Here is a 60,948-nt window from a genome sequence, read left to right on the forward strand (position 1 = left end):
ATTTTATGGTCCTTTAACCTACTCTAAAGGACCATTATTGGTCTTTCCACATAACTCATATTTAGAGGTCTTTTAATTTTCCAGGTTGTATTGTGTATGTGTGTGTATGATTTTTCTGGTTATATTCACTTCACTCTGCAGTATTTCATTAAAAGTTTCCTGTGTATATTATGGTTGAAACTAAAGAATACCTAGTAGCTCAAATAAACTCATTTAGATTGTAAATTCCTTATGGGAAGAAACCATACTAAGCACACTAAGCATATACTCAGTTAACTTTTTGTTGTTTAAGTGTATAATGCTTCCTTAAGTAACATCTTCCATAAATGTACTTCTTACTGAATACTTGCACTATTCTTAAAATGCAACCTTTCCAACTTCCTAAGGAGTCTCCTAGTTCTAGTATTTTGGGCTTTGTTGCTGTTTCTAGCCAAAGCCCCTAAATTTTGGGAGCATGGGCAACACTTGGAATCTTTCAACTGCGTATGAATTTAACTGAATTTAGCAATTAATTAGCAAGAAGACGAAAATATGAATTTCTGAGTTTTTTTCTCTTCACCTCACATAATACCCTAATCCCTAGCAAAAACATTGTCTTTGGCTGACCCTCAGAGTGCCTCTTACTGCTACTCAGGTGTGCATGTCTTATCTTACAAACAAGAATTGTGGGTAACAAGAAGGAAAGACTTAAGAATTAAAGATAAAGAGAAGGAAAGATGAAAAGAATTTGGAACTCAAAACTTTAAAAAATCCTCAAGTTATTTTTACATATAATTGGGGGGAAATATTTTTAAAAATAGAGATAGCTGTCAATAAACTCTTCATTTTAAAAGTTAAAATAAATGAATCCCAAAACAATTGAAACTGAATGTTGCAAAAGAAAGCTTGGCCCTGAAGGTGAGATATGAGAAGATACCTCCCCTTGTTCCTTTACAAAGGTCGGGGTCCATACTACATGTGACACTTGTTTTTTTCTCTGGTGTTGAGATAGGTTTTACTAAATTTTTTCCCCTTCTTTCTCTTTTTATACAAATTCTTTTTTATAATGAGTAGGTGGGAGAGGAGAGGAAGAGATACAGGGAAAAATCTAGAAGAAGTAAAGACAAAAGATATAAATACAAATCTCTTAAAATTAAATGAATCACCTGCAAATCATATGCAAAGCAAAATGCAAATTGCTTTTTTATTGTTTTTTTTTTGAGTCAATAGCTCATGTACTTTTGACTGCTTGGCAACACTATTATTCGATGGTTTTAAGTATAAAATTAATCTATCTTTGTCAGTTGAAGCCTGGCTGACAGATTCTTTTTTCCTAATTTTGTTTAGAGAACAAAGTGATAAGCAGATTTAGGAATCATAACAAAACCAAAATATATAGCAGATGTAGGTCAGTCAGTCAGGTGCTTGTTTTTTTTTGTCCTTAGCTGTCCAGTCCTTTCATGATGACTTAAATTCCAAAGGTCTGAAGAGTAAGACCAGAAAAACCAAATAATAAAGAACTAATCCAATTCACCAAGTCACATATATATATATATATATATATATATATATATATACATATATATATAATATTTATATAATATGTAAGATATATAAAGATAAGAGTTGATCCCTGGAGAACCATACTCTCAAACATATTACAATCCAACTGAGAAGAGGCTGGATTATACACATAAAGACAACTATGATATGGAGGACATAGTACATAGAGGAACAGGAGAAAAAAAATCATTTTTGATCGAATTCAGTGAGGATGGGAGGAAGATGTTAGGAATGGCTTCATGGAGTTGGTGGGATCCTTGAAGAATAAAAGGTAGTTCAGTAATACTTAACTACTAAATACTAGTTAATTACTTAGATTAATTAAATTTAATTAATTAAAAATTAAGTGATAGTAAATATTACTAGTTAAGTAATACTCAATTATTAAAGGTAATTGAGACAGACTGATCAGTTGGGAGGCTATTGCCAAAATGTAGATAAGTGATTAAGGCTTCAAGCAGTAGAAGTAGAAAAAGGAGGATATATATTTGAAAGATGTGGAAGTAGGACCAACAGAACTTGCTATTTATTTGAATGTATGAGGTAAATGGAAAGAAAAAAGCCAAAACTGATTTTGAGGTTGTAATCCTGAGATTCAGAAGTGATACCTTCCAAAGAAATAGGGAATTTAGGGGAAGGGGAAGATTTTGAAGGGATGAAGAGTTCACTTTTGGACATAACGGTGAGATGGTGTTACATCTGAGTGGAGGTGTCTTGCAGGTAATTCCACATTCTTCAGTAGGCACAAGTTGAGTGGTTAGCACTTGGTTATCAGAAAGGTTGCCAGATCTTAGTGATGGAGATAATTGGAGGCAAAACTAACCTATGAAAATACCACTATTCCTAAAATGTTTTAGGTTTACAAAAGAATTATTGGAGTAAGAAACTAGAGATATGCAGTACTTTGTGCATAGAAGGAACTTAAATATTTCTTGATCAAACTTAATAAATGCTTGTTGACTGAATGTTCTTCTAGACTTCTGATTTAGCCACTGAAGTTGTATTTTTGGCTTGGCAGTGTTTGACTGAATGAGAGCCATAATCTGAGCCTGGCGTTTTCTATTACCCTCTCTTCTGCCTGCTTCACAGAGATATGATGAGGATGGATTACCTTTTTTTAAAAAAATCTATATCATGCTTTGAGCTCCTCAGAAATAGATGTTTTATAAATGGGGTGTTATTATATTTAATGAAACAGATAGTACCATCACATAATGGATAATACCAGCCTGATGGATATTAGATACTCAGAATAGTCATAACACATATCATCAATCATAAATTCAATACACTTGGATCAGTATTTAAGCCATATTTTGTAATGACCAATCTTGATCTAAGAAAACAGATGATGAAATGCACCTTCCTCCTTCCTCCTTTTGACAGAAGTGGGGGATTATAGGTCTGGAATGTTGTATACACTATAAGACATGGTCCCTGTGTTAGTTTTATTGAACTTTTTTATTATGTGATTAGGTTATTTGGAAGTAAAGAATTTAAAAACAAAAGGTAATAAAAATGTATCTTTCAAAAAGACTTCTACATTTATATCATGTTGATTAAAAAAAAAAGGTATTGTGGAACTTTTTGTCAATTATCATTTTATCAAGCTCTTTATGTTAACCCAGCTCCCAAATCCAAAACCAAATCATTATGAAGGAGATAAAGGACCTCAAGTGGTAAGATAAAGGCCTTAGTGAAAGTTCCAGAAGGCTTAAAGAAAAAGTTCAGCTACAAACCCAAGATTGTTTTTCAATCCAATGGTCCCAGAATCCAGGGTCTTTGAGTGAATTGTGGGGAGGAGAAGAAAAGGAAAAAACAGGACATCTAGACTCTAATGTTATCAAACAATCAGAGGGCGTTCCCAATCTCACCTTGACAGAATAGCTAATCAATAGCTAATCCCAGCTCCGGTCTCCCACACAATCATATCTACCTTTATCTCACTACCCTTACAATTCCCTCCCCGTTTTCAGCAAATCCCCACCCCCCTATCCCACCCCCATTACTGAGGCTAAATAACCTAAAAAAACCTCTATTCCCAGCAGTTGTGGAGATGCCATTAGGAAAATTCCACCTCCACACTTAGGAAGGCAATGACTAGGGGATAAAAGATGTCCTTTTTCAGTTTTGGGTGGGATAGATTCAATCACACAGGATCCAGAGGTAGAAATGGCTTAAGACCTTTATCATAGCTATTTCGTTACCTTTCCTCACTCTACCATTTTCCTAATCGCTGTCAAAGGTACCGCCATCTTTCTAGTCTACTAGGTTTTTACATTAGTGTCATTCTTGACTCTTCCCTTTCTCTCATCCTACTCATTGAATTAAGATGTCAAATCTTATAAATTCTCTTTCCACATTTTTCATATCCAATTGCTCTGCATTCACACAACTAGGCTCTAGTCACCTTTCCAATGGACCATAGTAAAGGCCTTTTTAAAATTTTTCTTTTTTAAAAATTTTATTTTAAAGCTTTTTATTTTCAAAACATATATATAATTTTCAACATTTACCCTTGCAAAACCTTGTGTTCCAAATTTTTTTCTCCTTCCCTTCCTCCATTCCTTCCCCTAGTAATCCACTATATGTTAAACAGTGCAAATCTTCTATATCTATTTCCAAAATTATGATGCACAAGAAAAATCACATCAAAAAGAAAAAAATGAGAAAGAAAAAAGAAAATGCTTCCAAATGCAAGCAAATAATAAAAAAGGGTGAAAATGCTATGTTGTGATTCACATTCAGTCCCCACAGTCCTCTGTGGGTGAAGATGGCTCTCTCTATCATAAATCCATTGGAATTGCCATGTCCATCAGAATTGATCATCTTATAATCTTGTTATTATTGATGGGTACAATGTTCTATAAGAAATAATCAGCAGGATGATTTCAGAGAGTTCTGGAGAGACTTACATAAACTTTACAATACTGTGCGAAGATCAATTCTGATTAATGTGGCCCTCTTCAACAATGAGATCAACCAAATCAGTTCCAATAACTTATTCAGCTATTCTCCAATTGATGGGTATCCTCTGTTTCCAGTTCTTTGCCCCTACAAAAAGAGCTGCCACAAATATTTTTGCACATGTGGGTCTTTTTTTTTTCCAGTAAAGTCCTTTTAACTAGAGCTATAGCCTCTCTCTACTCCAATCCACCATCCTTCAGGAAGCTGCCAGTTATGCTCTCCAGTCTAAGTCTGAACATATCTCTCCTTTGCTTAGAAACTCTCTACTGACTTCTGGGATCAAATATATTTTCTTTTTTTTTCATATTCTATTCATTTGTATTTTATGATGTACATTTATAATTAGCAGTACAGTAATACATATATGTGATTTATAAATAATAGCTTTAAAAGTTCACTTAGACTTTTGACACAGTTTATATACCACATTAAGGTGTGTGCTCAAGGAAGGTGTGCACAATCCAAATAGTCTGCTTTAGTCTGTGAATTTTCTGGGAGCATGCTCTGTTAATTCTGCTGTCAAATCACAGATTTTTCTTCTTTATGTTTTAGGAGAATGATTTCTTGATGCCTCTGGGTTCATTTACTGAAATGGTAAGTGCTAACCATCTGGCCAAAAAAAGAGAATGAAAACCCTCATGAAGGACTCCTGGCTACAGGTTCTGTGTGTGCTGGAGCCAGTTCTCACCTCACTGTGTATGCTGACTGTTAAGTTTCAAGTCTATTTATACCCCAAAATTGTCCAAAAAAATTGTTTGATTTATTGTTTTGTGGATTGTCCAGATTAAACTTAAAAGAATCTACACTTTTTTTGGAGAACAGGTGGCTAAACATTTAACAGCACATCATTGTTGTCCATTATTAGGTGCAATAAGCTACAAAAATTATATTAAAGTATATGAGGATCTGGTATTATAATAAATGGTTCCCTGATTTGCTCCACTATAAAATCAAAAAGTTGGATGACAAATTTTCAGAGTTCACACCCAGGTCTCATATTAACTGATATTTCTGAGCATTTTTATGCATAGTTTTTGAGATATTTCTTACTCATAGGAAGTAGGGAAGATGGGGGGAGGGAGCGCCTCTGAAAGATCTGCTCTAAGGACAAACAGCTAACGGAGGGATTGTGGGATAAGTGCTTACTGAGAGCTATTGTGGGAGACGAGCATGAAAGCCCACTTTCCGATCAGTAGGTAGGCCTGCATTATTCTAGCTGTAATTCTGCTTGCTTACTACGGGAAAGATCCAGGTAAGATAAGTAAATTTTAAGCCTCTGTAACAGAAAGATAAAAACACACAGGTTGTTGCTAGGTAAATGCTCCAAATCTCTCCCTTATTTAAGTTCTATATAAATATGTCCTGTTGAGGAAGAGAGCAGTGTTTCTCGTTGCCTCCTCTATAAAACATTTTCCGGGATTTCGTGGGTCACAGCTGAGATTCAAATGATATTTCGGTTTTTGTAGCTGAGCCACAGGTGAAAAAAGGACTAAAACGAGCAGGGTGAACCCTTGTTCCTTTGCCTTCTTAGGCCAGGAATCCAGTCTGCTCGTAAACTCCTTGAGGGCAAGAGACCAAGCATGCTCTGTTCTTTTACACCGTGACCTGTGTGGAGGGCTCAAAGTACACACGGAATGACCCTGCCTAAGACAAAGCAAAGAAATCCGTTAACAGGTTTACCGTTTCTAAAGGTCCCCTGCTTCAAGGCGGAAGAAGAGAGAAAAAAACCGCTGTGTTTATTTCCCTGTTGTGTTTGCAAGGGCCCGAAGCCTCTCGGGTTACGGAAAACAGACAGGTGAGATTTTTAGATCTGGGAGCGAGAGAATCCAGTCTTCCTTTCCGGCGCAGGGCCGGCACCTCCAGCCACCCAGCTCAGGAGACAGACATCTAAAGATCGTTCCCTGCTAAGCCGACTGCAAAGTGCCTGGAGCTGCGGAGGTCGGGTTCCAACCTCAGCCACGCTGCTACTGTATAAGTTTGGAATGTACTATATGTTCCCACAAAGCCAGCACTGATCTCGCATGTGTGCAAACGGTTCAAAAGCCTGACCACCTCCCCTTCCCTCCTTCCTCCAGACCCTAGAGACCCTCCAGACTCAAGAAGGTGCAAAGTTCTCTTAATTCCCCCGTGCCCTCTTTCTAGGGGTAGACCTGGGGTCCCCAAAAGTGTGTCAATATTTCTCGAATGTTTTACTAAACCTAAAAATAATTTTTCAGGATTATTTCCCCACTCCCATAAACTGTGTTATACCAACAGGGCAAAGAAGAAGGCAGGACCCCATTATTATCACTGGCGATTTAAGATGCATTTTGGGGAGAGAAGTATATATCATTCCGGTCCCTAAATTCCAGAAGAGAGCATTTTTCAACTTTCTTTCCAAATCTCCCCCCCCCCCAAGCAATTGCAATTCCATTAAATTCTGCTTTCCTTCTCCCCCTCCCGCCATGATTTAAGCAAGCCCAGGGAATCGTCCGTAAGCACCCAGAAGAAGGGAACGATTCGATTGCAAGGCGATCTGAAACAAATCCACTCATCTCCCCGGCCATTTCGCAAAAGGGGTGGGTGGGTGGGAAAGAGAACACGATGCACGGCTTTAAAAAAAAAATAATCTGAGTTGGGATTTCCCCTTGGGATTTGCACCGACTATGCGTGTAATGGGGGAAAGAGCATATATGTGTGTGTGTATGTGTGTGTTGGGGCGGGGGGCATCACGAAAAAATGTTCTTCCCTTTTAAAAATTTTTTTTCAGACGTTAAATTCTTTTGCAAACATTCATGCCTAAGGAAGGGTTGGAACAAACCTGAGCCGCCTGAACCGGTCAGACAGGTAAGGAGGCTTGTTGACACCGTTATGTTTGCAGGGCGCATGCTCACTCCCAAGTTTCCTGGTGCATTTTCTATTCCACCTTATGAAACTTTTTTTTTCTCCGTGTGGTCTCACCCACGATTTAAGAAATAAGCGACGAGCTGGCGGAAAGATCGAGGCCAGGGTGGGGGCCCAGCTGGGACACCAGGGGGCTAGGGGCCCTGGGGGGAGTACAGGGGAAAGGCGAGGCTAGGCGAGGCGAGGAGAGGCGGGAAGGTGGGGTGGGGAACCCTGGAATCCCCGGGTAGGAGAAGCAGCCGCCTCTTGCGGAGTTCTGAGAGAGAAAGACGAGAGGGGGACAAGGGGGCTGCTACCCGCGCGGAAAAGTTCAGGGGCGCGAGCTCGCCAGGCTAAGAGGGGGGAGCTTGAACCAGGTAAAGGTAGAGGGTACTCGAACCCTCTCCCCTATTCTTCCAAACCCCACCATGCCCAAAGTCTTCCTGGTGAAGAGAAGAAACCCAGTGGCTGCGATCCGCAGTTGGGATGAGCTCCCCGACGAGGAAAGAGCCGACACCTACATCCCAGGTGAGCAGAGAAAGCGGAACGGGAAAGGGACCTCACCGCGTGGGCCCCCTCTCCCCAAGTGGGGAGGAAGCGGGGGCGCAGATGGATCAGGGCATGGCTTCCCATCCCCGCCAAGGGGATTGGGGAGGGGGGGGGGACTGGAAAGACCTAGGAGGGGGGAGGCGGGGACTTTGGACAAAGTGCCCCCAGTGGGACCCCTGACTGTAGATTGGGGGGGGGGGGGGGGAGTGAGGTAGAGCCAATACGAGATTAAATAGGGGGAGATTCTGCGGGGATACCTATTTCCCCGGTTTGATTTTTCCTCCTCCCGAGCACTCCAGCCCAGGGACCTTCCCCTAATTCATTTCTGCTAGAAGCGGGAGATGCAATTGAGCTGATTGAGCAGACCCTTGCAGTTTGCCCGCTGCCTCTTTGGGGAAGCTTGCTCCCAGACCCTGGCGCACAGTGCCCACGCGTGTGTCTACGCAACGCTGTCGTGCCAGGCTTCTGTGGCGACCCCCAGAGCCACCCGCTGGAGCTGCTCTCGGGATAAAGCTGGGAGGGGGTGGCCGTCCTGCTGCTCCCCGCACCCCATTCCCGAGTCGCGCTGACAAAGCAGAGAGCCCCTTTTCAGGTCTCCCCGGGGCTGCCAGCCTCCCCACCCTAACGCCTTTCTCCCTTGAGAGCCCTTGGCAGCGTTCCCGGGTGCCGGTTTCCCGGAGGTCACCCAGCTTGCTTAGCCCTCCCTCCCCCCCGGGCTCCCAGGACGGAGCCCCGGGGGGACTGACTGGCCCCTGTTCGGTGTTGTGTTCCCCTCCCCCTCAGTGAGCCTGGACTGCATGCTCCACTACAGCACCGAGGACTACCGCAGCGAGAGCAGCAGCAGCAGCAGCGAGAGCGGCGGCGGCCACGGGGACCCCGGGGGCGCCGACCTCTGCCGCCTGGGGAGCGGCTCCGCGCAGGAGCCGGAGCCCTCGGACCACCTCGCTCCCCCGGCGGCGGCAGCGCCGGAGCCCGGGACGCACGAGGAGCCGGGGCTGCACCTGGCCGGGAAGCGTCCGACCGCCAGGTCTAAAATCAAGGTACCCGAGAGACTGCGCCCCCAGCCCGCCCCCGCCCCGCCGCCGCCGCCACGCCCTGGCGTCTACCCCTCGCGCGCGCCGCGCCGCGCCCGGGGACCTGTGCACCTGCCCCTGGGCCCGGGCCAGCCGCGCTTCCCCGCGGGCTCGGGCGCCGTCCGCGCGGACGCTTCCCCGTCCCAGATGGGTGCGTGCACCAAGGGGAGCGCGGCCGCGCGGCCCCGGGCTAGGTGCTTCTGCTGCACCCGGGCAGCTTGTTACAAAATGGCCCTCGCGCGTCATTCGGCGAGGGCGTCGTGCGGCTTTGGCCGCAGCGGAGCCCACACTGGCTGCACATCCAAAGTGGCCGGGAGTCCATATTGGAGAGGTTTAGGTTTTGCACGGCCCTCGGAAGGGGCCGGGACCCCGAGGGGGCGCTTTGTAATCCCAAGCAGTTTGCATTTCCATTGATCTCTGTTGTTTCGTGGGGCTTAGTCGAGTGGGAGGTGGAGGGGATTCCCACCCTTCCGCTGAGGGCCAACCCTACGACAGTCTCCTTGAAAGGGAATGGAGAGACAAAAGGGGCCTACCTAAGGTCGAGGAAATCGGTTAGCTGGGAAAGGGGGTAGTATCTTTCCTACGGGACTTTTAGTCTGCCTCACAGCCTAGCCTTGATCCAGCCTCCCGCTTCATGAGGTTCCATGGGAATTGGTGGGATTTCCCAGGAAGTCTACTGTGTGTTTTCTGCCCGGCGCAGTCGGATGTTTGCTGGGGGCTGTTTGGGACGGAGGTTTTAATTGTGGGTGGAGAGGACAAAAAACGCCAATCTTTGAAGTCAATCAGTGATGTTTCAGGATGAAGTAATCTTGTTAGCTGGAGGTGGCTTGTCTCCAGTTACTATCTCTGCATCTTTGATGACATTTATTTAGTCTTATTCAGTGGTTTTTAACATTCTTTTCTTGCACCCGAAGAGAGGAAGGATTTTTTTTTTATTCCCCATACTCCCAATTTCATTTTACACTATTCCCACTTGAAAGTGAAAGGCATCGAGGGACGTGTGTGTGGGAAGACTGGGGGGGGTATCCCAAAAACGTTTTCCATAAACTTGTCAGAATAAGTAGATTTTTTTCTAAATAGGGCTTTTAAGGGTCCAGGTCACCACTTTGTGTTAAAGGGAGAATAAATTGTTGGGGAATAAGACTAGGGATTAAAGCATTCTTCCTTATTTGGCCCTAGCGCATATTTAGCTTTAGTGGCACCTTGTGCCCTTATAGAATAATTACCATGTTCCCTAAATCCATAAAGATCGGAATAGAAATTTTCTTCCTCATCTTTGCATTTCTGTTTTCAACTCATTATGTCTCCTAGCTGAATTCCTAGCCCCTCACTAGCAAAAGGAAATTTTCTGCTCTTCTGTTGTGTAGTCACAATACCAGACAGTTTGAAATCTGAGCAGAATGTACCAAAAGGATGGCCTGTTGGGATTATAGTACATGTACGATTAACATCAACCCGTGTGAAAGGGTGAGAATTAAGATAAATTTGGGATTTTTTTCAGCGTACATTTTTAACTACTAACCTCTCATCATAGCTTGAAGCTTGTCTAAGGAACACTGTCTTAACTGGAAGAATTATGTGTCTAGTTTGAATATTCTCCTTGGGCAACCAGCTATTATGATAAAAAGGACTCAGAAAAGTAGAAGTGATTTTTACCCAACATTTTATTAACTGCCAACGGCACACAGACTAGTATTGTGCAGTTTGCTGGGGGAAGATTGTAGGTTTAATTTAATTTGTACATTCAGTGAAGGAAAGGAGTTCAACAGGTGGAACTGGGAAAAGATCTGTAGGCACTGCAAAGGTTTGGAGAGTGGAGAGTGTGTGTAGGGAATGGTGAATAGTAGTTTCCAATTAAGTGGAGGGGGGGGAGCAGGATGGTGTAGTGCCTGAAAAATAGGGAAGTAAGGTTGAGGAGTACCTTGAATGCCAGGGGAGGGAGTTAGAGCTTTACTTGGTTGGTCATAAAACCCCAGAAGGGTAATGAGTGAAGACTAGTGATTTGACCAGATTATAAAAAAGATAAAACTAACAGAGATGGGAAGGATAGTTGAGGGGGAAGAGAGGTGGGATTATTTGTTTGGAAGCTATTCTAGTACAAGCAGATGGTAAAGAGTATGCCTTTACTGGGGTGGTGGCAGAGGGAAAAGAGAAGAGACAAATTTGAGAAATATCACTGGAACATTTGGTAACTAATTGGATAGGAAAAGTGAGAGAGGAAAAAAAAGAATTAACACTCTTGTTTTAATATGAGAGACTCCCAGAATGATGTTGCCACTGGCAGAGATAATGAGGTCAGAAAGGGGGAAAGATAATAAGCTTGACTTGAGATGGCTTAGGTTTGAGTTACCAGTAGTAGGACATCCAAGTAGGAATCTTCTCAAGGCAGTGGGAGAGTGATCAGGGCAGGAGATTTATTGGAAATCATCTTCAAGTTCCAGATAAGAAGGAAAGAGAGAAATATACATGGAGAGAGACAGAGACTGTGTGTATTCTCTGTATATTTTTCAATCAGGGAAATGGCTGTTTCAAGAGTGTCAAGCTTCCTGATTTTTTTCCCCACCAACGTTGCGTTTTTTTTTTTTTTCCTTTTTTCTTTTTCCTGGAAAAAGCCGGCACTCTGATTTCCCAAGCATACACACTGGCATATCAAAATCATCTTAGAGGCTTTGTGTTATATGGGTAATTGACCCTTAACGATCGAGATAAATCATTGGTTTTATATAGAAATCTCCATAGAAAGGAAATTTTTTTTTTTTTTTTTTTTTAGTATAGTTTCCTTGCTCTATTTTTTCTTAAGTCACTTAAGAGAAAAATATCAGAAGCCTGTTTAACTAAGTGTTTAACAAATTCCTGTTCAGGTGTTTGAACTGAGGTATTAATTTATGATGGGAGTGGACATTGTGTTTTTTTTCTCTTTTTTTTTTCTCCTTTTTTTCATAGGCATTGTATTGAGAGCAGTAAGAGTTTATTGTTGTGATTAATGGATGGCCTGGGTCTATGACTACCTTTTCAAATATGAACAATTCTTTTTCTGTTTCAGAAAATGTAGACTCCTGTATGAATAATATTTATTATCTTTTGATTAAAAAAATATCAGAAAGCTTCCATGCATCCCAGAAAGTTTTAAGTGAATTTGCATTTTATTTGTCACAATATTTACACAATTTGAAAATAGTGTATGTAGGAGGCATTATTTATTCACTCTCCTGGAGGTATGTTTGCTTTTTTATTATACTGAGTCATGTTGCATATTTTGTTTGTTACTGTTCAGCTAGATAAAGATAGATAAAGAGATCTAGCTTCTTTGTTTGCAAGACCTGGGTTCTAGTGGACTTCTAACCTTAAACTGGTTTTATAGGCAAGTAACTCAATCTTTTAGTACCCGAGGCCCTTCTAAGTCTCTAAATTATAGAGGTATTGCTAATTTGCATTGGGACCAAAAGAAATCTATCAGACTGGTTGTTCTGAATATGGATTCACAGACTTCATCCTTCCCCCTATCCCCAAATCAGATTTGGCTTAGAATTATGGTATTTTTGGAGCTAGATGGAATCTTCCCCAGTTCATTCAGTTCTACTGGGCCAGTATTAGAAACAAAAGAAAACAGTCCTTGCTCTCTCAAAGCTTACATAATACAACACTGATTTCATCCTTTAAACAAAAAAGCCTTCCAGGAGCCTACCATCCCTGCTAGATGTTTCTTTCTCATTCAAACTTCTTGAAAAAGTTTTCTTTATTCATCTCTTCCTCTGACTTCTCAGTCCTCAGTAATGAGGCTTCTAAACTTATCAGTCAACTGAAATTACCCTGCATAGTTACCAGAGATTTCTTAATTGCTAGAGCCAGTGACTTTTTCTCAGCCCTCATCCTTCTTGATTTCTCTGCTGCATATGAAGTTACTGACCATTCTCCTCTGAGTATTATCCTGTTTTTTTAAAAAATAAGTTATTTTCAAAATATATTCAAAGATAATTTTTAACATTTACTCTAGCAAAACCTTATGTTCCAGATTTTTCTCCCAACTTTCTCCTCAATCCCTTCTCCTAGACAGCAAATAATCCAATATATATTAAACATGTGCAATTCTTCTATGCATATTTCCACATTTTTCATACTACACAAGAAAAATCAGATCAAAAAGGAAAAAAAGATGAGAAATAAAAAGCAAGCAAACAACAAAAAAAGTGAAAATGCTATGTTGTGATCCACATTCAGTTCCCATAGTCCTCTCTCTGTATACAAATAGCTTTCTCCATCAGAAATATATCGTAACTGGTCTGAATCACCTAATTGTTGAAAAGCCCTAAATCCATTGCAGTTGATCATTTTATAATCTTGCTATTGTCATGTACAATAATCTCCTGGTTCAGCTCATTTCACTTACCATCAGTTCATGTAAGTCTCTCCAGGCCTTTCTGAAATTCTCCGCTGGTCATTTCTTACAGAACAATAATATTCCATAACATTCATATACCACAATTTACTCAGCCATTCTCCAAGTGATCCACTCAGTTTCCAGTTTCTTGCCACTACAAAAAGAGCTGCCATAAACATTTTTGCACATGTGGGTTCCTTTCCCTCCTTTAAGATCTCTTGGAGATATAAACTCAGTAGAGACACTACTGATAGCCCTTTGGGTATAAATTGCTCTCCAGCAACTCCACCAACAATGCATTAGCGTCCCAGTTTTCCTGCATCCCCTCCAACATTTGTCATTGTCTTTTCCTGTCATCTTAGCCAATCTGCCTCTCTGGGTTTTTATGACACTTTATCTTCTCCTACTCAGACCATGTGTTCTGAGTCTCCATTGCTGCCATCTCCACTAAATGTGGATGTACCCTAAAGCTCTCTTTTCTCTTTACCCTCTCCCTGGATGACCTCATCAGATCCTGTGGGTTCAGTTATCACCTCTGAGGAGATGACTCTCAGATCTGTATCTCCATCCCTTCCCACCTTGGACTTCACTGTGAGCTCTCTAGAACATCACTTTTCTTTCTTGTTCTGTAATATCTAATAGATATTAGAATTGCCTCTTCTCACATCCCTTTCCCCACGTCCCATTTCATTAAACTGACTGCCTCCTAACTAGCAAATACCTATTTTGGGAGCTTTTAAATCTCTTGGCTTCAATCTACCTTTCCAACTTTCTCTCCTCTATACACTGAACTTTTGGCTGGATTCTGATAGGTCATTCAGCCTTCTGTCACTTTTTGCCTTGCAAGTCCCTCTTTATTATTATCTTCTCCCCTTTAGAGTGTAAGTTGCTTGAGGGAGGGCGAATTGTCTAGATCACTTGTATTTCTGTCCCCATTGTTAAGTGTTTAGTGTAGCAGGAATGTAGTATTAATAAATGCTCTCTCTCTCTCTCTGTCTGCTTCTCTTTCTTCCTCTCTTCTCCCTCCTTCTTCCCTCTTTTTGTCTCTCTCTCTCTCTCTCTCTCCCCTCTCCCCTGTCTCTGTCTCTCTGTCTGTCTGTCTGTCCGTCTCTCCATCCTTCTATCTTTATCCTATTTATTCTTCTATCATTATCTCTTTTTATGCTTCTCTGGCTGCCTATAGATTTCAGCTGTTCTGGTCTGAATTCACTTTTGCCTCTTAGAATCCTTGATGTTCTTTAAAACAGCTTAAAATGATCTCACTTCTCACTTCTCCAAGTGAGATTCTCCAAGAACTCTTTCTGTAGTTGTATTTACAGCAGCCCAGCAAATTGTACCATTCTGGAAAGGAATTGTCTGCATTGATGACCATAGCTAAATAGGAGAAGCTGACCCTAGGATACACTCTGGTGATCTCTAAAAGATTTGACCCAACTCAAAAATTCTGTGATCTTAGAGCAGGAATACTTAGTCACAGACCTCTTTGGTAATCTAGTAAAGTTTATGAATCCCTTCTCAGAATGTTTTTAAAATGCATAAATTAAAGAATATCAAGTTACAAAGGAAATTAATTATATTGAAATATAGTTTGTAGACAGGAAGACTGAAATCATGCAGATTCTAGTGGCAATTTAAAGTAGTAATGAGCATAAAAGATATTTTGAAATAAATATGTAACAATGTAATGAGATATTTTAAAATTATTAATAGCATTTTATTTTTCCAAATACATTTAAAGATAGTTTTCAGTATTCATTTTTGTAAGACTTTGTGTTTTAAATTTGATAAAAAATATTCTGAGATAAAAATTTTAATGTAATGTGAAAATACTTGATTTCTGTTGATGAGAGATTTTTAGTTACTTTTGATACTGTGGTTTGTTGCCTATATTTATAATTGGAGGAAATGAAAAATTTTATTTAGAGGTTAGTGGAAATTAGGGTGTAATTTGGGGGTTTTTTGCACTTAAATTCGTGAGCCTCCAGAAATCTATTTACAAACCTTGTGGTAGTTCTTGGATCCCATGTTAAATAATAACTTTATTTTCAAAATATGTGCAAAGAAAGTTTTCAACATCCATCCTTGCAAAACCTTGTGTTGAAAATTTTTCTCCCTCTCGCCCACTCCCTTCCCTAGACAGAGAGTAATCTAATATATTTTAAACATGTACATTTCTTCTATAAATATTTCCACATTTATAATGCTGCACAAGAAAAATCAGATGAAAAGGGGGGGCGGGGAACAAGAGGGAAAAAATGAAAATAACAACAAAAAGGTAAAAATGCTGTGCTGGGATCTATACTTAGTTCCTACAATTCTCTATCTGGATGCATATGACTCTCTCCATCACTTGTTTATTGTAATTGTCTTGAATCACCTCATTGTTGACAAGAGCCACGTCTATCAGAATTGATCTTCGTACGGTCTTGTCATTGCCATGTATGATTTCCTTGTTTTGCTCATTTCATTCGGCATCAGTTCATGTAAGTCTCTTCAGGTCTCATCTGAAATGACCTGTTGGTCATTTCTTACAGAACAATAATATTCCATACCATATACCATAACGTATTCAGCCATTTTCCAGTTGATGGATATCCACTTTCCAGTTTCTGGCCACTACAAAAAGGGCTGCCACAAACATTTTTGCACATGTGGGTCCTTTCCCTCCTTTAAGATCTCTTTGGGATATAAGCCCAGTAGAAACACTGCTGGGTCAAAGGGTATGCACAGTTTGATAACTTTTTGAGCATATTCCACATTACTCTTCAGAATGGCTGGATCATTTCACAATTCCACCAACAATGTATCAGTGTCCCAGTTTTCCTGCATCCTTCCAACAATCGTTATTATCTTTTCCTGTCGTCTTAGCCAATCTGACAGGTGTGTAGTGGTACCTCAGAGTTGTCTTAACTTGCATTTCTCTGATCAGTAGTGATTTGGAGCATCTTTTCATGTGGCTACAAATAGTTTCAATTTTTTCATCTGAAAATTGTCCATATCCTTTGACCATTTGCCAATTGGAGACTGGGAAAAAACAGATCTTGAAGAATTCTTTCACCATGGTACCTCATAAAACCATTGAGTATAAAATACCAGTGATAGTCCTTGCTACTCTTTTCCTCCAGTGGTTTTTGATAGTGCACTGCCTTGGAAGAGGGATGCAGAATCCAAGTATTATTCTAATGTAATTTTCTATCATATATCATTTAATCATATAATGAATTGAAGATCAGCCTTGGATCCAAGAAGACCAGAGTTCAAATTCTGACCCTTATTTATTTACTGGTTGTGTCCCAGGAAACTCTCATAAGATTATACTGGGAGAGTTAGTCCACACCAGTGAAATGGGGGTACTGATGGGGAGCTTCCCTGCCAAATCTAAGTGAAGGATTTGGGAATAGCCACGATAACACTTAGCCATTTGTGTGAAATCCTATTTCTAGGAAAGCTATTAAATGTTAAAAGGCTTTGCCAGATAATTGAAAATAAAGATAAAATCCTTCTGATGAAATTAAATAAATTCTCAGTTACAAATAAATGAATACCTAATATGGGGCACTGAGTTTTAGAGAATAAAATAATTTAAAGGTTTAAGTTTCATGACGTCCTTTTTAAGTGGTATGGCAGGAGTAACAGATCCAGAGAGACAAAGGAAGAGTTTCTATAGTCCAGAAAGTCTGGACCCCTTTTTTACATTCATAAAACATATGATTACAAAGGAAACCGATTTTGTTGAAATAGTTATCAGAATATATTTTTTAAAAAGCAGCAAGTTCCCTCACCCTAGTTTAAAAACCCCTGCTCTAGGTCTAAACCTTCTTTCTATTTTTCTCAGACTTTCTGATTTTAAAATTACTGGGACAACTCTTGGGACACCTTGCCCTCCACCATCATCACCCTTGTGCACAGTGCTGAGTCTCTCTGACTCCAAGCCCTGAATTCTGTCCAGTGTGCCAGCTAGCCCCCTCACCAATCTTTTTGGGTCTCTTTAATAAAGGGTTAGTTTCTTGCAACTGGATGTTTCATTTACCCGAGGTAAGGGTGGTAAAAAAAAATCTAAAAATGTGACATTAATTTAGTTCAGTGATTATAATGGTGAGGGAATGTGCACCTAAAGAAAACTATTTTAGAATGTTTTCAACAGGTAGCCTTATTGCAAAAAAATGAAAGGAAGGCCTACTATTACATCCCAGGGTGGCTGAGGCAATCTGAAAGAGATTGAAAATATACAGTCTCTGAAGATAAGCCCATTAATTTAATTCATTTATCTGGTAGAAGGATCATTGATTTAAAAAAAGAAATCAGTAGGCTTTTTTTGTTTGTTTGTTTGTTTGTTGGTCGGTTCTTAGGAAAGCTTTGAAGTAAAATGTCAGTTGGAGTTCTCCTTGCTTTCTGGCTGCTATTGTTACTCTCGTCCAGGTAAGACAATGCTACATTTGTTTATGCCACTGAGATTCTGTTTGTGAGAAAAGCAAGCAAGAAACTTAGCATGTTTTTTAAAATGAAAGCTGAGATTCTGTAGCAAACTGGACAGTCTGCAGAAAACTTTTACCTAAAACCCCTGGGGCTTTTTGCAACCAACTACTCATCTTTTATTTTTTCTTTCCCGATATCTAGAAGATTTGGTCTCATTGGACTGTCTCTGTTTGTTTTTTTTTACCCTTAGGACTGTGTGTCCTTTTCACTTAATCAATCTTTCAGACTGCTTTCTGGTTGGGATCAGAAGGTTTTGAAACTTGGCTCTCCCTCGTTCTCACTTTGATGACCTTGGCCTGCCTACCAAGGTAATAGTGGCTCAGTTTCCTAGGGCTGAAAGGAGGAGGAGGACCTTCTCTCACTTTTATACCTTCTTGGGGCCAGTGAAAGTATCATTATCCCAGTTTTACAGATGAGGAAATTGGTATCTCAAAGGGCTAAAAAGTGTCCTGAACCCCAGCTTTTCTAAGCCCTACCCAAACTTTACTACTCTGGGTGTCTTTCCAAGAGGCCTGAAAATCTTATTTTCCTTCTTTGTAATTATAGGGGTAGGAAGACACCTTCTATTGACACCTTTGTTGGATGATAAAAGTTTGTAAGGGCCTTATCTTAAGTAATTGGGAGTATATTCCAGTGAAATCTGGTTCAGGAGCTGAAATTAATTAAAATGTGTTCCCCTGAAAAGTCTACAATTAACAGAAACCTGACACTATGATTGGATGCTTCATGTTGAACTTTAGGAAGATAAGTGGGTATAAATCTAAACAAGTAAGAAATGAGTCCATATGATCTCAGTGACACTAGGAAGTAAGGGACCTACAATTCAATTTGCAGAGCTTTTTTTTTTTTTTTTTTAATAAAGCTTTTTATTTTCAAAATACATGCATATACTTTTCAATATGCACCCTTGCAAGACCTTGTATTCCACTTTTTTTTTTTTTGCTCCCTCCCTTCCCCACCATCCCCTCTTCTAGACAACAAATAATCCAATATAGGTTAAAAATATACAATTCTTCTGTACATATTTCCATATTTATCATGCTGCATAGGGAAAATCAGATCAAAAGAGGAAAAAATGAGAAAAAAAACCAAAATGCAAGCAAATAATAGCAAAAAAATGTAAAAATGCTATGTTGTGATCCACACTCAGTTCCTGCATCCTCTCTGGATGCAGATGGCTCTCTCCATCACAAGACTGTTGGAACTGACCTGAATTGTCTCTGTGTTAAATAGAGCCATGTCCATCAGAGCTGATCATCACATAATTTTGTTGTTGTGTATAATGACTTCCTGATTCTGCTCACTTCACTTAGCATCAGTTCATGGAAGTCTCCCCAGGACTCTCTGAAATCCTGCTGTTTCTTATAGAACAATAATATTCCATTACATCCATATACCATAACAAATTCCGTCATTCCCCAGCTAATGGGCTTCCACTCAGTTTCCAGTCAAACAGCATTTATTTAAGCAAGTCAGTTACTATGGTAGGCACAGGGGTTACAAAGACAAAATGGCAATATTTTAGGAAGATTTGAGAGTATATTGAAATAATTTTAATTTCTTAGAGTTAATTACCTTTGGGATTAATTATCATAAAATAGTCTCAGGGAAATTGATGAGATTGTTTCCATCATATGTTGATATTATTTGACCTTTTAAAAAAAGTAATTATAATAAATAAATAACCTAACAGATGTTTTTAATTGTATTAAATAAAGATTTTATTAATAAGTTACTATATGCCAGGAGTCATTCTAGACACTAGAAATACAAAAAGCTAAAAGTGATGATTAATGGATTATTGTAAATATAATAAAGAGATAAATCTGATGGAGGGATTAGGATCACCTAATCTGAACATAGAGATTAGAGTTGGGATAAGTAAAGTAGATGTAGAAAAAAAATGAAACCTTAGGGGTAGAGTTGCATAGTTACTGGCCGGTATATTTCCACAAATCACCTACAAAACAATTGCTGGGTTAATACAAAGCTGTATTTAGCTTAATGATTTGCTGTTAAATTCTGGAACCTTATTTTTCCTACTTCTGAAATAGGGATAATTCTATTTGCCCACTTTTAGGGATCCTGAGAAAACTGTAGAACCTTCTAGTCTTTGCTGAGGGTTAAAGGCAGAAGTGCTATCTTTAAAAGCAGAGGAAAGGTCGCACTTTGTGAATGGGAATTTATAGTCATTGTTTCTCCTCTGTTGGAGGCTGATAACTTTTCCTGATGCTGATTATATACTTGCATTCTTTGCTCTTTGCTCTCTTGGCTGTGCTTTCCCTCTAGCTTTTATATACTTTTCCTACTGAGGGAATGTAATTTCTTTAGTGGGGTTTTTTTTCCCATCTGAATTAGTGTCCTTTTTGATCTGAGTGAGATTGTAAAGGGAAAGAAATGATATTTCTTGAGTTTGTTTTTAAATGGGGATTTACAAAAATGAAAAATATGTATGATTCTATACCTAAAACTATTGGGTCTTCCTGGGTGATAGGGAACTCTTACAGACTTTGAAAGTAGAAAACTGAAGATTTTGGCTCCTTGGACTCTTTTTATACTTAAAAAAAAAAAGTTTGTTAGTATCTACCCCCTTTTTTTTTTTTCAGTTGACTCACTGTTTATGGAATTATTTGGATGGGGCTGACATTGAGACCTTAACCATTTCAGATCATATTTGGTCTACTCTTCACCCTATACAATTTTTATCTAAGTCCTTCCATAAATCCATAAAGGCCATCCTTTACAGCTCATTCTATTCTTGTGCGCAGGAGGCTTCCCTGCCTGCAAAATATCTGACTAGTCAGTCTGTCCATCTTTCTCTTAAAGATTTCTAGTGAGATCATTCCTTGAGCATTCTTCTCCAGCTTATTAGCAAATGTCCTCAAAATTCAGGTTAGAACTGAACATTCCGGCCTCTGACCAGCCAGAGTACAGAAGAACTCTCACCTTCCATGCCCCGGACACTGCTTCTCTGAATGTAGTTTATAAATCCAGTTGGCTTTTATAGCTGCCATGTTGCTTTGTGGACTCTTAATGAGTTTTCCAGTCATTAAAGTCCCCTGGACTAACTTACTATCTGGGCGGGTCTCCTTCTCCTTTTATCTTCTTTGGAAGTTCCATTAAGGACTCAATTTAATGGAGATTTTTCTCTGGTTTTGTTATAGCTGTTGTTATTTTAATTCTAGTTCAGCTCTCTGGTTGTGACTTGCTCTGGGTATATTCGCTGTGTGTATAACTTTATTTTAACTTGTTAAATTTATATATGGGTGGTTTTCTGGACAATTTATTTCATATCTCATAGGAGTTGGTATCAGCTATTTTAGAAATCAGTCATTTATTTCAACACATCAATCAACAAGCATTTAACAAACCTCTGACTATGTGCTCAGTGTTGTGGCCAGTCCGGTTGTAACGGGATAAAGAAACAGCCTTTGTTCTCTATGAGCACACCTCAGTTACTTAAGATTTTGATCAATACAATAATCTATGACAATTTCAAAGGACTCAATTTAAAAAACTGTCCACCTTCTGAGACAGAACTAATGAACTGAGCGTAGTTTGAAGCATATTTTTAAAATTTTTTTCTTGCTTTTTAACATTCATAAAAATAAGGAAATTTTTTGTGACTTAAAAAAAAATTAAACATGGAAGTCCTCACTTCCCCTTTAAGTATCTTTCCAGTTAAAAATAAGTTGATTTTTAAAATTTAAAACATTTCAGAACCACAATTTTGACAGATCGTCATGTTATCTTTTGTTAATGTATTTTTTTTTTTTTTTTTGGAAGGATACCCCTTTGAAATTTAGTAACTTGGAGCAAATAGTGTCCATTGTTTTGATCTGAATTTTGTTGCCTCCTAGTATTTGCATTTGCATTATTGTCACATGCTGAGCTAATTTCCTCTGCTTTCTTTATGCAGCTGAGTTTTGCTAGGTTGCTTGTTAACTGTTTTCCTTTATCCTTTGTTGACTAACCATTGGTTAAAGGTTGGATGAGTAAATGAATGAATAAAAAAGAATTTATTGAGCCTTGTTATTTGTTAAGCACTTTCCTTTTAAGCCCTGAGGTTACAAATGCCAAAGCATTTAAAAAACTACTACCAAAAAACCCTCCTTCCCTCAGGATGCTTATATTCTTTCTAATAAGAGGAAGTAATACAAACTTGGTCTGTTTTGTTCTAGGAAGTGGATTAAGAACCCTAAGTGGCTGGTTGGGTATTTTCTTAAATTATGGATCCTTTGACCCCTTGGCAAAGTGGATGTAGTGCTGGACTCAAAATTAGCAAGAGCTGGGTTCATATATTATTTCTGACACTGTATGTCTGTAGGTAATCTTTTTTTTTTTTTTTTTAACTTTTTTGAGCCTCAGTAAACTCAGATTTTAAATTATCCATTGAGTGGGAATCAATCTTTTCATATCCTTGTGAAAGAGAAATTGACGTGGATAGGGAAAACATAAAACTATGACTTGTGTATAGGGTCTGTAGGTGCAGACCTTTCACAAGTGACTTGAAAGCTATTCATTTGGTCAACCAGAAAGCTAGCATTTATTAAATGCCCTTTATGTGCCAAGCATTGCACTAAGAACACATTTGTTATATACAGTTTTTGGTATAATTCACCATACTAAAGCATTAGGAAAGAAAAACCAGATACTGTCTTTTTTGAGTTTTTACCATTTAGTACATGCAGAGGTAAATATAATACAAATAAGAAAAAGATAAAGTGCAAAAGAGAAATATGAAATACTATGAGGAGTCAGCTAGGTTGGCACAATAAATAGTCCCTGGAGTCAGGAGGACCTGAGTTCAAATCTAGTCTCAGATACTCAATGCTTACTAGTTGTGTGACCGTAGGTAAATCACATTAATTCCAGTTGGTGCCTCTCTTCCATTATGAGATTAAATTTGAACTTGGTCTTGAGTGATGGTTCAGATGTCAGTAAACTTAATGAGTTTGAGGGGTGGGTGAAAAGGACAGAATTTGGTGAAAAAAAATGTTTGGAAGATAATTAATCATCATTTTGACCAAGCAGGAAATATGTTATAAGGAAAGCCTAGAAACCCTGGAGTTGTCTTTAGGCATTAAACCCAGGGAACCATCCAGAGTTTTTGGTATTTGGAGAGATGCATTTTTATGAGGATTAAATTGGCTGTCCCGAATAGGATGGATTAGAGATTTACTTATAGGAGAAACATCAAGAAAACTCATAGAAAATATCTTCAAGGAATGTAGAAGCTTACAAGCTAGCTGCAGGAACTACAGGTTGTGAAACCCTTATGCAATACAGCACGTCAGATAAAAAAGGGCTAATCCGGTGGCCCAGATTGGAAGCATTTCTGGGTAAGAGGAGGCCGAGGTCTGTTTTGAAAAACTCTCCTGTGGGAGAGACTTATCTTCCTTGGCCCTGAAGGGCAGGATCAGCAACAGTTGGTGGAAACGATCGAGTCCCTTTATGTCTGACTCTTTGGGATCCCATTTGGGTTTTCTTGGCAGAGAGAGTGGAGTAATTGGCTATTTACTTCTCCAAATCATTTTACAGATGAGGAAACTGAGGCAAACAGGGCTAATTAAGAGGCACATAGTAAGTTCGTGCTGTCATCTGGCTAGGTGATCATTAAAATTTCTTCCAGTTCTGATCATGTTGGAAGAAAACAATCAGAGCAAAAGGGAAAACAATAGGAGAAATTAAAAAACAGAAAAAAGAAGTGAACATAATAAATAGCTTGATTTACATTTAGCTAGTGTTTTATTTTAAATCATAAAGAATGGTCTCAATTTTAATCCCTGTGGCTCCTCAAGAAGGACAAGAGGATACCACTTTCTTATTGTTGATCTTGGTCAAATTATCTGACTTCCAGATCTTAGTCTCCTCATCAGCAGTTCACCTCACAAGACCCTTTCAGTGCAAAATCTAGGATTCCATTTGTCCCTGCCCCTGTTCTGGTTTTCAGACTCACTTTTTAAAATGAGGAAAAACAGAATACAAATAATTTACGCCTTACTCATTCCCATTTGGATTCTGATGCAACATGAAGCATTTGCCGGGTATTTTTAGATAGTGGAAACCACATGCAGCCAAAGCTAGAGGCTTATTTTGGGCAGAACATGCTTCCAAGTAAGCTCTTGCCTACACTTCCTCCCTTTGATTGTTGACCTTTTTTGTCAGGCCTTTTGGGGAGCCTTTGAAGCTGATAGAGTGTAAGTTCCTTGAGGGAAGGGATTTTTCCTTTTTGGGGGGGTCTGTATATCTCCAGTTCCTAGCACAGGGCCTTAGAGTGGGAGCTTATTGGATGCTTGTTGAATCAGAACCAGACATTCCCTCCTTCCATTCCCCCATTCCCGCTTTTCTAATCACTTTCTCCCTCTCTCTAACCTGGTTTCTTTTTCTGCCCGCAGTTCACAACAGGGACCTGTAATGAAGCTACAGTGTATAGCTGCGAGCTGTGTGGCAAAGGCTTCCGTCTCCAGCGAATGCTCAACAGACACCTCAAGTGCCACAACCAGGTGAAAAGGCACCTGTGCACCTTCTGTGGCAAAGGCTTCAATGATACTTTTGATCTGAAAAGACATGTTCGAACTCACACAGGTAGGAAGAGTGGTTAAAGTTGTATCCTTCTTTCCAGTCATTTTGTGTTTCTTCCTGGACTGATTCTGGAGTCTCAGGGCCCTGCTGGGGGTCACCGATGGACACTGACCCACTCTGCCAGCCTGAAGGGTTTCGTCCTGGGCCTAGTGATGGATTCAGTGTGAATCTGTCCTCTGAGGATCTATGTGGTCAGGGAAGACCCTCATCCTCACGTTTTGGCCACAACTCTCCAAAGACTTGGTTTTACTATAAGCTTCTGCTTAATTAATTAATGATATCCATTATTATATTAACTGGTTAATTAATTAATGCACTTTTTTTATGCTGTAGTCCTTTTCTGACATGATGCTTTGTATCTTTGAACCTACCTGATACTAAGGGAAAAAATCCTCTAAGAGTTAAACAAAATCAGCAGATGGGTTTGTTACATTCTGCATTTAGAGAATCCTAGTTCTTTACCTTTTGTTGAAGAAGTAGGGAATTGGGTTTCACCATTAGTTTTTTGGGACCAAGATTGCTCCCTGAATCTAAGCTGCTTTTCATTGTTTTCTTTTTTCTTCTTTTTAGTTCCAGATTCTCTTCCCTTCCTTATCAGTCTTCTCCCCCATCCATTGAGAAAACAAGAAATGTTTTAACCTTTATACTGATGCATTGTTGTTTTAGGTCTTGTATATGTTGTTTTCCCCTCTCCCCCACACTTTGGACTGTTTCATATGACTTTCTGTTTTTCAAACTTTTCAGTCATCATTTCATACAACTTTACTCCCTTTCCAGCTCTCAAAATCTGTTGGAGGAACATTTTTGGGGAAATGGTGTAATGGGTGGAGAGTGTTTGGCCTGGATCAGAAAGACCTGAGTTGAAATCCAAAGTCAAATGCTTACTGGCTATAGGATCCTGGTGGGATTACTTATCTCTCTCTCTGTCTCTCTGTCTCTCTGTCTCTCTGTCTCTCTCTCTCTCAGTTTCCTGAACTGTAAAATGGGGATAATAATAACACCTGCCTCAGAATTTTTAGGAGGAGAAATGAGATGTTTGTAAAGCTCATAGCACATTGCCTGGAACATAGTAGGTACTTAATAAATGTTCCATTCCTTTTTCAGCCCTCAGTGTGGAAGAAAGAGCACTGTGTTTGAAATTAGGAGGTTTGGGGTTTTATCACAAGTTCTGTGACTGAGGAAAAGTCTTGTGATCTGAGCCTTGGTTTCCTTATCTATAATCTATAAAATGGGAATAATAAGACTTGTTCTCTCTGCTTTAAAGTTACTGTGAGGATGGCACAGGTGAAGACATTTAGAAAAGTATGAAGAACCAGACAAATACAAGTTACTGTTATTTATTCCATGTTCCTCTGACATCTTTGACTACTAAGATATAGTTCTCAATGGCACTGTTCCCACTGATATTTTATACAACTTTCCTGGGAAATGAGCCTAATTCTAAATGGCACTCTGTTCCTGTTGAAAGGACAAAAACAGAAGAAGGGAGATCTTAGTTCTGTTTGAGATTCTGCCCCAGCCTCCCACTCTGACCCAGCATATACTTGCTTTTATCTCCTTGTCCCTTAGTGGACCTATTTAGAAAAGGCGTAAAATTTTCCTTGTCTTCTAACCCAATGATGGTGGTGTTTTGTCCATTAGTCATGTCTGACTCTTCCCAACCCTATTTGAGTTTTCTTAGAAAAAATACAGTAGTGGTTTGCCAACACCTTCTTTAGCTTATTTTACAGACAAGGAAACTGAGGCAAACTGGGTAAAGTGATTTGCCCACTGTCGTATAGCTAGTAAATGTGTGAGGTTAAATTTGAACTCTGGGGGTCTGTGCTCTAGGACTGTTGCTCAGACCACTGTACTAACTGCCAATCAGAGCTCTAACCCACTGTTGTCAAATTTAAATAGGATAGGGACCACTAATCATCCATACATGAAGATCCTTGCAGGCCAAATAACTGACTTAGTTTTAAAATGTTTACCAGTATCTCTGTTTTATTGTATTTTTATTTATTTTATTAAATATTTCCCAATTACATTTGAACCTGGTTCTGGCTGTACTTGCCAGTGTTTGACACTGATAATGGGGAAACAATTTGAACACAAAAGTGAGCAAAAGGATGAATCTGTCCAGCATACAGGGAGACTGGAGACCAGTAAGTAGTCATTGTATTTGTGCTGCATAGACAACTGATTCAGGAAAAAAAGGATAAATCAGTTAAAATACAAAATCCAGACAATATCTTGAGGGTTTTGCTCAGTACGGATATCATCTGAAGGCCCCAGATCTTTGTTAATCTCCATTTGGTGGGTTTCTGTTGTAATTCTCTTATCATTCAGTGGGTGTTATGAAGGGATCCGAATTTCAATAGTTGTTTCTACATTATCAGAATGGATAGAGGAAACCTGACAATAGTAGATTGATTGGACAACCTGGGTTTGAATCTTCCCTCGAATATTAGTTTGTCTGATGATTGTCAAGGCAAGTTACTTTACTGATCTTAACCTTATTTTCCATATCTGTGAAATGGGAGTGTTAAAAATATCTGTAGCACATTTATTTTGTATAGAGTTGTTGTGAAGCTCACAGTGAATATTATGTAAAGCACTTGGCAGAAGTATATAAATGTCAGTAGTGATAATGATGGTAAAGAAAATTTTTGTATGTGTGCTTAGGATACATGACATTATTTTTTAAAATTCGGGACCTTTGATTTCATCGGTTTGGGGCTTTTTAAGGCAGGAAACTCCTACTGATACAAGTCAGCAACTATACTAATTCATTTTCTTAGAGATTTGGCTGGGGTACATCAAGATGGAAGTTAAGTCACTAACAAGGGGCCCAAAGCTCCTTATTAAGCCTATACTCTATTACACTACTGTCCAGAGTACAAAGTTGCCGCTTATGAGACATTAATTACACAATTAGTTATACTTTACTTCAATTATAATTACTCTCTTTTAACCAAGAGAGATAGCCCATGGAATAGTGGATCTAGTCACCCTTTGATCAATAAAGACTTCAGCCATAATCTATTACGCCTAAATTGAACTCTCAGGGCATATGAAAATTAAAGGGTCCTTGTTGAAAAGTGTTTCTTTTCATTCCAGATCTAGAGCTCTATTAATGATAATTAATGGTGTGTGTGTGTGTGTGTGTGTGTGTGTAAAACCTTATGTCTGTCCATTTGCATCCCTTTCAACAGAATATGAGGCAGCCAGAATTTAGCTAGCCCTTCAGGTTTGGTGAATGAACATCATCCATTGAGACTTCATTATGTTTAAAGTTCTTTGGATTAAAAAATGATAAGGGAAAACAAGATAGAACTCTAAGTATTTACTCTTCTTTTTATATGTCATTTTCCCTGTAAACTGTAAGCCCTTGAGGGCAGAACCTATTTCTCTCTCTCTCTCTCTCTTTTTTTTTTTTTTTTTTGTCTCTGGAATCCTAGCTTAATACAGTGATTTTCACATTAATTTGCATAATTGAAATGTAAACTTAATTCAGGTACCCTAAAATATGTGTATGGAAGAGTCAGTGAGCAGGATTGGATTTTCAGTCATAGTTCACATCTTGATTATTGTCAATATATAACTTAGGACAAATCACTTTTAACACTTGGGCTTCAGTTTTCTCATCTGTAAAATGGGGGAGAGGCTTGTCCTTGGTAAAATTCCTTCCAATTTAAAACTGTTATCTGAGGAATTGGGATTAAATGGAATGAACCAGCTGGTATTATGGAAGTCTTTGTAAAGGAAGTCAAAGGTGAATGATCTTGAGGGAAAAGATATGGTTGAGTTGAGAGAAACAGAGAAGGCATTTCAGATGGGGAAATAGTCTGGAATTAGATTTTATTTTAGTTCAGTAAATTCAACAGACTTTCATTAAGTTGTCAATCAACAAATATTAAGTACCTACGATATGCTGAGTACTGTGCAAGGTTTGGAAAGGCAAGTTGTAAATACAAAGAATGAAGTAAATAAAATAAATGTGTGAGAGGTACAAAGTAAGGGTATATTAGAGTCAAGGATGGAATCAAGAAATAAATTGATCTCTTGAGAAAGATGATTAAATGATTAACAAATAGGAATTTTTTTGTTTTGTTTTGTTTTTGTCTTTGCCTGAAAAAAAGTTAATCCTGGGAGTTAGACAACTAACTAGACTTTCTTTTTCTTCATTTTTTCTCAACAGTTACCTTATTTTTCGAAAGATATATAATTTTTCTTTCTTTCTTTCTTTTTTTTTTTTTTTTTTATTTAATAGCCTTTTATTTACAGGATATATACGTGGGTAACTTTACAGCATTAACAATTGACAAACCTCTTGTTCCAATTTTTCACCTCTTACCCCCCCCCCCACCCCCTCCCCCAGATGGCAGGATGACCAGTAGATGTTAAATATATCAAAATATAACTTAGATACACAATAAGTATACATGACCAAAACATCATTTTGCTGTACAAAAAGAATCAGACTCTGAATTATTGTACAATTAGCTTGTGAAGGAGATCAAAAATGCATGTGTGCATAAATATAGGGATTGGGAATTTAATGTAATGGTTTTTAGTCCTCTCCCAGAGTTATTTTTCTGGGCATAGCTAGCTCAGTTCATTACTGCTCCATTAGAAATGATTTGGTTGATCTCGTTGCTGAGGTTGGCCTGATCCATCAGAACTGGTCATCATCTAGTATTGTTGTTGAAGTATATAATGATCTCCTGGTCCTGCTCATTTCACTCAGCATCAGTTCGTGTAAGTCTCTCCAGGCCTTTCTGAAATCATCCTGTTGGTCATTTCTTACAGAACAGTAATATTCCATAATTTTCATATACCACAATTTATTCAGCCATTCTCCAACTGATGGACATCCATTCAGTTTCAGTTTCTAGCCACTACAAAAGGGCTGCCACAAACATTCGTGCACATACAGGTCCCTTTCCCTTCTTTATAATCTCTTTGGGATATAATCCCAGTAGTAACACTGCAGGATCAAAGGGTATGCACAGTTTGATAACTTTTTGAGCATAGTTCCAAACTACTCTCCAAAATGGTTGGACCCGTTCACAACTCCACCAACAATGCATCAATGTCCCAGTTTTCCCACATCCCCTCCAACAATCATCATTATTTTTTCCTGTCATCTTTATAATTTTTCAATATTCATTTTTGTAAGATTTTTTTTTCTTCCTCCTCCCCAAGACAGCAGGCAATCTGATATAGGTTATTCATGTATAATCTTTTAAACATATTTCCATATTTGTCATGTTGTGCAAGAAAAATTGAATCAAAAGGGAAAAAAATACAAGAAAGAAAACAAACAAACAAACAAAAGTGAAAATACTTTTCTTTGATCCATGTTCAGTCTCTCTAGCTTTTCTCCCTTTTGATGCAATTGACATTTTTCATTCCAGCTCTTTTAGAATTGTCTTGGATTGCTGAGAAGAACTTAAGTTTATCAGTCAATCATCACATAATCTTGCTGTTGCTGTGGGTTCTCTTATTCTCAATTTACTCAGCATCAGTTCATTTAAGTCTTCCCAAGCTTTTCTGAAATCAATCTGCTCATTATTTTTTATAGAATAATAATATTCCATTGCACTTATATCCCATAACTTACTCAGCCATACTCCACTCAATTTCTAGATGCTTGCTGTTATAAAAAGGGCTGCCACAAACATTTTTGCACATGTGGGTCCTTTTCCCTTTTTATGATCTCTCTGGGATACAAGCCCAGTTGAGACACTGCTTGATCAATGGGGGTGCACAGTTTGATAGTCCTTTGGACAACTAACTGAAATTTCTAACTCTGGAAGCTTAGCCCATGGGATTCGGATTTCTAGGGCTCTGACTTTCTTTGCTAGCAAGTATAGGGTATGAACTCATTCCCCCTATGTTATTTCAGTAATTTCATTTGAGGTTCAAAGGTTTAAAAAAAAGAACCTGTTAACACCTGTTGGACTGACCCTGACACTCAGGGTGTGGTGGAGCAGTGGCAGTTTATCCCCCCTTCTTGTTCTTTGGCCATGGCTGGCTGGCAGAGAGAAAGGGGCTGTCTGAATACCCATTGGTGGCTTGGTTATCCGAGTTCCACTTGTAGCTGAAACATACAGATGAATCATCTAAAATCTTAGCATGATGAGATTTTGCTTCTGCATTATTCATTTGAGGATAATGCTGTGTCTCTTAAAGAGGTTACATTAACATGTATAATATTTAATAATAATAATAATATATTTTTCCTACCTTTCTTTTTGTATGTAAAACCTTATTGGAAGAGAGAAGATAAATCCCCATTTAGCTGCTAGAAGTTTAGAGCAGAGGTGTTCAGTTCTTAACTCCAGAGTGAGTCAGATAGAAATGTTTTAACAAAATAAATAAAAATACCATATAGTATAGATATTTTTAACTTATGGTTTTATAAATCAATTTGTGGCCTGTAGGGATCCTCATGTAGGGTTTAGAGGTTGTTTTGATACCACTAGATTAGAAAACTAGCAAAACATAGATAGGAGAAATAAAATCAATGACACAGCTTAAGATGTTTCACTATAAATCAATTGTAACTTTAAGAGAAGTTGTAATAATAAATAGGCAGATTGCCTTAAATGAGTTTCTTCTCTTCTTCTAGCCCCAGTTCATATTTTTAGTGGAGCTGCTACTAAGTATTGAAATAGAGGATTTAAAAAAAAAGAGCAGAGGACCCAAGTGATCCACAAGCTACTTCTAATAAAATATGCCATCCCTTGGCCTCTGGCCTTTTTTTTTTTAAAGTGAGTCTTCCTGCCTCCCTCCTTATACACACTTCACCTGTATTCCTTTCAGGTCCCAGTAGAATCCTAATCTTCTACAGAAAGCCTTTATCAATTCCTTGTAATTCTAGTACCTTCCCTTTGTTAGTTACTTCTTGTTTATTCTGCCTAACAGCTTGTTTGTAAATAGTTGTTCTCTCCCGCTTTGGACTTTGAGCTCCCTGAGGACAGGGATTATTTTTTGTCTGTCTATATCCCCAGTACTTTTTTTGGTCTGGCATGTTTGTAAGGCACTTGCTAAATTTTTTTGTCTGCTTGGATAATCCACCCAGGAGCCAAGAAAAAGTGTGCTCTAGGCATAAAAATAATCTCCTTCTTAGCAGCAGGACAAGACTCTTTTGGGGTTTCTTTTATCTTCCTTTGTTGTTGTTGAGTCATTTCAATCATGTATGATACTTTTATCACCCCATTTGGAATTTTCTTGGCAAAGACACTAGAATAGTTTGCCATTTCCTTCAGCAGCTCATTTTGCAGTTCAGGAGATGGAGGCAAACAGGCTGAAGGGATTTGCTGAGAGTCACACAGCTAGTAAATATCTGAGGCCACATTTGAACTCAGGTCTTTCTAACTCCAGGCCTGATACTTTATCCACAGTGCCACCTAACTACTCTGTTCCCCCTCTAAGAAACACATCAGTTAAAATGCTATCAATAGATCCGGGGAAGAAGTTTGAGATTCTGCATATTTTTGGATCTGTATAACCTTTATTTATTAAAGCTTTTTAATTTTCAAAAGATAAGCATGAATAATTTTCTTTTCTTTTTTTTTTTTTATTTAATAGCCTTTTATTTACAGGATATATGCATGGGTAACTTTACAGCATTAACAATTGCCAAACCTCTTGTTCCAATTTTTCACCTCTTACCCCCCCACCCCCTCCCCTAGATGGCAGGATGACCAGTAGATGTTAAATATATTAAAATATAAATTAGATACACAATAAGTGTACATGACCAAAACGTTATTTTGCTGTACAAAAAGAATCAGACTCTGAAATATTGTACAATTAGCTTGTGAAGGAAATCAAAAATGCAGGTGTGCATAAATATAGGGATTGGGAATTCAATGTAATGGTTTTTAGTCATCTCCCAGAGTTCTTTTTCTGGGCATAGCTGCTTCAGTTCATTACTGCTCCGTTGGAAATGATTTGGTTGCTCTCGTTGCTGAGGATGGCCTGGTCCATCAGAACTGGTCATCATATAGTATTGTTGTTGAAGTATATAATGATCTCCTGGTCCTGCTCATTTCACTCAGCATCAGTGCATGAATAATTTTTCAACATTAATCCTTGCAAAACCTTGTGTTTCAGTTTTTCCTTTTCTTTTTTCCATTCCCTCTCCTAGATAACAAGTAATCCAATATATGTTAAACATGGTAAAAAATATATGTTAAATCCAATATATGCATACATATTTGTATAGTTATCTTGCTGCACAAGAAAAATCAAAAAGAAAAAAATAAAATGCAAGCAAACAACAACAAAAAGTGAAAAAGCTATCTTGTTTGATCTATGTAACTTGATCAACACAAAAGACCTCAGTATGGGTTAAGCAAAAGGTAGCATATGGTAGTGGTCTCTTATCAGAGTGCCTGGGTTCCTAACTTTGCCACAAAGTCACCCATGTATGTGTCTTTGTGTCTCTGTTTCCTTACTGATAAAAAGAAAGGACTGGACTGAAAGGAAAGGATTTGTCTATAAACCTTACTACCAGTCCAAAAGTAACTTATCAGAATTGCTGGAGAATTAATACTGTGTTCAGTGAGACAGCAGTATTTATTCTTTATTATTAAATATTTTCTTTGTTTCATGATTTGCCATTCTCCCACTGTAATTATGATAATGTTGATTAACAAAACAAATTGGCTCAGTAGAGCAAATGTAGCCTTAGAATCTTTCAACAAGATGTATTTTTTTTTTTTTTTTTTTTTTTTTTCACATTTGGAAAAAACCAGATAACTGTTCATTAATATTCTGGAGCTCAGTATCAGCTAAGATATAAAATAGGACAACTTATTTATGGTCACCAAAAGTGTTTTGTCCATGTAATGGGTAAATGCATGTCCAGACAGCATAATTCAAGTTAGCTTGCTCAGTGCCCTCATACTGACTCTGCTAGGTTCACAGAGAAATCCTACCACCACCCAGTTGCACTCCTATTCTCTCAGAGTATCAGAGAATAGTTGATTGTGTGGCATTATCATGTCTCTACTCAACCACTTTAGCCCCTGCCAATGTGTTTCCTCTTACATAAAAAGAAAACGCTCATAATCATGTCACTTTCAGATCTGAAACCTAATAATTTAACAATAAAGAAAAAAATAACACTACAGGTACTCATGTTAAAACAAATGCAGGAATTATCCTGAGTTTGTCCTTTTCCGTCAATGCAGCTAATAGCTGTCAAAGACACTTGGTACTCACAGAAAAATGGCAAGGAGGCAAAGAAATGAGGAAAAGTGCTTGAGGAATTCTGCAACTCTGGAATTGTAAACTTCAGTCAGTGTCCTTTTTCCTGTCCTAGGAATGAGCTAAAAAAGGCTTTTTGGTGAACATAGCCTCTATGTTATACATCTCTGGCTAAGTTGAGTTGGTCCATGCTGCACTTTACTAATCTCTTATCAGCCAAACTAATTGATCTACCCAGTGAATTCTCTGGTTCTCTGCTTTCAAACTGTTTTTATGCCCAGTTGAATTTAACTCCTAAATAGCAACTGTAGTATCCATTACTTCTGGCTTCAAATTCAAGCAATACAGTTCTGAAAACTCCTCTTTCATCTTTCTCTCTCATCTTGCTGGGGGAACAGCTCCACCTTAGCTTATGATTATTAACCAAAATTCTTATTTTCATCTTCGGTCAGATAAATTTGTCCCAGAATGATAGAACAGTTCTGGCGGCCATAATTCAAAATGATCAGTTACTTATCTTGCAAGACCTTGAGTTTAACAATCTCATTTTACAGATAAGGACACTAAAGTAGAGAGAGGTTAATTGATTTGACCAGTTAGTAATAGACTAGATAGCTTGTTAGTTTCTAAGACAGAATTTGAACTCAAGTATTCTTGATCCAAACCTAGTAGTTTGTTTACTTAGCTGCCTCTTAGAGGTATAGCAAGGGTAAATAGTAACAGATGGGCAACTTCAGTGCAGCAACTGGTATTTGCAAAATGTTTTCAAAGACCCAGATTAAAGGGCAGCCTCTCCGCTTCAGGATAGATCCTTGCAGATGATTTGTGGAATTGATATAGACGACTGTCTTATGTGTCTTAATTGTGAAATGATATAGACAATATGTCAATGTCACAGCTAGGTTGTGATGTGAATTGTTGGAGGATTTAACATCCGTTAAATGTTGAAGTATTTATCATGTCTGTTATTAATTAGTATCAGGAACAAAGGTACAAGCACTTAATTTGTGTAAGAAAATAGAAAGCATCTGTCAGTAGGAAATGGAAAGAAGGCATGACTTCAGAGCAGACTTGAGCCATGATATGTTGCTTCTGTGGTTCTGGGCTTCACCTCTCTCTGAGCTATTCAGTTTCCTTAAGTAGGAATAATATTTGCCCTACCTATCCCATTGTGTTGTGAAGAAAGTGATTTATAAACCTTAGAGCGCTCTATGAATGCAAACTTATTAGCTAATCTCAGTGGGGTTTTTTTAGTTGTTTAAAGAATTATCCTATTTAATCTTTTGAAAAGAAAGTTTTGTCTTTTGGAATGAAAGCTGCACTTGCAGAAGCAGGCTCTTTTGGGTAGACTATGCTTTCATATTTAACCCATCCCTCTCTTACTCTGTCCTTACAGTCCCCCACACTCCACCTCCAGCCCCCCAGTTTGGAATTTGCTTCACAATCTTATACAAATGCACAAATTCTATCCATTCTTTAACATTAACGTCCTCAAAGCACATCCTGTCGCCTCCTTCAAATGCCTTATTATAGTGTCTCACTTACCCCATGTGGGGATATAGCTGGAGGTGGTGGAACATGTGTCCCAAAATCCAGAGGCATCACATGTTGGGGAGTTAACATTGTAGTTTCTCAGTCTCTCTTCCAAATGACTATGTTTCTGTCGATGCTGCCCTCCCTCCAATCATCTCCAGTCCCACTTGTACAATGAATTGCTAGATCTTGTCATTTTTACTTTTATGCCTTCTACATTCATCCCCTTCTCTCCATTCATACATTCCCAGACCATTGCACTATTTGTCCTAATTGCTCTGTTCCCAATCCCATCTATCTTCTTCTGATCTGTCAGAATGATTTTCTTAAAGAATGGATTTGATCAGTAAACTACCTTTATGATTAAATATAACAAATTTCCCTATTTAGTATAAATCTTGAATGTACTTCAAACTAATAGGTTAAATATGTGCAATCCTTTTAAAACTATTTCCATATTTGTCATGTGGTGCAAGAAAAATCAGACCAAAAAGGGGAAAACCATGATAAAGAAAAAAAAAAAAGCAAACAACAACCAACCAAACAAAAAAGGTGAAAATACTATGATTTGATCCCACATTCAGCCTCTAAAGTTCTTTTTCTGGATGCGGATGGTATTTTCCATCTGAAGTTTATTGGAGCTATCTTGAATCGCCATATTGCTGAGAAGTGCTAAGTCTATCACAGTTGGTCATCACATAATCTTGCCATTACTGTGTACAATGTTCTCTTAGTTCCACTCACTTCACTCAGCACCCTTCGTGTAAATCTTTCCAGGCTTTTCTGAAATCAGCCCGCTCATCATTTCTTTTTATTTATTTATTTATTATTATTTTTTTAATAGCCTTTTATTTACAGGTTATATGCATGGGTAACTTTACAGCATTGACAATTGCCAAATCTCTTGTTCCAATTTTTCCCCTCCTTCTCCCCACCCCCTCCCCCAGATGGCAGGACGACCAGTAGATGTTAAATATATTAAAATATAAATTAGATACACAATAAGTACACATGACCAAATCGTTATTTTGCTGTACAAAAAGAATCGGACTCTGAAATATTGTACAATTAGCCTGTGAAGGAAATCAAAAATGCAGGTGGGCAAAAATATAGGGATTGGGAATTCAATGTAATGGTTTTCAGTCATCTCCCAGAATTCTTTCGCTGGGCGTAGCTGGTTCAGTTCATTACTGCTCCATTGGAACTGATTTGGTTCATCTCATTGCTGAGGATGGCCAGGTCCATCAGAACTGGTCATCATATACTATTGTTGTTGAAGTATATAATGATCTCTTGGCCCTGCTCATTTCACTCAGCATCAGTTCGTGTAAGTCTCTCCAAGCCTCTCTGTATTTGTCCTGTTGGTCATTTCTTACAGAACAATAATATTCCATAATATTCATATACCACAATTTATTCAGCCATTCTCCAACTGATGGATATCCACTCAGTTTCCAGTTTCTGGCCACTACAAAAAGGGCTGCCACAAACATTTGTGCACATACAGGTCCCTTTCCCTTCTTTATAATCTCTTTGGGATATAAGCCCAGTAGTAACACTGCTGGATCAAAGGGTATGCACAGTTTGATAACTTTTTGCCGCCCATCATTTCTTATGGAACATTCCATTACATTCATATTGCCTCACTTCTTCAGCCATTCCCCAAATGATGTTGCCACAAACCTGTAGCTTTATTATTCTTTTTCACACATTCTCCAATCCAGTGTTTAGTGGAGGAAGACAAATGGACCTCTTTGCTGTTTCTCATCCACGGCATTCCATTTCCCACCTGTGGGGCTTTGCAATCTGTTCCTAGGTATAGAATGCATATTAACTAATTTCCATCTCTTATGATGCCTCAGTTCCTTATCTGTCAAATGAGCTGGAGAAAGAATCGGCAAATCATTCCAGTATCTTCACCAAGAAAACCCCAAATGGAGTCATGAAGAGTCACATACCATGGAAATGACTCAACAATAACCACAATAATATGATGCCTATGGCTTAAGGTACCACCTCTTGAGTAAAACTTTCTTTAATCTACTCTTCCCTATTCCACCCCCCCATCATACTCTTGATGCAGGGGGCCAGTACTCTCTCTTAAATTAGTTAGTATACACTTTGGGTTTACTCATGTGTCACTTGAGCAGAATATGTAATTTGCAATAGCAATATTGTTTTGGTTTTTGTCTTTGTATTATTCCCAGCTTGTAGCACAGTTCTGGCTTATAGTAGGTGCTTGATAAATGTTGATTGATTCTTTTGTTGAGTGGAAAACAGAAGCAACTAAAGAATAATGCCCATCAGTGAGAAGCTACTCAGTGAGGTGGTGGGCAGTCCGAATGTATTCAAGGTTGTGTGCTAGATCCATAAGATATTAGGGTTGCATGGGCTATGAAGTTTCCTTTCTTCCTTTAAAATGTAGCTTTGCAGTGTTACTACTGGGATTATATCCCAAAGAAATTATAAAGAAGGGAAAGGGACCTCTATGTGCACGAATGTTTGTGGCAGCCCTCTTTGTAGTGGCCAGAAACTGGAAACTGAGTGGATGCCCATCAGTTGGAGAATGGCTGAATAAATTGTGGTATATGAATATTATGGAATATTATTGTTCTGTAAGAAATGACCAACAGGATGATTTCAGAAAGGCCTGGAGAGAATTACACGAACTGATGCAGAGTGAAATGAGCAGGGCCAAGAGATCATTATATACTTCAACAACAATAGTATATGATGACCAATTCTGATGGACCTGGCCATCCTCAGCAATGAGATGAACCAAATTGGAGCAGTAATGAACTGAACAAGCTATGCCCAGAAAAAGAACTCTGGGAGATGACTAAAAACCATTACATTGAATTCCCAATCCCTATATTTATGCACACCTGCATTTTTGATTTCCTTCACAAGCTAATTGTACAATATTTCAGAGTCTGATTCTTTTTGTACAGCAAAATAACGGTTTGGTCATGTATACTTATTGTGTATCTAATTTATATTTTAATATATTTAACATCTACTGGTCATCCTGCCATCTAGGGGAGGGGGTGGGGGGTAAGAGGTGAAAAATTGGAACAAGAGGTTTGGCAATTGTTAATGCTGTAAAGTTACCCATGCATATATCCTGTAAATAAAAAGCTATTAAAAAAATTATAATGCAACCTTTAGTTTTGATTTAAAAAAATAAAAAATAAAATGTAGCTTTGACTGTGAGATTCTTTCTCCCTTCGTTGGCCCTCTTTCCCCTTACCCCCACTATCCAAGGAATAATATTTCTTTTTATGATTACTTTTTTATTTTAATCTAAAGCTTTTTATTTTCAAAATATATACACAGATAATTTTCAACGTTCCCTCTTACAAAACCTTGTGTTCTAATTTTCTCCCTTCTTTCCTCCTATCTACTCCCTTAGAAGGCAAGTGAGTGATCCAATATATGTTAAACATGTGCAGTTTTTCTTTACTTATTAACACAAATATTATGCTGTACAAGAAAAAACAGATCAAAAGAAAAAAAAATAAGAAAGAAAGCAGAATGCAAACAAACAAAGAGTGAAAATGCTATGTTGTGTTCTACACTCAATTCCCACAGTCTCTCTCTGGGTGTACTTGGCTCTCTTCATCACAAGATCATTGGAACTAGTTTAAATCATCTCATTGTTTTTCTTTTCTTTTCTTTTTTATTAGCTTTTTATTTACAAGTTATATGCATGGGCAATCTTACAGCATTGACAATTGCCAAACCTTTTGTTCCAGTTTTTCCCCTCCTTCCCCCCACCCCTCCCCTAGATGGCAGGATGACCAATACAAATCATCTCATTCGTGAAAAGAGCCACTTCCATCAGAACTGATCATCATCTTCTTGTATATAGTCTCCTTGTTGCCATGTATGATGATCTCCTGGTCCTGCTCATTTCACTTAGCATCAGTTCATGTCTCTCCAGGCCTCTCTGAAATCATCCTGATTCGTTTCTTATAGAATAATAATATTCTATAACATTCATATACCACAATTTATTTAGCCATTTCCCAACTGATGGGCATCCACTCCACTTCCTTGCCACCACAAAGAAGGCTGACACAGACATTTTTGCACATGTGGGTCCTTTTCCCTTACTGATTGACTTTCAGGAAAAATAGATCTAGGACTAAAGAGGTTCAAGGACATATTGACCAGCCTAAGGATGCTGCACCATGAAAGGCCTCTCATAAATTAAGGGGTGTGTGTGTATGTGTGTGTGTGTGTGTGTGTGTGTGTGTGTGTTGGGGTAAGGTGAAGAGGAGACATGAACTACATTAAAGTTCAAAAAAGGGACTTTAGGCCATAACAATTGCTTTTGGTTCTTTAGCAAATCAGTGAGAGGTTCTGTTCTCAGAGAAATTTCATAAATAAAGCAATGATTCATAAAACCAGAGGTCGTTTAGATGGAGGGCCAGAACACAACTAGGAATGGGGGAATATGCCATATCCAGGGCAGTTCCCCATGTCATCCCCTAAGGACTATAGAACTACATGCTCTCTGGAGAAGCTGCCCATTTATCCAAAAACAAGATACTCTGTCTCTTCGTTTCTGCCATTTTCTCTAGCTATCCCCCCATGCCTAGAATATTCTCTGGCTTTCTGTTCCAACCACTGACTTCCCCTGGCTTCTTTTTAAGCCCCACCTAAAATCTCATTTTCTGTAGGAAACCTTCCCTAACTCCTTTTAATTCCAGTGCTTTCTCCCTGTTAATTATTTCCTATTTATCTTGTGTATAGCTTACTTTTTATATACTTGTTTGTATTTTTCTCCTCCCTTGGATTGTAAGCTTTTTGAGGGCAAGGACTATATTTTACCTATATCAATTAGCACAATACTTGGCACATAGTAGGTGCTTAACAAATCTTTATTGAATTTACTCGGCTTTACCTACATGATAACATGATATGCCTCTAGATAACATGACAAATAGTAATTCAGGCTCTGTTTAAAGACCTCCAATGTTGGGGGCAGGACACTCTCTTGAGAGTTTTTGGACAGCTCTAATGATTAAGACTTTCTAAATCTTAAGAGTCATTTTCTCCTTTGCAAGAGCCCCAATTCTGCTCTCAGGTCAAACAAACAAAAAAACACCTAATATCTCTTATACATGCCAGGTGTTCAAATATTTGAAGATGACTATCATGTCCTCCTCTGAGCCTTCTTTCTGTTAAGCCAAGTATTCCCAGATCCTTTTCACTGGTTTTTCCATGTCATGGTCTCAGAGCACTCACCTTTCTATTGTTCTGGTTTCCTTGCTCTGGACACTCTACTTTTTCTGTAGGAATGTGGATAAGGACAGAACTTGTGATTCCATTAGTATGGAGAGGAGGAAAAAACTCTCTAGAAATGTAACCTGGTAATTTGGAGCACTGAGGCTTATGGGATTTGCCCCCTTTACAGAGCCCAATTTATTTGCACAAGGCCCAGGTCTTCTTGACTTTGAGATCAGCTTTCTATTTATTGTGCCACACTCTCTTTCCCATTTCTCAATTTTGTTGTTCAGTGTTTTGTTTTGTTTTCCAATTGTAACTGACTCTTAGTGACCCAATTAGGGATTTTGTTGGCAAAGACACTGGAGTATTTTGCCATTTCCTTCCCAACCTCATTTTGCAGATGAGGAAACTGAGGTAAACCGGGTTAACTGACTTGCTCGGGGTCACACAGCTGGTAATGTCTGGGACGAGATTTGAATTCAAGAAACTTGAATCTTTCTGAGTACAGGCCCTGCACTTGATCCACCTCACCACCCAGTCACTTTCTTAATATCTTTAAGTGTAATTCCCAGATTTGATACTAGAAACTGCAATCGTTATTTCCACCCACTGACAATCACAATTATATTTGTAATTTGCTAAAAACTGGACTATGAGACACAGAAGAGACTTCTTTCTTGTGAGGAAGTATTGTCAGGCAGGCTAAAGTGTGAGCTGTGTCTGAGCTTGGGATCCTCAGTGTCCAGTGTTCTGGCCATTGAAGTAGGGCCAGAGGAATTGCAGGGTGATCATGATGCGTTATCGGTCATCTCCATGAGGATTCATTCTGATGGTTCTCCCAAGAACTAAGGGATCAGGGATTGTTTTCTCCATGGCAGATCTCATCACTGACTCCTGCAAGCACTGGTGCAGTCTCTGACGATTTTCATTTTGCTGTTGGCCGTCTTGCTTACTTTTTTGCACGTGATGATTTATATAAGTTGCTTCCCTCCTTAGAAGGTGCTCTCCTTGAAGGTAGACATTCCTCCCCCATTGCTTAGCCCAGGGTCCAGCACATGGTAAGCGCTTAATAAATTGTTGATGATTGATTGCAGGAGGTCATCAAAAGTCTGGAACTTTTGGATGAAGTCCTTAAAACAGCTCAAAAAGGCACTGTTCTCAGAACATGAGCCAATGAGCAGCCTGCCCCAGTAATTGTGACATAGGCCACCTTTGTCTGGTTGGGATGAAATTCCTTGGGTTAAGTCTTGCTTGGGTCGGTAAACCTGGGGCCTTGGATAGACTGAAGGCCTTAGTGGGAACTCTTTGCCCTAATAAGAGTTGAATTGACCTCAGCCTCTATTATCACTGTCCTCCTCTGGCTGAAAGTCTCCCCTGGGGTGTGATATTCTCACTTGTAAAGGTTATGGCTGCTTGAATCTACACTTTCTGTTTTGCCCAGCCTTAGCCAGAGCCTTAACTATTGTGCAGATGAATAAAGGCCCAGGGTCAGAACCCCTGGGGTCCCGAGGCCCATGGGCACCTTTTGGGTAGGGATCCTGGATGAGGCCTTTAGCACTGGACTCAGGATAAAGGAGAGGACTGATACAAGAGATCTTACTTCAAGGTCAAGCACTCGGACTCTTCCACAATGCAGGTGGGGGGTAGGGGCTCGAATCCCACTAGTAGGTGTGATAACTGAGAGAGCAGCAGAGAAGCTGGTTGGGAGAATCTAGGCTACTTGGTTCTAGAGCAAGGATTCCAGACTTTTTTTTGTCTTATGGACGAAATGTTTTTTCTCAGAATGCTTTTAAATGCATAAAGGAATGTCACAACCAAAGGACATAAATTTTGTTTAAAAATTATTATAAAAAAAACAAACTAAAAAAAAACCCAACTGTACAGATTCTGGGTTAAGAATCAGTGTTTTAGAAGGCAGATCCAAAACCAAGTACATACCAGATGTAAAAACCCTTGTCGTGATCCAAGATCATTGATTTCATTGGTGATTTCACCTCAGTGTGTTTTTTCATAATATAAGAAGATTGTTCCCTTCCACCTTTAGCCAGTGGAAAAGTCCAGCTCCTGCCATTCTTTCCTCAGCTTGAGCTTTTCCTGCCCCCTTTTCTCATTAACATGAATATACTCAGCCCTTTTCCCAGTGATCCACCCCACCCCCTGGATAGAAACTAAGTCCCTAGTGGGGTTGGGGCTGTTTTTGTTGTTGGTCATAGAAATGCTTGCAGGGCTCACCTAATTCCCTTTTTGCTTCAGGTCATTCATTTGTTGTCAGGTTGAGCTATGAGTTAGAGCCCTGTTTTAGAGCATTAAAAAAAAACACAACAGCCTCCTGTTTCTCACCAGAGGGCAGGAGGCTGGAACCTTCCAACCCAGTCCAGATAATATAAACCTAGCTCTCTCTTCCTTGGGGACTTTTGAGATGGGGCAATCTCTGTAAGAGTGGAATGGCTGAAGATCTGGGGCTTTCTGAAATGTTGGCCCTTCTGCCTTGCTACTGGTTCTCCTAGCTGGCCTTATCTTGCTTGGAGGTCAGGAAACAATGGGATTGCTGAGAAGGTAAATAAATAGTCTTCTAAAAGCTGCTGGTTGTAAACAATGTTTGCCAAAGTCTATCTCCCCAGAACAGTTGGGATGAGATACTGAACCTGTGTCAGGGAAGGTGCAAAGAAGAGAGGTTGGGATGAGAGAATTAACCATATGCTGCCAGTGGAGAAAAACAAAATGTTAGTTTCTGTAACTGCCTTCATTAATAGCTCATAATGACAATTTAAAAAAACCATTCTTTTAAAAATTCTTTAAAATCTTATTTTAATGAAGCCTTTTGTTTTTTAACCACTTTTATTTTTGAATATGTCCTTCTCCCTTCCTTGACCCATTAGCCAATCATCCCTTGTTTCAAAGCATTTGAACTCAGATCTTCCTGACTCTAAGCCTGGTCTCCTATCCACTGTACACTTATTAGCAGTGGAAGGTGACAGATCACTTGGTTCTTCTAAGTTTCTTACCTATAAAAAGGAGGGAAAAAAAAAAAAGATCCATTTAGGGAACATCTAGATTTGGTAACGGCTGGAAATTAAGAAAACATTTTTCCTTTTGAAACCCATATCTAAAATAGTTTTAAGAATTCCATTTTGGGTGTGAGGAAAGGTATTGTGATACAGTCCAAAGAATGAAAGTTTTGGAATGAAAAGGTCTGTTACTTGCCTTCCTGTATGATTATAGACTAATTGCTCTCTTTTGCTAAATGACATTTTGTAAAATGATTAGTCAACTTCCAAGTTTCCTTCTAGCTCATATTACTAATATTACTCAGACATATAATATGGATTTTAAAGCTATTGAGTGTTTTTCTATATATTTATTCACTTAATCCTCACAATAACCTTAAGGCTAGATGAGGATAGTTTTGTTTTGTTTTTATATTTTTATTTTTTTTCTGTTATACATGTACATTAGTTTTTAAAAATACACATTACTTTATGAATCATGTTGGGAAATAAATATCAGAATAAAATAGAAAAACCACTAGAGAAAAAAAAAAAACATAAGAAAAAGGGGGGAAAAAATTAACAAGTGAACCAAGTGCACATCAGATGAAAAAAGCCATTTCACCAGCAATCTCACCTCAGTGTGTCTTTTCATAATGTAGGGAGAAGATTGTCCCTGTCTACCTTTAGCTAGTGATTTATATTCAATCTCCAGAGGATAGTTTTTAGTCTCCATTTTGCAGCTGTAAAGCTGTGTCCCAGAGGTCAAGTGGACAAAGCCTTCTGCTTTTCAGGTCATTGTTACAATAGATCCTATGTTGCCTATATTTTTATAATCCTAATAATAATAATATAATCCTAATTAGTATATAATAATATAATCCTAATAAAGAAAAAAGTCCTCGTATTTTTTGTGGTAGTTCATAAGCTTTGCTTCCCAACAATTTTCTCAGCAACTTAACTAAATGCTGGCATGTTTCCAGCTCCACTTTCACCCTTCGGTGCCTAGCCTTAAGTGATGTTTATTCAGTAATATTGGGCTGTCACATTAATGGAGGGAGAAGAGCTGTTACCACTAATAGGCTTATTGGGAGAATTCTCTGGACAACTAGGTGAGGAGAGTGCTGGGCCTGAATTCAAGCCTGACTCAGACACTTACTAGATGTGTGACCCTGGACAAATCCCTTAACCCACTGTGTCTGGTTCTTCATCTGTAAAATGAGTGGTGGAAGAAATGGCAAGCCATTTCAGTGTCCCTGCCAAGAAAATCCTAAATGAGGTCACAGAGAGCTGGATACAATGAAAAAACATCAAAGGATTCTCAAAATTTGTCTTCAGACTTTTTCCTTGTCGTTTATTCTTCCCTGCAGCGTTGCTCCTTTCCCCCATTTCTCAGCCCCACTTTTAGGGCAACCCTACACCCCCTCAAAAGCATGGAAATCATGATAATATCTTTTTATCCTGATGGACCAAGTGTTTCCCTGAGGTCAGAACAGACGGGAGGAGATGATCCATAACTACTGATTATAATGTTGAGGGGGGAAAGGAGGGAAGTCTTGGAAATGAGGAAAAAGGGGATACATTGCTTACGGTCCCTAAAAGGAAAGGGAGACACAATCATTATGTGTACTTCTTTCTGGATAGGCCTGTGCTTCTCATTTATGGAGGATATGAAATTTTGAATGATAAAGTTATATTGACTGTTAAGGGGAGAAGGGAGAGTGGTGGATATTGGGGAATTCATATTGTCAGGGTGGAAGGTGAGAATTACATAATCAAGCAGAAGGGGAGACTGTGGGAGGTGATAGTCAAAAATTGGAGCTGTTTGGGGCTGACCCTTCCTCATTTCCAGGATTTCTTTAGCTTTCCTCTTTCTTGATTCCAAGTTATCTCTTTATCTACCGTATTACCAAGACGGAAGACCAGCCATTTTCTCAGGTTCTCATGATCTCTCATACTTCCCCAAAATAATTATGTGTAAGAGATAAAGCAATTTTATTTTTCTCAGAAATTTAGATTTAGGTATCAAACTCAGATATGTACCAATCCCTTAAAAAAACCCCACAGATTAACATTGTCTTTATTTATCTTGTTAAACACTAAATTTTACTTTACTGGGATGTTTTGTGGGCTACAAATTTGACGGCTCTGCTCCACATCACCAAGAACCATTATGAAGTAACTACAACAAGAGAATGCTGATCCCTGACACAATTGTTACTTTGTGTTCTCTCCAGGGCTGCACAAACCAATCCTCATCTTCCCACAAAATTCAGTGCTCTCTCTTCTCCTTCCCCCATTTACCAGCGCTGTAGAAATCCAAAAGGCCATACTTAGCCTAGCTGGGACAAGAGTCCCATCACTGCCATGGGAGCTCCAGGCCACTTTCTGTTCCCTTGTCACAGATCTCTCCTCGGAGCCTCCTGATTTTTCTGTCTGGAAGCATGTCTCACTCGGACTTTTTCTTGGCTCTAAGACATTATTTTAAAACTGTTTGGAGGGGAATGGTAGGAGAGTTCAGTTGAATGCCTCTTCAGCCCCTCTGTCTTGGTTCCACCACCAAAATAATGGTTTAAGAGAAATCAGAATTGTGAAAAGTTGTGGATTACACGCTTGAAATAATTGATAGAATAGAAAAATTTGAATCCGTTTCAAAGAAAATAACTGATTGAGAATGCAAATATACAATCTAAAAGACAAGAAACAAAAAGCAGTAATGTTAAAAGAAAACCTAGACATCTTAAGAAAAAATGCATGTTATTATATTTCATTTAATGCATATTATTGTATGCATTAAATAAGAAATTATGTTAGAAATAATATAAGAAAACTGCATGGATCTCATGAGCGTAGAAAATAAAGTTCTGATTGAAAGAAGTCTCAGATCACATATCTTCTGCTACAAATTCCAAGACTCAGAATTGTTAAATTTAACAATTTCAAAGCCTAACAGTAAATTCTGCCTGCTATCTGGAGAAAGACCTTCAAATATAATAGAAAGTTAATTTGAATAACATAAAACTGTTCTGTATCCACTCAGAGGGAAAGGAGTAATGTTTTAGAAAGAATAAATAAGTTCAGTGTGCCATCCAGAGTGACCTACCTGCAGACTTGAACCTAACCTTTACTGAAAAAAGATGTTCAATAAAAAAGTTCTTTGAAGCATTTTAGAAATAAAATGGAACTTGATCAAATTATTTGCTTTGTAGATACCCCAGACAACTAAAAAGCAAAAAATTAAACAGATACAGCAGTCAAGAATCACAACAAAACAATGGCAGAAAGACCATTAAGAGATTTCTTCTCAAAAGTACACAGGGGAACCAAAGATGAAAGCAGAAGGCAAATAGAAATGATAATGGAAAATCAGGTTTAAAACATCATGGACCAAACTTTAAAATACTTCACCTATAGATGAATCAATATTTTTTGCAAGAAGGAATTGCAGAATGGGAAGGAGCATTAAGAAAAGGGAAAAAAGAAGAGAAAGGAGAATATATAACATACCTTAATCAAATCAAAGGTTAACAATGAAGGAAAAATAAAAGGGCGATGGGGACCATACAGTGTATATAATCTTCAGAGATTTTGCACTCGGAGAGAACAGTGGTCCTGTCTCGCAAGAGTAGTCCAAGCAATAGACATTCAGAAAGGCAGGAGGCCATGAACCCAGGGAGAATATTTAATGGTAAAAGGTAGAAAAATAACCGTGGGGAGGAAGAGGATTAATAATGAACTGCACAGTCAGGGATGTGGTGGGACAATATCCTTTCTGTCATCTGCAGGAACCCTTAATTTGTAAGAGTGAGCCACAACAGAAAAAGAGAATCCAAGGAGCCAGATTATAAAAGATAAGCTCTAGCCAGTGCTGGAGGGGTTATGGGAAGATAGACACTTGTGGGTAATAGATAAATCAATTCATGATGTTGATGGGAGCTTTAGAATTATGTAAATAAAGTGACCAAAATGTCTTTGCCCAGCCACCCACAGATTCTATTAGTACACACACCTAAACAGGCTACTGATAAGAGGAAGTCCCAAAATAAAGCAAAATATCGATAGCAGCACTTTTTGTGTAATCAATGAATTGGAAACAAAGTAGATTAGGGAATGGGAAACAAACTGGTAAATGACTATATTGGGTTAGTATTGTAATGGAAGAAAGGAGAAATGTGATGAATATAGAGAAGCATCCAACATCGTATGAATTGATGATGTGTTGAGAAGAGCAATAACAACAATCTAAACAAAAAGAACCTGTGCTATTACAATCAAAAGTGAAGGAGTCATTGCAAAATGTATATGAAGAGCAAACATGATGAGAAAGAAAACATTTGATCTACTTCCCCCCCCCCCCCCCCCCCCCCCCCCCCCCCCCCCGCCCGCCCCCCCCCCTCCCCTTTGCTGAGATGGAAGGGCTACAAGTACTACATACATTGCACATAATTTTAGCCTTTTGCAATGTATTAAACACATGTTGATTTTTTTTTTCTTTCCACTATTTGACATATAACAATAATAGTTAGCATTCATAAAGTGTTTTAAGGTTTGTAAAGCTTTTTATAAATAGCTCATTTAAGGGGAATTAGGGGCTGTTATTATCCTCATTTTATATATGAATAAACTGAGGTAGACAGGTTAAGTGACTTGCCCAGTCTCATAGACCTACTAAGTTGACAGAGACAGAATTTGAACTCTGGTCTTCCTGACTCCACAAAATGGCTCAGGGTGGGGGAGGTGATATAAAAAGCAAAAGATGGAAGTAATTTTATTTTGTTTTGTTTGTTTTTTAAAGAATCCCTGTAGAATTTGGAATCTAAGAACCTTAGTTTTAGTTCTAGCTCTGCTCCTGAATACTTTTGTGGCCTTTAGCAAATAACTTAATCTCTCAGCCCTCAGATTCTTTATCTGGAAAATGAAAAGACTGGATTGTAATCTAGTCCAGTCTAGAATCTGATCACTAGGTCACCTCTGGGGGTATTTTCTGCTCTAAGTCTTATCATCATAAATCTCATAAAAAAGCAATTTCTCCCCCCTGCCTCACTTAATAGTATTTATTTTTTCCATTTAAATGTAAAAAATAGTTTTCAGCATTCACTTATAAGATTTTGAGTTCCAAAATTTTTTCCTCCTTCCCTTTACTCTCTCAGATGTCAAGCAGTTTGATACAGGTTTTATATGTATTAAACATATTTCCACATCAGTCATGTTGTGGAAAAAAATAAAAAAGAATTGGGACAAAAGGATAAAACCGCGAGAAAGAAAGAAAAATGAAAATAATGTGCTTCAACCTACATTCAGACTCCGTAGTCCTTTCTCTGGCTATTTTCCATCATAAATGAAGAAACAAATTCTCAGTGCATGATTGTCTTAAAACCCTCCACAATGAAAATTATATAGTCTCTTGCTTCATAGACCTTCAAAAAATAAAATCATTTAAACCATGGAACCAGTTAAAACTTCATGTCATATAAAGATGAGAGTAAGTCTTTTTAGATGTCATGGAAAAGAAATGTTAGAGTGATGATGGGAAAGAATCCCTTTTCATCTGTAAATGAGAGAATGGCATCTAATGACCCAATAACTGAATTTATGGGAATGGGAGTTAAAGTTTTTTTGTCCAAACTCTGTGAAGGATGTTTGGTCTGATTCTTCATGACCTCATTGGTGGTTTTTTTTTTTGTTGTTGTTTTTTTGTTTGTTTTTTGGCAGATACTGAAATGGTTTGCCATTTCCTTCTCCAGCCCATTTTACAGATGAGAAAATTGAGGCAGGGTTCAATGACTTGCTTATGGTCACACAGCTACTAAATGACTAGGGTCTGATTTGAACTTAGGATGTTCTAATCTTCCTGTTACCATATCCACTGTATCATCTAACAGCCCCATTGTGAAGGACAGAAGGAAGATAGCTTATCTGGCCATCTAGTAAGCCAGAGATCCTCAAACTTTTTAAATAGGGGGCCAGTTCACTGTCCCTCAGACTGTTGGAGGGCAGGACTATAGTAAAACAAAAACTTTGTTTTGTGGGCCGTTAAATAAGGAAACTTCATAGCCCTGGGTGAGGGAGATAATCGTCCTCAGATGCCGCATCTGGCCCGTGGGCCGTAGTTTGAGGACCCCTGTAAGTAAGCATTCAACAAATGTTTGTTGATGGGCTTGATGAGGGATGATGATGTCAGGATGAAGTGAAGGGAATAGGAGAGAGGGAACTCCTTAGGAATCATCTCTTGTTGAGTAAAACTTTGAGGCAAGATATTTGAGAAGAAAGGCAGAAAGATTAGTGGGGGATGTCCACTTTTCCAGGTCCATTTGGGGGCAAAAACTCCTTAGTCATTAATCTTAGTGACTTCCCTCTTATTCTATATCCTATTTCATTTATCCTGTCCTATATATTCCATTTATTCTATCCTATATATTCCATTCTATATATTTCATTTATCCTGTCCTATATATTCCGTTTATCCTATCCTGTATATTCCATTTATACATAGCATGTTGTTACATTAGACTGTCAGCTCCTTGGAGTTTGGAATGCTTTTTACTTATCTTTGCAACTCCAGTGCTTAGCACAGTGCCTGGTATGCAGTAAGTGTTCTATAAATGTTTATTGATTAATGGTAGTCAACTTCTTTGAGCCTAAATTCAATTCAATAGAAATTATGGAGGGGGTAATATGCTGTTGTAAGGCTCTAATAAGATAAAATATAAATTAATTTACAAACCTTAAAGTGTTCTATAAATGTCAACTTTTTTTTTTTAAAGAGGGAAAGTGATAGAGGGTTTAAAAATGATGAGAGAGAGAGAGAGAGAGAGAGAGAGTGTGTGTGTGTGTATGTGTGTGTGTATAGAAATGCTACTAGCCTTGAATGTAAAGAATTTTCTGGCCAGAGCATATTACATACTAACCAACTTAAAAACAAAATCTGATGGAATTAATTTGCTGTGTGATAATCTGATTAACTTTTCTTCCTTAAAGAAAAACACTCTTTAGCATTCTTTTCTTTTTAAATTTTGAGTTCCAAATTCTCTCCCTCCCCTATCCACAGAGAAGGTTTTGATCAGAACTGTTTCACAGTTGATCTTCATTAAACCTTCGTTGTTACTGTGTGGTGATCCGCTGCTGATGGGCATCCCCTCAATTTCCAGTTCTTTATCACTACCAAAAAAATCTGCTATAAATATTTTTGTTACACATAGGAGTTATTCCTTTTATTTGATCTCTGTGGGATGCAGACCTGAGAGTGATATTGTTGGGTCAAAGGATATGCATAGATTTTATAGTACTTTGGGTTCCTTCCTTAAAAATAGGGTAGATGTTAAGGTTCTTATGGGTGGTCTAAAGCAAAAAAGTAGAGAGTAATAAATAAGACTAGTGTCCAAAATATGGAATGAAGAGAATTAAAAGAAAAACAAAATGTATTTAATTGGATATTACTCTGTTTTCAAAATCTGCTACCTTTTTGGTGACATGAACTGTTAATGGCACTGTTAATGGAACAAGCATTTATATAGCCCCCACTGTGTGCCAGGGACTATGCTAAATTGCTTTTTAAAAATATTGTTGCATTTGATCCTTATAGCGACTTTGTTGTTTTATTCCCATTTTGCAGTTGAGGAGACTGATGCAAACAGGTTAAGTGTCTTGCCAATGGTCACATAGTAAATTATCTGCAGCCAGATTTCTACTCTGGTCTTCCTAGTTCCCAAGTCTAACATTCTCTTCACATCATTAGCTCCAGTTAACTAGCATTTATTATGTGCCAGATACTATGTTAAATGCTGAAAATAGAAAAAAAAAAAGACAAAAAGATCCTGAGTTCAAGGATCTTACAATCCAATTTGAGAAAACTGGTCATATGGATAAGGATATACAAGATAATTGCAAAGTAGATGGAAAGTAATCTCAGAAGGAATGGTACCAGCCTTTGGGTTTGATAGGTTACCAAATCCATGTTTTACAGCAACATCTTACACCAATCAATTAGGTTTGGGAAGCTTTCTGTGATCTCTGAGATTTCTGAACCCTATTGAACTCAACACATCTTAATGGTTTTATCTTTTAATACATAAGAAGGAAATATTAGGTACAGGTGGAAAAATAAAGGGAGGCATTAGAGACATGAAGAGGATGGAATTAATTCAGTAGGGGATTTGACAGAGTGGATGAAAATATATATTAATCAGTTCTAATGTGGAAGCTTCTAAAAAGACAATTTCAAAGAGACTACCTCTGCCCTTCAAGGACGTTATATTTTAAAGGGGGAGGCCACCAGCAAGAGAAGGGTGGTTAGTGGGGGGACCTAGGGGAGAAGATTAACACATCGTCTCTGGCACTAGCTGGGTGGGGCAGGGAAAGCTTTTCTCAGTCCTGCTCAGTGCTCCGACCTTCTCTCTGTGATTTCTCTTCCCCCTTCTCCCCTTAGAATGTGAGTTCAGGGGAGCAGAGACTAGTTTTATTTTTTATCTTTTTGTCTTTCTTTGGCACTTAGTAGGTGCTTAATTAATGCTCCCCAACTGCACAGAGGATATTCCGAATTTTGGCTCCTTCTGTATAGATCTTTCTAACAGTTCAAGCTGTCTGGAGATCCGGGCTCTGGTCTCAGGTATCTGAGGGTCCCTTGGTCCAGGAGCAGAAACCGACAGCCCCAATGTCTGTTTTCTGCCGGCACAGGCCCAGTGACGGGCCCTGGACTACCTGATTTCCCCATGCTTTTCCATGTTACTTTTCCGATTCAGTCAGAGTGGGCATGTGATGTGGCTCCTCACTAGTCTGGCCCCTCTCAGACCAGCTGCAGAGGAAGCTTTCATGGACGACCCACAGCGGGGGGGGGGGGAGGCACACAGCCTGTGTCTGAGGTGCTAACCCCAAGTCAGGGACCTACTTTCAGACCGAGTAATCGCAATTAAGGAGTCCCACCGAGCGAGGTCTGCCGGGATCAGGCTCGGGGCAGAAAGCCGAAGTGGGGATGCAGTCTGGGGTATGGGAGTCAAGGCCCCTTGGCCCTCCCCTCCCACCACTTCTCGGGGAGTGGAGGAGGAGGGGGCCAGGCACCTCCTGCCTGCGGTGGTCTGGGTCCCTCCAGGCAGACTGGGAGGGGAAGGTGAGCTTGGGAGAAAGTAAAGAAGTGGGGTCTGGCCAGAAGGAGGTCAGCAGAAGTCGGCGGGTGCCCCAAGGCCCAGCATGCAAAAGCTCTTCTGGTCCTTGAAGGCATCTTATGTTCTTGTCCTTTCAGTATTGTCTTCTCTGTGCAAAGCCCATGTTTTCCAGGCTATCAGCTTACTTATGTTCAAGTTATTTTCCACTGAGGTGGCTCATTTTCTCTCCTTTGCAACCCCATCCCCCTATTTCACCAAGAGTTCAGCTGGGGTGGCTTTCTAAACAAGTAAGCAGGGAAACGCGTTTTCTTTGACATTGCTGTTGTTTAATATTTTAATTTTTAACAATTAATACATATATATATATATTGTGTGTATATAATGATACATAATAAAAATAATTATAATTAATTTAACAGTGAGCACATTTAACAATTACACAATGTTCCTGTCTTTACTCCAACATCTTGGCTCTGCCTCGTTTCCCAATTACATGTTAAACTCTTTTTCAAATTTAGAGTTCCAAATTCTCCCCATCTTCCCCTGAAGGTAAGCAATTTGACCTACGTTATACATATGTGGTCAAGCAAAACACAATTCCGTGCAAGTTATCTGTGGGAAAAAAAAAAAACCACAAACAAAAAAACTCCCAAAAGTATCTTTGATCTGTATTCAAGCTCTACCAGTTCTTTTTGTGGAGATGACCAGCATCTTTAATCATAAAGTCCTATGGAACTGTCTTGGATCATTATATTGTTGAGAATAGCTAAGTTACTTATAGTAGATCATCATACAATTTTGCTGAAACTGTGTATAATGTTCTCATGTTTTTGTTCATCTCCCTTTACATCAATTCATATTAGTCTTTCCATATTTTTCTGTAACAAATTATTTTCCTTATTGAATTTTTCTGCCTCCTACCTGCTTTTTTTTTTTAATAATAGATTTTTATTTTTCAAAATACATGCAAAGATAGTTCTCAACATTCACCTCTTCAAAACCTTGTGTTTCAAATTTTTCTCCTCTCCCACTTCCATAGACAGGAAACAATCCAATATAAGCTAAATATGTACAATTCTTCTAAACATATCTCCACATTTATTATGCTGCACAAGAAAAATCAGATCAAAAAAGGTGTGTGGGGGAGATGATGCTCATCATTTCTTAAAGCACAATAGTATTCTATAGCAATCATACAACTTGTTGAGCCATTCCCCAGTTGATGGCATCCCTTAGATTTCCGATTCTTTGCTGCTGCAAAAAGAGCCACTATATAAAGGAAATGGAAACTGAGAGGATGTCCATCAGTTGGAGAATGGCTGAATAAATTGTGGTATATGAATATTATGGAATATTATTGTTCTGTAAGAAACAATCAGCAGGATGATTTCAGAGAGGCCTGGAGAGACTTACGTGAACTGGTGCTAAAGGAAATGAGCAGAACTAGGAGATCATTGTATATAGCAACAAGAAGATTATACAATAATCAATTCTGATGGATGTGGCTCGCCACAACAATGATTTGTGATGAATAAAGCCATCTGCATCCCAGAGAGGACTGTGGAAACTGAGTGTGGACCACAATATGACATTCTCACTCTTTTTGTTGATGTTTGCTTGCATTTTTTATTTTCTTTCTCATATTTTTCCTTTTTGATTTTTCTTGTGCAGCAAGATAAATGTGGAAATATGTATATTAACCTATATTAGATAACTTACTGTCTAATGGAGGGGGTAGGGGAAAGGGAGGGAGAAAAAAGAATTTGGAACACAAGGTCTTACAAAGGTGAACGTTGAAAACTATGCATGTGTTTTGAAAATAAAAAGCTTTATTTAAAAAAAAAAAGAGCTGCTATAAATTTTTTCGTACAGATAATAGATCCTTTTCTTTTGGTTTATCTCTTTGAGATACCGCTCTAGTAGTGGTATTGCTTGGTTGAAGGGAAGGTATGATTCTATAACCCATTGGGTTCTAAATTGCTTTCTAGAATGATTAAATCAGTATACAACTTCACCAGTAGTACAATAATGTTTTAATTTTCCCATATCCTTCCCAAACATTTGTGATTTTACTTTTATGTCATATTAGCCAATCTGACAGATATGAATTGGTAGCCCAGAATTGTTTTAATTTGCATTTCTCTCATCAACAGTAATTTAGAGCATTTTTTCACAAGTATAAATAGCTTTAATTACTTTGAAACTTTGTGTTCATATCTTTTGACCATTAATAAATTGAGGAATAGCTCTTATTTCTATAAATTGGACTCAGTTTTGGGAAATCTGCATTTTTTTCTATACATTTTCCACATTTATTAAGCTACATAAGAAAAAACAGATCAAAAAGGAAAAAAAAATGAGAAAAAACAAAAAGCAAGTAAACAACAACAAAAAGTGAAGAATATGCTGTGATCCACACTTAGTTCTTACAATCCTTTCTCTGGATGCAGATGACTCTCTGTATCACAAGTTTATTGGAATTGCCTTGAATCACTTCATTTTTGACAAGAGCCATATTCATCAGAATTGATCTTCATATACAGTCTTATTGCCGTGTTGCTGTATAATGATCTCCTGGTTCTGCTCATTTCACTTCCAGGCCTGGTCCTTTATCTACTGTAAGGAATTTTTATTCAGATAAAGGTTAGATTAGATGGAGATGGCCCCTGAGATTCCTTTCTCTGGAATTTTTTGGTTACTGATTGTCCTTTAATACCCCCAGAGACTGACATCCTGTGATGTCATTCAGTTCAATTCAGTAAACATCCATTAAGGTACCCACTCCATGAAAACATAATTTAGCTTAAGCTGAAGTTGAAAATACATGTGTGAAACAAAACTAAGGCAGCCAAAATTAGGAAAAATAGGAAACTGGGGGGAAATTTTTTTATTTCTCCATTTCTCTGCTAAAAGCTTCATTTTAAAAATATATGTAAGGAACTGAACCAACTTTATAAAACTAAGATCAATTTCTTAGGTGATAAATGGTCAGAGGATATGAACAGGCAATTTTCAAAAGAAGAAATCAAAGGGATCAATAATCCCATGAAAAATTACTCTAAGCCACTTAGAATAATATAAATTGAATCAGTTTCAGGATATCACCTCATATCTCTCAGATTGGCCAATATGAAGAAAAGGAAAACAACAACATGCTTCAGGGGGGGTTGGAATAATAGGAACACTAATGTCCTATTGGTGGAGTTGTGAAGTGGTCCAGCCATTTTGGAGAGCAATTTGGAATTATGCTGTAGAATTGTATATTCTCTTTAATCACTTTCTAAATCTGTATCTTGAAGAGATGGAAGAAAAGGACCTATTTATACAAAAATATTTATAGCAGCTCTTTTTGTGGTTGCAAAGAATTAGAAATTAAAGGGATGTCCTTAATTGGGGAATGGGTAAACAAGTTGTGATACATGATTATGATGGAATAAATTATGAGCAAGATGGTTTCAGAAAAACCTGGGAGGATTTTTATGAATCCATTTCAAAATGGAGTGTGCAGAAGCGGGAGAACATTGTCTTCAGCAACAGCAATATTGTACAATTGTCAACTGTAAGTGACTTAGCTACTCTAATCAAACCATTGTCAAAGACTATTTAAAAGGACCTGTGTGAAAAATCCTATCCACCTCCAGAGGGAGAAGAAATCGGATGGAAAACAGATTGAAGCATATTTTTAAAAACTTTAAAAATTTTTCATGGAGTGTATATATGTTTTACAACATGACTAATATAGAAATGTATCTTGCATGATTTCACACGTGATATTGCTTGCCTTCTCAAGGGATTGGGGAATGGAAGGAGGAAGAGAGAGAGAATTTAGAACTCAGTTTTAAAAATGAGTATTAAAGAAGTTTAAACTTAAATAGGAAATATTTATTTATTTATTTATTTATTTTTTGCCTTCAAAAAGTTTATTTTTTTATTTTTATTTTTTTATTAATTTTTTTTTTTTATTTAATAGCCTTTAATTTACAGGATATATACATGGGTAACTTTACAGCATTAACAATTACCAAACCTCTTGCTCCAATTTTTCACCTCTTACCCCCCCCCCCTCCCCCAGATGGCAGGATGACCAGTAGATGTTAAATATATTAAAATATAACTTAGATACACAATAAGTATACATGACCAAAAAGTTATTTTTCTGTACAAAAAGAATCAGACTCTGAAATATTGTACAATTAGCTTGTGAAGGAAATCAAAAATGCAGGTGTGCATAAATATAGGGATTGGGAATTCAATGTAATGGTTTTTAGTCATCTCCCAGAGTTCTTTTTCTGGGCATAGCTAGTTCAGTTCATTACTGCTCCATTAGAAATGATTTGGTTGATCTCGTTGCTGAGGATGGCCAGGTCCATCAGAACTGGTCATCATATAGTATTGTTGTTGAAGTATATAATGATCTCCTGGTCCTGCTCATTTCACTCAGCATCAGTTCGTGTAAGTCTCTCCAGGCCTTTCTGAAATCATCCTGTTGGTCATTTCTTACAGAACAGTAATATTCCATAATTTTCATATACCACAATTTATTCAGCCATTCTCCAACTGATGGACATCCACTCAGTTTCCAGTCCCTAGCCACTACAAAAAGGGCTGCCACAAACACCCGCGCACATACAGGTCCCTTTCCCTTCCCTATAATCTCTTTGGGATACAATCCCAGTAGTAACACTGCTGGATCAAAGGGTATGCACAGTTTGATAACCTTTTGAGCATAGTTCCAAACTACTCTCCAAAATGGTTGGATTCGTTCACAACTCCACCAACAATGAATCAATGTCCCAGTTTTCCCACATCCCCTCCAACAATCATCATTATTTTTTCCTGTCATCTTAGCCAATCTGACAGGTGTGTAGTGGTATCTTAGAGTTGTCTTAATTTGCATTTCTCTGATTAATAATGACTTGGAGCATCTTTTCATATGACTAGAAATAGTTTCAATTTCTTCATCTGAGAATTGTCTGTTCATATCCTTTGACCATTTTTCAATTGGAGAATGGCTTGATTTTTTATAAATTAGAGTTAATTCTCTATATATTTTGGAAATGAGGCCTTTATCAGAACCTTTGACTGTAAAAATATTTTCCCAGTTTATTGTTTCCCTTCTAATCTTGTCTGCATTAGTTTTGTTTGTACAAAAACTTTTCAGTTTGGTATATAAATAGGAAATATTTAATAAAATAAAAATGCACCTAAGATGCAAAAACTAACTGCCCTCACCTTTCACCTCATCCCAAATGGCCCACATATGTATACTGGGGATCAGATATTCTCCTGATCACTGATTGATGGGTTCACGCTTCCTTTCTGGTTTCCCTTCCTGTAGGTATCCGCCCTTACAAATGTGAGATCTGCAACAAGGCCTTTACCCAGCGCTGCTCCTTGGAGTCTCACCTGAAGAAGATCCACGGGGTGCAGCAGCAGTATGCGTACAAACAGCGCCGGGACAAGCTGTACGTCTGCGAGGACTGCGGCTACACCGGCCCGACCCAGGAGGACTTGTACCTGCACGTGAACAGTGCCCACCCTGGAAGTGCTTTCCTCAAAAAGACATCGAAAAAACTGGCCGCCATTTTACAGACAAAGCTGACTTCTGTTCTCCAGAGGAATGCCAAACTGAGCGAGGAGGACAAGTGAAGGGCCAGGGACTGACACTATGAAGTTTACATGTTTGATAAGTTTATATGCTGGTTTTGTCCCCCCCCCTTTCTTTTTAGATTTTTTTTTTTAAATTAAGAAACGTTCAGATCTCTCTCTGTCCCTTCAAGATAGTGGTCTCCTCCTTCTTTGATCTGTTATGATACTGTCACTTATATAATGTTGGTGTCGTCTTGAAACTGAGAGAAGTTGAAGCAAGACTTGCCAAAAGGTTGTTCTGTGTTTTGTTTTGATTTTTTTAAACAGGGGCCACTGCTGTGTTTTGTACAATCGTTGTTAAGACTCTGTCCAGAGGTCTTCTTGAAGACACTCCCATTTTTATTCTATGAGATCCTGGGTCACTGGTACCATGAAGGAAAGTATCCTCTCTCAGATGTTGTTAGATTGAGAATGGGATTATTTCCTTTCTAACCGAGTTTACAGAAATTATTTTAATAAATGAAATGGCCCTATAAAACTTTTTTTTTTCTAAGAAGAGATCAACTATATTTTCTTGTCAGGCTTTATGGTGTGAACTTTGACTTCAGATTGTGTTTTTGATTGTTTTTGTGATTGGTTGGGAAGGGAGTTTTAAAAAAAAAAAAGACATTGAAGGCAGCTGAGAGCTGGAGCAAAAACATCAGCTAAAGCTGTGCAGTGTCTAAAATGCAGATCTTCGAGATTTCCTGCCCTCCCTTCCTTTGGCAGTCGTGTTGGCACCTTGTGGGCACACTGGCAAGGTGCTGCTGCAACTGTAAAAAAATAAAATAAAAGAAGGTAATTTCACAAACCCCTTCATTTTGCTTTATTATCATGGAGGCAGCTCCACAATATACATAAGACATTGTTGAGACTTCACAGTCTCACTCTCCATACTATCCTACAAGCTTGCAGGATGGGTCCTAATTCTGTTCCTTCTAAGCAGGTTCCTTTTTAACTCCTATTTCTAGGACTTAAAAAATCAGGGACTGTAGGGGGGAAATCCACACATTGGCAATGTGTGCTAATTGACCTTTGTCTCCATCTTTCTCTGTACCTGGAGTGAGACCAACTCACTTTGTGAGGAAAAACAAATGAAGTATTTCTTAACCAAGACAGAGTAAGAGGTGCTAATGGCCCCAGCCTGTGTGGTCTCAATCTCCAGCACTACTTGTTGGGCAACCCTGTCAATTTAGAGCTCAAAGGAGCCTTCGGTATCATGTAGTCCAACCCTGTCATTTTACAGAGGAGGAAGTCAAGACCCAGAGAAATGAGATGACTTGCCCAAGACTACAGTCATGAATGTAGCTGAATATTAATAATGATTAGCCAGCCTTTGTACAATGCTTTAAAGTTTATAAAATATTTTACAAATGTTAACTATTTTATAGAAGGAAGGAAAGCATTTATTAAGCACCTACTGGGTGCCAGTTAATGTGCTAAACACAGATACCTCATTTGGTCCTCACAGCAACCGTGGGAGGCCAGCCCTGTTAAACTTCCTGTTTTCCAATTGAGGAAACTAAGGACTTATTTAGAGTCACATAGTCTTACAGTTTCCTCCCTATCATGTACTCTTCCATCTAGTGACATTGGCCACATTGTTGTTCGACAAACAAGATACTCTATCTCTTAGCTCTAAACTGATTTCCCTATTCTCCCTTCTCTCCTCTGTCTGCTGTTTTCTCTGGCTTCCTTTAAGACACAATTAAAATCCTATCTTTGATAGGAAGTCTTCTCAAACCCTCTAAATTCTAATGCCTTCCCTCTCTTTGGTCCTATTTTTCCTGTATTTGGCTTATTTGTACATAATTGTTTGCTTATTTTCTCCTTTAGATTCTCCTTCAGGGCAGTAACTTTTGCTATTCCTCAGACAAAACAATGTGCCACTTTCTTTTTCACTGGCTGTCTCTCATGCCTGGAATTCTCTCCCTTTCCTTATTTCTACCTTTTAGTTTCCCCAGTGTCTTTCAAGCCTCCACAATAATCTTGAAATTAAATTCTGAAAGAAGACTTTCCTGATCCTCCTTACTGTTATTGGAAATTAACTTTGATTTATCCTATATGGACCTTTTTTGTAAATAGCTTTTTGTTTGTTTAGACTGTTGTTTTATTTTTTTTAATTAAAACGTTTTCTTTTCTATTTTTTTTACAAAGCTTTTTATTTGCAAAACATATGCATAATTTTTCAACACCTCCTCCCTTTCCCTTCCTAGGCTCCCTAGAAGGCTAGTAATCCAGTATATGTCAAACATGTGTAGATCGTCTACACATATTTCCACAATTTTGCTGCACAAGAAAAATCAGATCTAAAAGGAAAAAAATGAGAAAGAAAAAAAAGCTTTCAAACAACAAAAAAAGTGAAAATACTGTTCTGATACACATTCAGTTCCCAAAGTCTTCTTTCTGGGCGCAAATGACTCTTTCCATCACAAGACCATTGGAACTGGCCTGAGTCATCTCATTGTTGAAGAGAGCCACATCCATCAGAATTGATCATTGTATAATCTTGTTGCCGTGTATAAAGATATCCTAGTTCTACTCATTTCATTCGGCATCAGTTCATGTAAGTCTCTCCAGGCTTCTCTGTATTCATCCTGTTGGTCATTTTTTACAAAACAGTAACATTCCATAACATTCATATACCATAATTTATTCAGCCATTCTCCAGTGGGCATTCACTTACTCAGTTTCCAATTTCTTGCCCCTACAAAAAGGGCTGCCACAATCATATGGGTCCCTTTCCCTCCTTTGTCTCTCTGGGATATAATCCCAGTAGAGACACTGCTGGATCAAAGGTGTGCACAGTTTGATAACTTTGTGAGCTT

General features: G+C 38.3%; 1 protein-coding gene across 1 annotated transcript; it reads left to right on the forward strand.

The window, feature by feature from the left end:
• Nucleotides 1–7,258: 7,258 nt before the first annotated feature.
• On the forward strand, nucleotides 7,259–60,214 carry OVOL2 (ovo like zinc finger 2). Its single transcript, XM_031951070.1, has 4 exons — nucleotides 7,259–7,899; nucleotides 8,704–8,960; nucleotides 24,246–24,435; nucleotides 57,831–60,214. Exons 1-4 carry the CDS (start codon nucleotides 7,800–7,802, stop codon nucleotides 58,139–58,141), a joined length of 858 nt encoding a protein of 285 aa, XP_031806930.1. The 5' UTR covers nucleotides 7,259–7,799; the 3' UTR covers nucleotides 58,142–60,214.
• The last annotated feature ends 734 nt before the right edge of the window (nucleotides 60,215–60,948 follow it).

This window comes from Sarcophilus harrisii, chromosome 2 (assembly GCF_902635505.1).
Source record: "Sarcophilus harrisii chromosome 2, mSarHar1.11, whole genome shotgun sequence".
Classification (NCBI taxonomy): domain Eukaryota; kingdom Metazoa; phylum Chordata; class Mammalia; order Dasyuromorphia; family Dasyuridae; genus Sarcophilus; species Sarcophilus harrisii.

Coding starts and splice junctions, on each gene's coding strand:
- OVOL2 (XM_031951070.1), top strand. CDS start 7,800: ATGCCCAAAGTCTTCCTGGTGAAGAGAAGAAACCCAGTGGCTGCGATC. Junction 8,961..24,245: donor CCGCCAGGTCTAAAATCAAG/GTACCCGAGAGA, acceptor TTCTGCCCGCAG/TTCACAACAGGGACCTGTAA. Junction 24,436..57,830: donor ACATGTTCGAACTCACACAG/GTAGGAAGAGTG, acceptor CCCTTCCTGTAG/GTATCCGCCCTTACAAATGT.